General features: G+C 49.0%; 3 protein-coding genes across 3 annotated transcripts; 2 read left to right on the top strand and 1 right to left on the bottom strand.

Annotated features, from left to right (window-relative positions):
• Positions 1 to 8,408: 8,408 nt before the first annotated feature.
• LOC136793616 (Golgi-associated RAB2 interactor protein 4-like) lies at positions 8,409 to 9,404 on the top strand (the record flags this gene model as incomplete). The annotated part of the gene is made up of 1 exon (XM_067026703.1): positions 8,409 to 9,404. A coding segment is annotated over exon 1 (996 nt), but the record flags the coding sequence as incomplete, so codon positions are not given.
• A 42,267-nt stretch (positions 9,405 to 51,671) lies between these two features.
• On the top strand, positions 51,672 to 57,506 carry LOC131754448 (Golgi-associated RAB2 interactor protein 4-like). The gene is made up of 2 exons (XM_067024807.1): positions 51,672 to 52,713; positions 57,376 to 57,506. The coding sequence occupies exons 1-2, from the start codon at positions 51,672 to 51,674 to the stop codon at positions 57,504 to 57,506; spliced, it is 1,173 nt and encodes a 390-aa protein (XP_066880908.1).
• Positions 57,507 to 57,513: 7 nt separating this feature from the next.
• Positions 57,514 to 71,047, bottom strand: LOC131754400 (ATP-binding cassette sub-family C member 6-like). Its single transcript, XM_059059984.1, is given in 6 exon segments — positions 57,514 to 57,735; positions 60,422 to 60,599; positions 63,142 to 63,345; positions 68,781 to 68,899; positions 68,901 to 68,916; positions 70,992 to 71,047. Coding segments are annotated over 6 exon segments (795 nt in total).
• Positions 71,048 to 71,368: the final 321 nt, after the last annotated feature.

The raw sequence follows: 71,368 nt of genomic DNA, 5'->3' as shown, positions 1-71,368 counted from the left end.
TCTCTGCTAAATAAGAATAGCAGGGACTTCCCCGGTGATCCAGTGGGTAAGATTCCGCGCTCCCAATGCAGGGGGCCGTGGTTCGATCCCCGGTCGGGGAACTGGATCCCACATGCGTGCTGCAGCTAAAAGTCCACGTGCCGCAACTAAAGATCCCGCGTGCCACAACAAAGATACCGACGCGGTGCAGCCAAAATAAATAAATAATTTTTTTATTTTTTTTTAAAGAATAGTGTGTTGACTCCATGCCAGACACTGTTCTGACCCCTTTGTATGTGTTAACTTCTCTGATTCTCACAACAACACTATGATTATTTCCATCTGACAGATCAAGGAACAGAGATGCAGCGAGGTTAAGGTCACTTTCCCAAGGGGATATGAATGGTGACAGTGCAGAGATTTGAACCCGGTTTGGCCCTATGCTCGTAACTACTCATCATGCAACCTCTCAGTCCGCCAACCCGTTCCAGCCAGCTGGCTGGGGGTAGAAAGTGAGTGATGCTCTCTGTCCCTGAGGTTGCACTTCTGACGTTTACCCTCAAGTGGACCTCTCAGCCTCATTCTGTTCTATCCTGTTTGGTGGCCACAGATGGCACTTTGCCCTCTGTCCAGCCATTCACTGGTGCTGTCGATTCCAAGGAAAACCCAAGGTTTGAGGGGGTGTGGGAGCTCAGGGCAGGCCTTCCTCACAGTGGAAGGCTAAATGTGAAAGACAGCATCATGGTTGGTCCGCGGTTCCATCCTATTGACAATAATAATTGTGACAGATGCCACTGACAGCAGGTGCTGCTCCAGACATCTTATATGCATTCTCTCATTTAATCCTCCAAGCAACTGAGCTGGCAGTTGCTGTGGGATTTCGCTGTGGGATGTGGGGATGGGGGTGGGAATTAAAGCCTAGAGAGGTTAAGTAACTCCCTAGAGGACACAGCGAATTCCCCTCTGCTTCCCCCCGCCCCCTAGGGCTGCAGCACCTCTGCTCTCTCCACGGTCACCGCCCCGTGCCCTTGTGCTTCCTAAACCCATTTGCACAGAAGTTCCTTCATGATTTCTCAGGATCTTTCTTTGCTTCTCCTCCTGCCTCAGACTGTCAGTTCCTCAAAAACCAGGGCTGTATTTACCAGTTCTCTTTATGGCCTCTCCTCTCCAACGCCAAGGGCCCCACGTGAAGCTTTTCATAAGGTGGACCCTAGTGAGATGCTCCAGCTTCTAATGCAGCTATCACTGCATTAGCAGCTGGCACCACTGGTAGAAATGCACAAATTAAGAAACAGCCAAAAATCTGCTCATCACTCCAAAGAACTCTTCACTTGCCTAGATAGGCATAAAGCATGTGTCTGTCTAAACCTTTCAGAAAAACGCCTACCCATGAGTGTCTAAGACCCAACCATGTAAATCATGATGCAAATGAGGCAGTAGCCACGGGGCTGGTTGCCAGTCCACACAGCCAATTGCATCTGCTCATAAGCAGAGACACCACAATACTGGCAGGAAAACCCCACTCCTCCAAGCTCGTCCCTGCCCTGATGACTCAGAGATAACCGTGCAGCACTTTACTTGGCAGCCTCTCAAAGCAGCCTCTTAGCTTCCCTGCCAATCCTCCTGCATCCCCACCCCGACCCGGCACAGGCGGGGAGAGGTGATCACAGAAGAGCTGTTTCTGGCTGTCCTTGCAGGACAGCAACAGTGACTGCCCAGCCTTGCTCAGGAAAACACATTCATGTAACCCCGAGCAACCCCTGGGCAAGCAGCGGCGATAGAAGGAAACAGGCGTGAGCCTGGCTTAGGTTTGGGGAAAGCATCATTAACTTGAACAGTGCACAGACTTTGTGACAACGTAGTGATGGGACCAGAGTTTACTTTTGTACAGTGAGGAAACTAATTTCTTAGCAAACTAATCCAATTCTTTGTTCATTTGTTCAATGCATAGATAAGAACACACTCAAGGAGGGTTAGAAAGCGCCCTAAAAATGGCCAAGAAAAAAAAAAATGGATAAGAGAATCCGTCATAGCACCCTGGTCTATGGGTGAGAATCAGGCATTTTCAAGCTGTTTCGAAGCCCTCACATGTAGCAGGAAAACAGACCTGTGAATCTTAGTGCTTCCCTCTTTGTTGCGGCAGAGTCACAGGACCTTCTTTTTTAGCCCTCTGTCACTCCACTCCATGATAATACGTATCCTTGAAAGAAATAAAAGCCCTTGTGCTTTACAATATTTAAATAATTTATTTTTAATTTTATTTATTTTTGAGGATGTATCTTTTAAAAATATTTATTTACTTATTTATGTATTTTTGGCTGCATCGGGTCTTAGTTGCAGCACACGGGATCTTTGGTTACGGCGTGTGGACTTCTCTCTAGTTATGGTGTGCGGGCTCCAGAGCACATGGGCCCTGTAGTTGCAACACGCGGTCTCACTAGTTGTGGCGTGCGGGCTTAGTCGCCCCGCGGCACGTGGGATCTTTAGTTCCCAAATCAGGGATCAAACCTGCGTCCCCTGCATTGGAAGGCGGATTCTCAACCACTGGACCACCAGGGCAGTCCCAGTAATTTTTTTTTTTTTTTTTTTTTTTTTTGGCGGTATGCGGGCCTCTCACTGTTGTGGCCTCTCCCGTTGCGGAGCACAAGCTCCGGACGCGCAGGCTCAGCGGCCATGGCTCACGGGCTTAGTTGCTCCGCGGCATGTGGGATCTTCCCGGACCGGGGCACGAACCCGTGTCTCCTGCATCGGCAGGCGGATTCTCAACCACTGCGCCACCAGGGAAGCCCCCCAGTAATTTATTTTTAATTCTGTTTGCTCTCTCTACCTATGAGATGACCCCAAAGAATGACTTTTTAAAAGTCACTTTGGCTTTGGAATGTCCTAAGTCTTTGCCACTCAAAGTTTGGTCCACAGACTAGCAGCACTGGCATCACGTGGGAGCTTGTCAGAGATGCACACTTTCATCATCCAGATATCCTGGGTCAGGGTCTGCGGTTCAGCAAGATCCTCTGATGCTTCCAATGCAAATTAAAGTTTGAGAAGCACCTTGTTGGATATTATCTTCATGGGCAGTGACTTTCCTTGCAGAATTTTGCTTTGCTCCCAAGGATGCTAACAGGGGCTCATCTTCTCTGAGCGTATGCGTTGTTCTGGGGACAGCCAGCCCTGGGCAGAGTTGAGGGCGGGAGGAGCAGAGAGAGAACAACCCAAGGACTGCAAGGACAGATCACGTAGGGAGTGTGTGCATGTCATGACCTTGGCAACTGGCCTCTAGATCAAGAGGAGCAAATGAGGGGAAAGAAGCCCAGAAAGCAGGCTCTCCCGGGAGGGCAGCAGCGGGGTGAGAAGAAGCACCTGTCTTGATGCAGGTGGGAGGAAGGAAGAGAGAAGCCCTTCAGGCTCAGCACAGTGACCCACGGGGTCTCTATTTCAGCCCAGCCCACAGGGTAGGTGGGCTAGGGGCCGAAGAATGGTCAAAGGCAAGGAGCCAGCCTGAGAACTGGACCCAGACCTTATCCAGATGTCCTGGCCTGTCCGCCCCTGACTTGTGCTGAGCATATGAGAGAAACAGGTTGTGATTCATGGGCAAAGAGGTCAAAGCTGGCCTTGCCTCCAGCTGACAGACCAGAGGAAGCCAGTGGGAGGGGGAGGGGGGTGTAGATGGCACCGACTTAGAGCCAACTGCTGCACGGGAAAACTTGTGTAATTTTCTCTGGAAAAATCCTGAGCCCACAGGATGAGCACAGCAGGAGCCACACCACTTTATACCCTTAAGAGATCATTCTAGTATTTCTTTCCTCCTCGGTGTTTCCTAGACAGAAGTCAGACCCCTGACTGTAGGGACGTATACTGAGCCCTTTGAGTTACCTGTTGAAGAAAGTCTTTCTTGACCTTAACGGGTGGGGGAAGCCCTCCCAAATCCCTTCACAATCTCTTCCCTCTCCACCCTTTTATATCCTCAGCTTAGCTGAGAGGTTTCAATGATCATGTGACAAGCTCTCAGCTACTTTTGTGGTACATTTTGCATACAGGCTAGCACTGCCTTTGGAATGTGGCATCTACTGTAAATTGATAGCTGAGTCAAAACTTTAACATTATATCTTGTGGTATGGGAAACAGAAAAAAAAAAACCTGGGAAAACCCTAAGTGCTTATCAATATTGGTTCAGTACACTGTAGAATACATGCAGTGGTTAAAAAGAACAAGGTCCCTTTTGATGTATGAACATGAGATGGTAACCAAGCTGTATTATGGGCAAAAGCAAGCATCTTGTATTGTCTTAGTTATGTCTAAAAGGAGAGCGAAAGACGTTCACATCTTGTCTTTATATGCATAGACTATTTCTGAATGTACATACTAGAAACTGGATTGTCCACTACTTCTAAGTAAGGGGCCTTAAAGGTCAGAGTTCAGGGGAAGAGTTAGCTCTTACTGTGTAGGGGGTCTCCGAAGTTTGTTTGTGTTTTTTTTTTCTTTTTTTTTTTACTGTAAGTATAGATTACATTTTCAATTCCCAAAAGATTATAGAGTCATTTAAAATGGTGATTATGAAAATTAATGAAGCAATATGGAAAATTTTATGATGTAATGTTAAATGAAAAAAGCAAGATTCAAAGTCATTAGGTACGTTCTGATTTCAGTCATGCAAAGGTAAGCAAACGAATGAAGACATGACGGACATGAACAAAATTTAAGAGTAGTTTTGTTATGGTTGCTGAGATTTTCCAAACTTATAAAAATTAACTTTATTGAAGTATATACACAAAAACGCACCCATTTTAAGGATACATTTGGATGAATTTTGACAAATTCATACACCCACGTAATCAAGTTACAGAACATTTCCATCATTCCCCAAAGTTTCTTTTTGCCCCATCCCATTCAGTCCTGACCTGCAATCAGTAATGTCACTAGAAATTAGATTTGGCTTTTCCAGAGTTTCCGATAAATGGAATCATACAGTGTGTACCCTTTTTGTGTCTTGGCCTTTTTGCCTCAGCATAATGTTTGTATCCATCCTCCTCTTCTTCCTCAGTAAATCCTGGGCAATGTACCTAGCTAAAAGATTACACTTCTCTGCATTCCTTGCAACTAGATGTGGTCATATGATACAATGATGGCCAAAGAAACATAACTAGAAGGGTCATGTGGGACTTCTGGAAGGCTCTGTAAAAGTGAGAGGCAGACCACCTTTCTCTTTCCTTCCCCTTTCTCTTGCTGATGGCCTGGAATATGGACTTGATGAATGGGGCTCCAGCAGCCATCTTGGAATATGAAGTGACCCTAAGGATAACCAGGAAAAGACAATGAGCCTAGGTCTCTGATGACACAGTGGAGCTGCCATACCAGCTTGACTCCCTTCCTTTCAGACTGCTTTTAAATGAGAATACATATATATCTTGTTTAAGTGCAAATCTTTGGCGTTCCAAATTATCTGTAGTTGAAACTAATGCTACTTACTCCATCAGCCTTCTAGCACTATCTGATGATTTTAAATTATGTATATGTTTGATTAAAAAATAAATTTTAATTAAAAACAAGCTTTTATATCAATTCTGGCAAAAACAGTTCAAGAAAAACATCACAAACCGACATCGTTCATAAATACAGATACAAAAATTCTTGACAAAATTCTGGCCAGTTGAATCCAGCAATATGTTCAAATAATGCACCACGACCACATGGGGTTTCCCAGGAGTGAATGGCCAACTCAGCATCTAAACAACAATCAGTGTACTTGACCACATTAACAGAATGAAGGATTAAAAATCAAGTAGTCAGGGCGTCCCTGGTGGCGCAGTGGTTGAGAGTACGCCTGCTGATGCAGGGGACGCGGGTTCGTGTCCCGGTCCGGGAAGATCCCACATGCCGCGAAGCGGCTGGGCCCGTGGGCCATGGCCGCTGAGCCTGCGCGTCCGGAGCCTGTGCTCCGCAATAGGAGAGGCCACAGCGGTGAGAGGCCCGCGTACCGAAAAAAAAAAAAAAAAAAAAAAATCAAGTATTCAGCTCAATAGATGCAGAAAAAGCATTTGAAAAACACCAATAATCCTTCACGATAAAAATGCCCAGAAAACTAAAACTAGAAGTGAATTTCTTAAACTTGACAAAAGGCAACTCTGAAATAAAACTACAGCTAACAACATACTTTATGGTGAAAGATTGAAGATTTCCCCTGAGAGAGGGAACAATGAAAAGATAACTGCTCTTAACCCATCTATTCAATTCTAGGCTGGAGCCTTTAGCTAATGCATAAAGCAAGAACATGAAATAAAAGTCACACAGTTTGGAAAGGAAAAAGTAAAACTTTCTTTACAGGCAGCATCATTGTCTACAGAGAAAATTCCAAGAAATCCTTAAAAAAAAAAAAACAAAAAAACACCAAAACTAGAATTAGTAAGTGAATTTAGCAAGGTGAAAGGACACATGATCAACACACAAAAACCAATAAACCAGCGCGAACAACTGGAAAATTACAATCTTACAAATCCCATTGACAATAATATCAGAAAGCATCAAATATTTAGGGATAAATTTACTGGAAGATGTGCAACACATCTACAGTGAATTTTTATAATACATTGTATAAGCCGAGAGATATTTAAAATGTTTAAATAACAGACTAGATAGTATCACCCGCATGGATTAGAAGGTTTAAGATTATCAAATGTCAATTCTCCCCAAATTGACCTATAAATTTAATGCAACCATATTTGAAGACAACTATGGTTTCTAGACAATGACAAGATAATTCTAAATTAATATGAAATTTTAAAAATAATACAGTAAATCTAAAATTGAATAAAATAAGATTAATGCTGTAAAAGAGACACATATGAGATTGTACAATAGCACAGAGGATGGAAGAATAGGTTCGATTAGGTAATTCAGGGGAGGCTCCTCAAAGGAGGTACCATTTGAACGGGCAGTTGAAAGATGACTGAGGACTTCCCACGTGGGCATTTATTTACTTAGGCTTTGCTGAGCATAAAAAACTACAACCCATCTCACTCAGTCAGGTAAGGGGCTTGCACGTGCAACTGTCCAGGAGAGAAGTCTCATAAGAAATCTCTGGTGAGGACTTCCCTGGTGGCACAGTGATTAAGAACCCACCCGCCAATGCAGGGGACATGGGGTTCGATCCCTGGTCAGGGAAGATCCCACACGCCGTGGAGCAACTCAGCCCGTGCACCACACCTACTGAGCCTGCGCTCTAGAGCCCAGAAGCCACAACTACTGAGCCCACGCGCCACAATGACTGAAGCCCACCTACCCGAGAACCCGCGTGCTGCAACTACTGAAGCATGCACACCTAGAGCCCGTGCTCTGCCACAAGAGAAGCCACCACAATGAGAAGCCTGCACACCACAACGAAGGGTAGCCCCCGCTTGCCGCAACTAGAAAAAGCCTTCGTGCATCAACAAAGACCCAACGCAGTGGGAAAAAAAAAAAAAAAAAATCCAAAAAAACAAGAAGAGAAATCTTTGGTGAGACCTCACGGTTTCTGGGCTTGGAGGGCAGTTCTGGATCTGAGGTTCCTTTCCTGATCTTAGCAGCCAGAACCCCTAAATAGTTAATGTAGTCTTCTGTCTGTCTCTATCTTTTCTTGCCTCCTCCTACCAATTTTTAATGTTATTATTAAAAATCACCATCGACGTTTACTGAGATTTTATGAAAGGACAGACTAAGGATCGCCACTGCCAGCTCTACGTTATTCAATACAATTAAACCATGGGCTTAAATGGTTCAAATTTAGCCCATCATCATACATTCCTATAGATTTCATCCAGTAGCTAAATCTGGGGGAGGAAAAGAAAAAGGACCCACACAAAATTTTCCCAGTTGAAGACATTTTTATTCTAGTAGCCACCTCAGTCACTGGCAGGATGGGCCTGTCCTCCGCGGGGGCAATGGCGCGTTTGGGAGAGGATGGGGGCCCTGCACTGGGCGGGCGGGGCGGGGCAGCTGGGGGATGAGGCAAAGGGCTATGTGACAGTGATAGGTCACAAAGGGCATCAGAGGATAAATAGGCTGTGCCAGGGCCTTAGGCCGAGAAAGTGGTTACTTCTCTCACTAGGACTGACGTTCACAGCCGCTTGGGGAGATAAAAACCCAGAAGCGGAAGTGAGCTGAGGCCGAGGGGGAGCCTACCATACCTCTCTACACACTTGAAGAGATTCAGCCAGGGGTCCAGCCGCCCTACAGTGTCCCCGCTGTGACCATCGGTGCCCCTACCCACACCCCTGCCTCTGGGAGACCCTGAGGCAAAGGTGGGGGCCTGTGGGCTGGGCTTGGAAGACCTGCCATAAGGCCGCCTGCGTGACACAGGAGCACCGCAGCTCGCTCTGCTCTTCGGCCCATTAGGCCGAGGGAGGGAAGAGCCAGGGGCCCGCCTTAACCACGCTGCCTGGCAGTGATCGAAGACAGCCATGAGTGGGGACTCTCTGCTCCCGTATCACACGGCCCAGAGCAGCACCGGGCTGGGCCTGTTCAAAAGCACCATGGGGGAGCTGCAGCAGCAACTGCACAACGGCGAATACGACATATTCAAGTACGCGCCGATATTCGAGAGCGACTTTATCCAGATCACGAAGAGGGGACACGTGATTGACGTGCACAACTGTGACTGCACGGTGACCGTGGGCATCGCATCCACCAGCCCCGTCCTCCCACTCCCAGACATCATGCTGCTGGCCCGACGGGCCACCGGCTGTGAACAGCACGCTGAGCACAGCCAGCCCACCAAGGGGAAGAGCCACAAGGTTGCCAAGACCTTAGAGCTCACCAGGCTCCTTCCCTTGAAGTTTGTGAGGATCTCCACGCACGATCGTGACAAACGACAGCTGCGCGTGAAGTTTGCCACTGGCCGCTCCTTCTACCTGCAGCTGTGTGCCCCTCTGGACGCGCAGGAAGACCTCTTCGCCTACTGGGAAGAGCTGATTTACCTCCTGCGACCACCATTGGACGGTCACAGCCGCACCTACGCTGTTCCAGCCGGGGACATGATCTGCAGGACTCTGTTCGAGGAGGAGGAGGAGGACGGGAGGAGCCCGGCAGTGGAGGATTTCCAAGGAGAGTGGGATGAGGACCAGGTGAGCATCAGGAGCCTCCACACGCCCTCTGAGGTGGCCGCGGTCGGGTCTGCAGCTTTTGCTGGCGGGGAGGGGATCCAACTGGACTCCCACAAGCCCGATACCATGTCCGATGTGGCCACTGCCAAAGCAAAACCTACAGTGCTTGACAAAGAGTCAGCATCGCGGGCAACGACAAAGGTGGAGACAGCAGGGGTGGCAGGCGGCACCGCAGCGGGTGCTTTGAGCGTGGCAGAGATCCAGTCTCCTGCCCCCGAAGAGCAGAGCACGGCCATAGCAGCCACAGCCAGCAAGGGTCCAGGAGCAAGTAAAACCAACACAGCCACTGGGGGCACTGCGGGGAACAAGACCATCCAAAAAGCAGCCGGCCTGGGCTCAGGCAGCCGGAGAGCCACTAGAGACGACCAAAAGGAGAAAGGCCACGGCAGCCCGGGGGACAACAAGCAGGGCACTGCTCACAAAGCCATCAGCCGTGCTCCCATCACCAACGAGTCCAGGACCTCGCACAAATCAGGCAGGAGCTTACCTACAGCAAGTTCAGGTTCCATCACCAAGAGACTCAGCAGGATCGGCTCTTTCTTCAGGAATGTCAGAGCCAAGCTTACGACAAAGACAGTGTGGCCTCATCACGCGAGGAATATGTGAGCATCCCGCCGAAGGCAGTGGAAGGGACCCGAATGGAGGCCATCACAGAGACAGCAGAGAGTGGCCAGGGCCTGGAAATCACTGGTGGTGTGACATCTGAGACCACGGAGCCAGCGACCGTTGAAGGACCTAGAGCTGGGAGCTGCAAAGGGAACCAGGGCTCAGGGAAATACCCCTGGAGAGCCCATTGCAGCTTCCTACGGAAATTGAAATAAAAATCTGAGAATGCATGCCGTGTTCTGTCTGACTTTCTAGGTCCCGAAGCCCAGACGGAGCCTCACAGTGGATTCTGGGAGGTCAGCTGCGCCACAGTCTGAGACCCAGTGTCCAGTCAAGCGCAGCCCCACCTCACACACATGCTCAGCGCCAACAGTGGTGCTCCATCTGGCCTCCACTCCTTTCTGGCTTTGCCCCCCCCCCCGCCCCCAGCCATGGTGGAAAGTCAGACTATGGCCTGGGAAGCTCTCCTTCACTATGCCCGTATTGTTTTTTATAAACGCTTATTCCCTCTGAAGGCCTGTAAACAAAGCAAGAACAGGGACGCATGTCCCCTCGGGCTATTCAGTGGACAGAAATAAGGGCAGCAGTAGTGGCTAGCAATCAGAACAGCAAGCACTCTCACCTAGACTTAGCCGTTCCCTTCCCAGGTATATACCCTGGAGAAACACACATGTTCTAAGGAACAACTGTGAGAATGTGTATAGCAAAAATAACTTAACAGCAAAACACAGGAAGCAGCCCAAATTTCCATCAACAGAATTAATACAGCAGAGTATGAAGTGAGTGCAATATTCAATAGTGAAAAATAAATGAGCTACACACATTAGCATAGATCAACTTCTCCTGATTTTTAAAAACATCAAAAGAATGGGATACAATTCCACTCACGGAACTATACTGAAACAAGCCCATTCTGAAACAAGCCCAAACAATGTATTGCATAGGGTACATGTTTTAAAAACAACTGTAGCTAAAAATGAGGGAAGAGTAAACACAAAATTCGGGACAGTTTTCTCTAGGGTGGAAAGGCTAGGTCAAGGAGGTTGACACAAGGCTGTTAGTGCTGCTGGGAATTGCTCCATCTCTTAGGCAAGATGGTAGGTACACAAGTGGTGTATTTTTCACATTTTACTAACTCTGAAATCAGCAAGGTCACCGCGGCAGTTGTGATGGAGTTATTGCCAATGCCTTTCTCTTTTTTTCACTTTTCTTTATGCACAAAAGTGATGTCAGAAAGGCTTGGCATCTTTAAATTACATTTATTTAAGGTAAAGTACAAGAACGCTGGTTTGGTTATTAGGAAAAGAAGGAACGATATGCCTACTTTCCAGGTAAGAACACTGAGGCTCAGAGAAGGTAACCTGCTCCAGTCGCACATGGGATCTTTGCAGAACAGTCATCCACCAGCCCACTTCTTTACGCAAAGCCCTGTCCGGGGCACGGGAAGGAGGCAAGCAAACAAGCCTGAGATAGGACCGGCACAAGAACCCGAGGCACCAGCATTCTTACCATCATGTTCCAAAACTACAGAGATGAGCATCAATTTTACTAGACTGAGCGGAGGGAGGGGTGGGGGCTGGGAGCCGGTTATCGGACTTCAGTGAGCTCACAGCTCTTAGCTGGCCTTCTCTCGAGAGCATCCAGACCACCCCTGAGCTGCGTCTGGCTCCCTGGCTTCTACCTCTAGCCTCTGGCATGACCCGCGCTGCAGCCATAAACAGGCTCCCACCTGGAATTCCAGCGTCCACTCCTGGAACACCCAGCGTCCAGTCCTCCTGCAGCCACTAATTAAACTTTGGAATGCCCTACTCAGAAGGGTTTTTCCATATCAAATCTTCAGGAACTTTTTTCTTCTTGGGGCTCCAAAATCAAATCCTTAACCCTCACGTGAGTGAGATTATTTGTTAGGTCAGAGCATCCTTGTTGATTGGACCTTCAGTTTGTGACTTCCACAGACCTCATCACGGGAGGGTGGGGAGAGGTCTCTTCTGTTGGTGGAGGGAATGGAGGGCACTTGGTGGGGAGCACTGATGAGAAAGCGAGACAGCCCGAGACCCACACATAGGCACTGTTGCCCCTGGCCAGACAAGGTTCCTGACCCCAGGATTAACCCAGAGCTTCCGAGAAGACTAGGAGCTGCAGGGAGACACAATGAATGGTTTACTCTCCACCAGCTTTTCCTTGGACCCAAGGTGGAGAAATTACGAAAAGATCACATCACATGCATTTGATCTTCTGATTTCCACACAGGCAAGTGCAGCTAAACACTAGTCTGAAGGAAGAAAAAGTGTTAAAACCATGTGCATAGCCCTTAGTCGTTTATAAAGTCCTTGAATGTGTGTGCCCCCTTCCGATGCTCACATCTTTCTATTTTGCAGATAAGCAAACGGAAGTTCAGAGCATTTAAAGGACTTGCTCAGGGTGGGAGGTGATGGTGCAGAGAGGGAGCTACCTCAGTGCAACAACTTTCAGACAGTGTGCCACCCCGGTCCCGCATAGAGGTACACGGATGGTGGAGGAGACAGGACAGCACGAGTAATTATCACAACTCTGAGTGACAAATACAATCAGAGACGTGTGTTTGGGGACTGGATCTATTCAGAGGAGGGGTTTTGGGGTTAGGGAAGACTTCACAGGGGAATTGGCACTTTTAAGGATGAATAGGGCTCAGCCAGGTGAAGGAAGTATGAGGAGCAACGGTAAAGGTGGGGGAGGGGTGGGAGATGATCAGGCCACAGGAAAGAGCGCGTGCAAAGTACAAAGGCTTGAAACGTCACGGTGTGTTAAGCAACTACAGGTATGTCAGTACCACTGGTTGGAGGGCAAGAGAAGAGGGACGTGAGGCTGGAGAATCAGGCAGCTGTGTCTTGGGGAGCCTGGGGTACTATTTGAGTGTATGAGACTAGCGGAACCACTGAAGGCCAGCGTCTGATGGGAGTAAGATCCCTCTGGCTCCAGGGTGGAGAGTTGATGGGCAGGGGGCTGTCTGGAGACACGGGGTCCTCCAGGAAGCCACTGCATTAATCCTGGCAGAGTTGGGGAGCCCTGAACCTGGGTGGCACTGGGGAGACAGAAGGGGGCAGAGTCGGGAGGTGTTGAAGAGATGGAACAGGACAATTTTCCAGCCCACATCCTGAAAGACGGGGAGCTCATGGTGTAGGTCTGGCCCTCATCTAAAGGAAGTAGACCTGACAGAGGTGGAGGTGACTTGCCCCTGTGGCGGCTATTGGTCAGTAGAGTGGGTGGCCAGAAAAGAGGCTCAACGGGAAAGCAAGGAGTAATGTGTTCAGATAGAAAACAACAGCTGCTAGACGGCTAAGGGTAAAACATCAGGATAAGGCAGCCGAGGCGGTCAGTGGGGCTTCAGCACTTGGAGAGGGGCAGAGCCCCTGAGAAGTTCCTTGTTTATCTGAGAGCCCTCCTCCCCTGGGCAAAGAGTCGCCCCAGAGAGCCCCTTGTGGCCACATGCTGGTACTGCAGGTTGGCGCTTGAATGAGGGGAGTCAGCACTGAGGCTGAGTCACCGTGACCCTTTCCCTTTGTCACACCACAATTAGTCTAATGCCAACCCCAAAGGTGTGAGCTAGGGGAGGTGGGGGGGTCTGGGCAATGAGGATGTGTCTCATCCAGGCGGCATGGCTCCAGGCCCCTGGCAGTGGAGCGGTAGAGTTTGAAATGGCTGAAAGGTCCCTGAGAGGCTGGGGATCCGAACCCAAGGGGACAATGAGTCACCGCCAAGAACAGGGGTGAAGTTAGTGCCAGGGTCCCTCTGCAGCATGGAAGCCATTTGAGAAACAACTGCTGAGCACCTACTGTGGGCAAGATAGGGAATCCGGGACCATGAGGATGTTCACATACAATACACACACACACACACACACGCGCGCGCGCGCCTATAATACAAATCACAGCGTGGTAGTGGCCTCAGTGTACACAAAGAGGCTTCACGGAGAAGTGGAGGGCTTAGCACAGGGATGGCGGGCTGAGTGCTCTGGCACAGGGAATGGTGTGATGGAGAGGGAGAAGGGCTTGGGAGATGTTCACAGATGACAGACAACTGCAGTGTGCCCAGGGTGTAATGTGCTCGGCAGAGAGAGCGGGCTGTGCGGTGGGAAATGAGGCTAGAAATAGAAGTAAGGCCACAGCATAGAGGAGAGACCCAGAATGCCGCACAACTCCCCTGAACCCCATGATCTTCATGACTGCAAATGGGACCTGTAACCCAGGGCCGAGGGGTGTGCAGAGTTGGTTTCTCCAAGAGCAGAAGGGCAATGGAAACCTAGACTCTTCCCCTTTGCCAGTTCAGAGAATGTGAAATGGATAATGGAGGCCCATGGCTTCCCACACTCTCTGTAAGAGGACCTTATCCCACAGGTGTGCTGAGGTTGTTACCCCCCTCATCGTGGGAGCACCTGGAGGACCAGGCCACTTGGCTTTGGCTGCCAGGAGCCCCATCTGGTACCCCAGTGTGTGCCATTCCAATGATGTCATTTTCCACATGTGCCACAGCCTGTGAAAGGTTGGGAAACACCTTTCTAGATCGGCACATGCATGTACATGATACAGTTTGCAGGTACTGTGAATGCAGCAGCAAGGAGCTGCTGAGAAGTGCCTTCCCTGGACAGCTAGCCTGCTCCCCACAGCTTCAGCTGATGCTCACCACGGCACCCCTCTTTTCTTTTCCCACTGACACTTTCACAGTCCCAGGACCCTGCCACAATGCAATATACACTGGTTCAAGGGAAAAATAAGAACAAATATATTGCTTTTCATAAAACTAAATTAGTTTTTTAAACATCTATCCTTGGCCTTGAGATCATGTCCTGCCTCCTTGTCTGTTAACATTATATTCTGAAGTGCAGTTGACCCTGAAACAACACGAGTTTGAACTGCTCGAGTCCACTGAAACTTGGATTTTTTTTTTTTACTAAATACATACTACAGTACTACACAGTCCGTGGTTGGGTGCACCCGCACAGGCGGAACCGCGGATTCAGAGGGCCAACTGTAAAGTTATATAGGGATTTTCACCTGGGGGTGGGGAGGTTCCTAACCCCAATGTTGATCAATGGTCAATTTATAACATTCATGCAGGAGAGTGTGCCATCGTAAGCATACCACTCGATGACATTTCACGAGATAAGCAACCCCACAAAACTAGCACCTGGCGAAGAATCAGAACATCCCTGCAACTCTGGAAGGGCCCCCTTGCAGCCACTCAAGGGTAACCACTACCCTAGCTTCCAACACCACAGATGAATATTGTTTGCTTTTCAACTTTACAGGGCTTCCCTGGTGGCGCAGTGGTTGAGAATCCACCTGCCAATGCAGGGGACACGGGTTCGTGCCCCGGTCCGGGAAGATCCCACATGCCACCGAGTGGCTGGGCCCGTGAGCCACGGCCACTGAGCCTGTGCGTCCGGACCCTGTGCTCCGCAACGGGAGAGGCCACAACAGTGAGAGAGGTCCGCGTACCACAAAAAAAACCAAAAAAAATCCCAACTTTACATAGTGGAATCACATAGTATGTACTCTCTGACTCGGGTTTCTTTTCCTTAACATCATATTTATGAGGTTTGTGCATGACTTTCCTGGCGATCGTCCATTTATTTTCACTGCTCTCCAGTATTCCATTGTGTGATGATACTACAACTTATTCTGTTATTGATTTAAGTTATTACCAGCTTTGGGCTATTAAAAATAGTGCTATTGGGCTTCCCTGGTGGCACAGTGGTTGAGAGTCCGCCTGCCAATGCAGGGGACACAGGTTCGCGCCCCAGCCTGGGAGGATCCCACATGCCGCGGAGCGGCTGGGCCCGTGAGCCATGGCCGCTGAGCCTGCGCGTCCGGAGCCTGTGCTCCTCAACGGGAGAGGCCACAGAAGTGAGAGGCCCGCGTACTGCAAAAAAAATAAAAAATAAAAAAATAAAAATAAAAATAAAAATAGTGCTATTATGAACATCTATATACAGATCTGTTGGTAAAAATATATATAAACTTCTGTTCGGCATATACATAGGAATGGAATTGAATATATGCATATGTTCAGCTTCTGATTATACTGCCAAGCTATTTTCCTTCCAAAATGACTGTGGAAATAATAATTCCCACCAGGAATGTATGGAAGTCCTGGTTGTTCCACATCTTTGCCAACCTTTGATACTGGTTACCTCTTTCCTTTCAGCCATTCAGGTGGGATATAGTGACTTTTCTCCCTTTCTCATGATAAAAATATATTTTCAAATATATAATACGGTGACCTACAGAAAACGGTAGTTTTGTTTGTAATGTCCTTAATAGGCAAAATTTAAAGTTGGTTTCCAAATTAATTTTGAAATTTCACACATCTCTGAAATCTTTAAAGTCTTGTTTATACATTTTTAAGGATTTTTCATTGCAAGGGAGCTCATATTTTTAAACATCTCCTACCATCCTGTGCCGGTACCTTTTGCTTTATAACAAACTACCCCAAAGCTTTGTGGCTTAAAACAACAGTCATTTTCTTATATTTTATAGATTCTTCTACATGAGAAATCTGGGTAGGACTCAGCGGGGTAAATCTTCTCCTCCTCGTGGTATCAAGCGAGGCTGGCCTGGAGAGTCAAAAGGAGCTTCTTCCACGTATCTGGTGCCTTGAGGGAAACGGCTGGTACGTGGGCCTCAGCTGGGACTGTCAACGGGAATGCCTACATGTGGCCTCTCCAGCATGATGGTCTCAGGTAGTCAGATGGCTTCCCTCAGATCCAGTGACCCAAGATAACCAAGTGGAAGCTGCTTCTGACTGAGCCTCAGAAGTCACCCAGCATAACTTCTACCACATTCTGTGGTTACAAGCAAGTCATAAGGCCAGGCCAGATTTGAAGGGAGAGGAACGAGACTCCACCTCTTGACAGGGAAATGGTAAGATCACGATGTCAAAGAACATGGCGGGTGGCAATATCATCGTGGCCCTCTTTGGAAAATACAGTTTGCCACTTCCCAACCCTACCCCCCATCCTAACTAAGTAAACTGGCCCGGATGTGCCCGAGGAGCGCTGAGGTCATGCTGGTGGCCCCCTTAGTCCCCACTCTTAAACGCTTTTCCCTTTTCCCCATTTTCGCTTTATGTTTTTACTCCCCTCTCTTCCTCTCCGCTATCAGTTAGCTAAACTCACAGGGACTCCCACTGAACCTTTCTTAGTCCCTTCCTCCCCATCTCTCCCCACATACCTTCAGGCTCTTTGTCCTCTGAGTGACAGATTACTGGAACACCTAGAACCATATCAGGTCAGGCCCAGAAGGATCTTGACTAATCCCACATGCACTTTACAGATGAGGAAGTTGAGGCCTAGAGAGGAAGGGAATTTTCCCAAGGTCCTACTTCAAGTAAGTAGCAGACTTCTGGCTAGCGCAGCACAAAATACAGCCTACAGTGGGTCTTAAAGAATGTCAACACTTGCTTTCCACTTCGGACTTCCTGAAACTAAAGCCACTCGTTTCTGTTTCACGTTCATTGCCTCACCGTCACAATGTCCTTTTGGCCTCTTGGTTCAGGAGCGAAATCAATGCTGGCAGGTTTTTGTGCCCAGAGAGGCCTGTCCCAGCCCTGGCCTGGGTCTTGGCCTTCAGAGACGGATGGATGGGGGGAGGGGGGAACACAGATACGGCAAGTTGGGATCCATATAACCAGCCCCCCTCCAACCACCTCCTTGTACTCCAGACACAAGTAGCTTCTTTTGATCCCAAAGTCCAAGAATTCCCTGAATTCAAGAATCAACTAGCAGCCAGTTTTGAAATTTTCTGGGCATCCAGGATTTAACTTAGGCTGGTGATGACTGAAGTCAGGCTGAGGATAAATTGAAGGTGATGTAAAACAAGAAGACACAACTATTTTTTTTTTTTTTTTTTTTTTTTTTTTTTTGCAGTACACGGGCCTCTCACTGCTGTGGCCTCTCCCGTTGCGGAGCACAGGCTCCGGACGCACAGGCCCAGCGGCCATGGCTCACAGGGCCCAGCCACTCTGCGGCATGTGGGATCCTCCCGGACCAGGGCACAAACCCGTGTCCCCTGCATCGGCAGGCGGACTCTCAACCACTGCGCCACCAGGGAAGCCCCGAAGACACAACTCTTAAGGCCAGGTCCAAGAGACAACAACTCTGTTACATTACAGTCTATTTCCTCCGTTCACTTCAAGCAAGCGGACTATGGGGCCCAGAGTAGGGAGCCCAGGCTGGGCTATCAGACATCCCATAACATCAGCAGCCGGAGGTTTTTTTTTTTTTTTTGGCCGTGCCTCGAGGCATGTGCGATCCTAGTTCCCCAGCCAGGGACTGAACCCTTGCCCCCTGCAGTGGAAGCACGGAGTCCCAACCACTGGACCACCAGGGAATTCCCAGCAGCTTGATCTTGAGGGAAGAGCATGGGCTGGAGAAAAAGCAGGCGGCTGGCACGTTGCTCTGGGATCTGAGTAGTAATGATGTGGAGAACAGCCTGTTAAGAAGCCTCTCAGAACTCTTTGTAATCCGCCAGCCCAGTGCTTTCGGGCAGAGAGCACTTCTGCAAGTCGGTGATAAGCTGAGAGTGGGACACAGGTGTGCTGTCAGGGAAGTCACCTTAGGCCAATGGTGAGAGTCCCCAAGGCTGTCTAAGTGCCCAGGACAGAGGGAGAAGTGGCACCTGTGAAGGGCTGTGTTGAGAAGAAGGGATTGAAGTAATTCTTTTCAACTAGTACAGCCTGTAACCTCCTTTAGGGGAGTGGCCATGTCTTACAGTTTCTGAGTCCCCAGGTGCAGCACACATATTAGAGGCTCTATAAATGTTTGTTATAAAGACCTACAGTCACGAGTCCATCCGTCATTCTCCTGCATCCAGGCACAACGGTGACCTTCCACAGTCCCTGCTCCCCTCATTCCAGCAGCCCTCTGCCAGCTCTAAGTGATGGGAGGCCCAGGACATGGAGAGAGACCATTCATAATGTTCAGTCCCTTCTTGCCCACGATGCCAGGCCCTCCCTAGGGGCCCTCTATTGGGAGTGGTAGAAACAAGTCACCAAGGGTCCCATACCTTTCTTTCTTGCTGGGGTCCCTTTCTCCAGCCAAACGAACACAGGAGCCATTTCTTTTCCTTCATACTCCCCTGCTGGAGGGAGGGGGAAATAACAAGGAACCATCATCAGCTAACAGTGTTATTTCCTAGCCTGTGGTTGGCCAGACCCCACGACTGGCCCTTGTCCACACGGTCTGGTGCTGTGGCTGCATCAGCTTGGGTAGAAATTGTATGAGCAGCTGCCACACTGGGCACGGGGCCAAGAAATTAGCAGCCCACCCCGTGTTTCTCTCCAAGTTCTGCAATCGTTTTCACTGCATCTTATTTGGGGCTGCCGCATATGATAATGTTTGTATCGATTGAGCCCTTCCTCTCACACAGCTGCTGTTCTAAGACTTCTATAGGGATTATTGTGTTTAGTTCTTTCTCCACAGCTCTATGAAGTAGTCAGTGTTATTCCCATTTTACAGATGAAGAAGCTGAGGCACAGATGTGTTCACATACCTTACCCAAGATCCCCAGTGGTGGAGCCAGGATTAAACCCCAAGGGGTCTGACACCCAAGTCCACACTACTGACCGTACCACGGGCTGACTCCACAGAGTGCATGGTCTTAGAAGGTATCAGACCCTGCACTATGGAGAGTGGCCAGCCTACAGCCAGCAGTCAGTAAACTCCGTGGCTTAGAGACAGGTATGTTACCTAGGACAGTGGGCACTGCATCAGGTGCCAGCCTCCCCGGGCTGTGAGGGCCGCTCCACCTCCCTCTGCTCCTACGCCAGGCAGCGCCCTTCACTCAGGTTCAAGAGTGTCGCGGCCACCGGGGAAATGAGCGGTATTGGCGGACGGGGTAGCTTGCTCCTCCTTCTGGGAAAAAAACCCAGAGTCCTGTCCTGCTGTCACCTGTCTCATCTGGAACCACCTTAAAATCTGTCATCTGCACTTTCAGGCTGGGACACCTCAGAGACCCAAGGGATGACTTTCCAGACCCCAGCGAGAAAACCCAGTCTAACACCCGCCTGGCGAGAGAGGATGCAAATGGCTCCTGGGAAACTCGCCTGGCCACATGCTCTCTCGGACCCTGAGCTCGCGAGCTAACAAATGTCCACCGTGTGCCCTCCTAACTGGCCATGTAGTGCTCGCCACCAACTTGCCTCTACTTACCCACCCACTCTTGCTCCTTCTCCCCTCTTCCCTTTGTCCCCGCCCCACGGGCTGTCTCTGTCTCCACTGGAATGGCACTCCGTCTCACTGGGACCTTCCACATCTGCTCCCACCCCTGCCCCCAGCTTCCCTCCCTTCTGACGTTTACTCAGATCTGAGGATGCCTCCTCCCACCAGCCCACGCTGAGGACCTGCAGGCCAAGGGGACGACGGAACCTCCTGCCAACAAGTCAGGGCTGCCGCTCTCTCTGGGGATGACGCTGCCTCCCTCATCACCTCCCTGGGGCACAAAAGCTGAGTCCTTTTGTGTTAATTCCCTGGGTTGCTTGCTTTTGGCGGCATGCTAATTTATGCAAACTGAAGGCAAATGAGTATAGAAAGCTATGTGACCCTGGATTTACTGGAGATCAGCAGCTCCCCTGGCAGGAAGACTTAGGGACATTCTGGAATCTACTTCCGAAGAGAAATTTAAAAATAGAGTGGCCTCCAGTTGGAGTTTGGGGAGGGATGTGGCTGGAAGTCATTCGGAGAAAAGAAGCACAGTCTGGCTTCCCTGTCATTAGTAAGTGACCCAGCAAAAGTCAGAGGAAGAGAAAGCATCTGGCTGCCAAGCCCTCCCCCCTTCTCCTCTCCTGGCTCTGAGCACTGGTTACGCCCCATGCCCTGCCAAAACCTCCCAACGGGGTACACAGTGGAGGGCAGAGCACCCAGGGCATTACTGCATCTCTGAAACAAGGCATTATTTATGTCCCACTCCCCATGACAACGCTCTGCTATTCTCCCCTCTTCTTGCATCTCCTACATCCACCCCCTTCTACTTGTCCTCACTGGGTATGGCTGGTCAAGTACACAGAATGTTCTGCAACCTGGCCAGAGTGGTTAGGCAGCAGTCTGGATGTTCCAATAAAGAAGACCTCAGAGGATAGCTCTGGGGTAGGTCAACTCAGGCATGAAGCCTTAGGCGTCTCATTTGCAGGAGGACCATTCCAAGAAAGGACAGGAGAGAAGAAGGTGGCCACAGAAGAAACAGCTTCCGTTCTTCTGCCCCTAGGCTGGGAGGTGCTGACTAACTCCAAAAGGCACAAACTGACCTTTGCTTAAAGATTTCAAGAGAAGAAAATACTTTTTCCAAAATCTTTCCAACAGACTACCAAGCGTCATCAGAATGTTTTTACTTGTATTAACATAATTGCTTGGGGCTGCCATGGACGTCATTGTCTTCTGGTTCTTTCCTTCAGGTAACTAGAGTACAGATGCTTCTGGGTTTTTTTTGTTTGTTTGTTTTTTATTTTTTGCAGTACGCGGGCCTCTCACTGTTGTGGCCTCTCCCGTTGTGGAGCACAGGTTTCGGACGCGCAGGCTCAGCGGCCATGGCCCACGGGCCCAGCCGCTCCGCGGCATGTGGGATCTTCCCGGACCGGTGTACGAACCCACGTCCCCAGCATCGGCAGGCGGACTCTCAACCACTGCGCCACCAGGGAAGCCCGTTTCTCATTTTTAAGGTAATACACCGGCAAACCCTTAACACATGTCATGAAAACACCTGAAGACAAACTCCCCCAAGATTCAGGGACCGCCTCACTGCTTCGCTTAAAGGAGATGATCCAAACTGAACCCTCCACTTCAGGGGACAGGAGCTGTGTTCTCATCTGTGTTCCCCTAGCTTGGTGGAAAGTTTATTGAAGGCCAAAACTTTCAACTAGTCAGTATTTGGGGCTACTCAGAGGAAAGAAAACATGCTCTTCCGTGTATGTAAAAGGCAAGGGCACACTGTGTATCAAGCATGTAATATATCTCTTTTAAGTCTTATAACTAGCCCAATAGATGTGTATCATTCCCATCGTACAGATGAGGAAACTAAGGCTAAGAGTTAAAGGCATTTGCCCAAGGTCACAGAGCTGGTGAATGGTTCTGGCAGAACCTTCTACTGCTCATTACTATCCACTTTCTCCTTTTCTTTCTAGGCACGTCTTAAACTATATTTCCTGGTCCTCTTGCTATTAGGCTGACCGCATCACTGAATTCTGCCAGTGAAATAGGGACAGAAGTGATTTTGCCACTTCCGGTCCTAGTCCATAAAAACCTTGGTACATCATGCCCTTTCCCATCGCTATCTGGATGACCCAGGGTATGAGGAAGCCAAAAAGATGGGAGGAGCTTGCTCCCTGAGTGACTACATGGAACAGAGCACCCTTCACCTTGTCCTCTGCTCCCTGCACTGGACTGTGACTTGGATGAGGTAAACCTTCACCGTGTTAATCCACTAAGAGTTTAGTTTGGGGCTTCCCTGGTGACGCAGTGGTTAAGAATCCGGCTGCCAATGCAGGAGACACGGGTTCAAGCCCTGGTCCGGGAAGATCTCACATGCCGCGGAGCAACTAAGGCCGTGCACCACAACTACTGAGCCTGTGCTCTAGAGCCCGCCTGCCACAACTACTGAAGCCTGCACGCCTAAAGCCCATGCTCCACAACAAGAGAAGCCACCACAATGAGAAGCCCACGCACTGCAACCAAGAGTAGTCCCTGCTCACCACAACTAGAAAGAGCTTGTGCACAGCCATGAAGACACGGTGCAGCCAAAAATAAACAAAAAAAATAAATTAATTAAAAAAAAAAAAAGAGTCGTTTGTCCTGACCGCATGGTGAAGGCAAGAACTGGCACCAAATCCATCAGACTCTAAAGACCATCCTCTCTCATTGAGACGTATTGACACAAATACAGCAGAAATATAAAAGCCCATCTATAAAATATTATCTAATCCCACAGTTCACCTCTCTCCCACCATGCCTCTCCCACAAACAAGAATTAGATTCCTCAAGATTTTAGAGGAAATTGGGTAAACAAAAACATAAAATCAAGCAAGCAATCGACAAATATTTGTTGACTGCACACTACCTGCCAAGCATAGACAAATCTGCTTTTGTTGTCACCCTGAGGTCATGAACTCTGCCCTTTGCTGTCCCGGATGGGAGGGGAGCAGAGGATAAGGTGGGAGGCAAGCCTATGCCTGTTCTTTTCAGCAATGAGATTCTCCTTGGTTCTCCCAGTGTGTTAATGGGCTACCTGGGGAGTGTCTGATTTTATGTTTGAGAAGAAGAATAGACTTTCAATCTGAAAAACAATTTTTTAAATTTAAAATACTTTGGGACCTCCCTGACGGTCCAGTGGTTAAGACTCCACACTTCCACTGCAGAGGGCGTGGGTTGGATCCCTGGTCAGGGAACTAAGATCCCACATGCGTGAACACAATAAAAACACTGAGCATTAAAAAATGCAATGTAACTATATATTCAAAGGAGAGTTTTTAATTCTTTTAAAAATAAAATAAAATACATTATATTCCTGAAGTTTCACATTTTACAGATGGGCAGACTGAGACTCAGAGAAGCTTAGAAACAGCCCCAGGCCACAGTGACAGAAGTTAAACTTGAACTCCGCTTCGTCTGATTCCAAAGTCCTTGCTCATTGCACCATGGCAGTGTTTTCTTAAACTGGGCTGCTCTTCAGAATCACCAGGGGAATAGTTAAAACACAGATTCCTGGGCTTGGCGCCAGACTCCCAAATCACTGACCTGGGGCAGGCCTCAGCAATCTCTCTTCGCACACACCCCAGGCCTGACTGAAGACCAGCCAAGTTTGGGATCCACTTCTCTGCACCTTGCGGTGGGAAAGCTAAGAGGGTACATGGATGCCAAGGGAGCAGAGGGGAAGAGAACACAAGGGGGCCTTCTATGGGTTTGTCCAGGGCCGGCCCTGCTCACAGCTGGGATCCTGGCCATGAGACCCAGAGGACAATTAACGAAAGCAAGAAAAGGCCTTTTGACTCAGCTGTTTCACTTACATCTCTGCTCAGGTGCGAAGAGGGTATCATGCCTGTGGAATTCTGCTGCATCCACAGGCATCTCCAGACCTATTTTTTAAATACGCCAGGAATGAAGAGAGAAAAGTCTGCCAAGGTTCAGAATTTGCTAGTCATGTTCCTGACTCAGTAAAACTGCCTTGATTTTAGTGTTCATTGCTTCCAAGCCTGTGCTCTCTGAGACGTGGCTGGGATGAAACTGACTGCCACACTATCTTGGAAGCCAATTCATGAAGAATGGAGACAAAACCGGCAGGAGGGTACCGTTTAGCCCTGAGGAGCTGAATGGTTACTTGAAGAAACATTTTAGCATATCTGTATATATCAATAGGCACTACAGGAGCTCTGCTGGGGAACAGTAATAACAGCTGCCCTTAACTGAGAGCTTAGTTTGTACAGGTTCACAGTCTCTTATCCATAGGTTGACCCTATAAATGTATCATCCAAACTGAGCAATTGTGAAAGTGAAAGTTGGGAGAGCTATTAATAATGTCACCAGGACAAGGGCAAACCAGAATATCCCAAGCAAACTGGGATGTATGATCACTCTATCCAAACCCCTGAGCCAAATGGGTTTCAAATTCAGACTTTTAAAAGATTTTACAGGAAATACTGTACTTGCGTGTGTATCTCACACACACATACAAATACCCTAGAGGGATCCAGGGCAGCACCTCATGATCAAACGTTATATTTCTGCAGCAAATATACGAATATTCACAAGAGGGATAAACACACACTTCGGGTCAAGTTTTGCCATCTAATGATTTCTGAAAAATACTTGTTTTCAGAAAAATTGTCTTTCAAATTGTGGCAAGGGTTTGTGGACCTGTACTGAGAGCTTTAAGTACTTTCCATAGTGTGGCAGAGATGCTAGCTGTCCCACTGTAAAGGTCCTCTCCTTCTTTGATAGTAGCTAAGTGTGCCCATGGCCGTCTGGAATAAAGACTACATTTCCCAGTGTTCCTTGAAGCCAGGTGTGGTCACGCAACTGAGCTGTAGCCAATGAGATTTGTACGTGGAAAGATGTGATCAGGACAACCCACAAGTACAGGTACCCATGTACCTGTCGTTGACAGAGGGCATCCATTCTGATTAATTGAAATCCATGTTGTAAATACTTGGAAAATGACTTCTGGTGTGCAAAAACTTCTGGGAAGTCTCTTTAGAGAGATGGGTATGCTCTTCTCCCCCTCCTTCCTCCTTCCTCCTTCCTCCTGGCTGGAGTGTGGACACGACGGTTGCACCTTGAGCATTCACATCACTTTTGACCACGAAGCTGAGGGCCACAGCTTCTGAGGAACCAGAAAGCTAGTAGGATCTTGGCTCTGGACAACTCCCTGGATGGCCTACCTCTGGACATTCGATGTGAGAAAATAAAACCTTTTTGATTTACGGCACAATTCATTTGTACTTTCTGTCACTCGCAAAGGAACCTGTATTCTAGGATTTGCTCTTGGCCAGCCTCAAACTCTCAGATGGTGATGTTTATTTCTCTCTCATTCAAAGGCCTGCAAGTGGGCTGCGGTGGCTCTGCTTCAGACCGCGGGTCGTGTTCACATCTGCCCCACACGTCTCTGAATTCTGGGACTAGTGGACGCTAAAGACGTGCTCTGTGTGTCAGGGTGAAGCTCAACCACACGAGCACATTTACAGCTTCTGCTAATGTTATGCTCCATTCCTTTGGCCAAAACAAGTCACAGGACAGACCAACATCAAGGGGAGGGGACGAGGATACAGTGAACACCTGCAGGCGATCATCTACAGAACGGATACACGTGTGACCCCGTCCTACTGCCGCACATGCACCAGGGGCTTCCAGGCATCACCCCTAGCATCGCGGCAAGCCAGCCGCTCCTCCTGATCACTTCCCATAATTCCTGGTATGCTGCCCTCCCCGCCCCTAATCCCCAGAGGGCACTACCAAGGGGAGGGCCACAGGACAAGATATCCTTCTGTTTGGTGTCCGCTCTCTGTGCTCTCCTCAAGACCACACACCAGGCTACGCCAGCACACCTGACCGAGAGGTTACGTGGGGGGGCCCTCCTACCTCACATCTGTGTCTGTCTCCCAGGGGCCTCCTTCTTCCGAACCTCCTCCGACAGTTTCCACCCTGTGTTGTGCCCAGCCCCTGCCCCACAACCAGGGAGAGCGAGGGGACTTCTGGAAACGTCCTCATTAGAGTAAGGAAGTGCATTTCCCACAAACCTCTCCTCCGGCCTTACTGTGCAACCCCAGGTCCCACCCCCACCAAACAGGAACTGTTGGAGGAGAGGTTTAAGTAAATTAGCCTCAGGCACACCCGAAAGCCTGAAAGAAAATACCCAGAGAAGCTGGGAGGAGGGGGTGGAAGCTGGGTGTGTTGTCCACTCAGCCAGTAGGGAGCTGGGTTTGAGGGAAGAACAGATGGGCAGATTTTGCCATTAACTGGCGGTGTGACCGCCGGCAACCCCTTTTCCAGGCTTCCATGTCTTTCTTTGTTAAAAGAGGGACTTGGCCTTCCCTGGTGGCGCAGTGGTTGAGAGTCCGCCTGCCGATTCAGGGGACGCGGGTTCGGGCCCCTGTCCGGGAAGATCCCACATGCCGCGGAGCGGCTGGGCCCGTGAGCCATGGCCGCTGAGCCTGCGCGTCCGGAGCCTGTGCTCCGCAACGGGAGAGGCCACAACAGTGAGAGGCCAGCGTACCAAAAAAAAAAAAAAAAAAAAAAAAAAAAACAGAGGGGGGGGTTTATTCTTGATGGCATTTAAGGTGTCTTCCGGTTCTGAAAGGTTGTGACCTCAGAGGGAGGGAACGGGAAGGAAGAGCCAGAGGGTGGGTGTCTGGAAGGACACATACGGTGAGGCCCAGGGAGCTGGGCTAGCATGAGGCTGAAGTTCATGTCCTTTGGCCCTTTTCAAATTGTAACGCCCACCAAGCTCAGCCCTTACCTGCCTCTGGGACCCATTCAGGGCCATGGTCTAAGGTCACAAAAACTGTCCCCAGCAGGGGGATCCATCGGCACTGACTACAGTATGATGACACCCTGGGTGTGTAGCAACTCTGGCCTCAGCGCTCACCACTCCCTGCCTTAAGGTCCAGCAACTCTAAACTACCTTTAGTTCCCAACACACACCTGGTGCCTTTTGGCCTCCAGGCTCTTATTTGTGCAGTCCCCTCTCCCTGGGAGACCACTGTCTCTTGATCTCCAGTCCCCCACCCCACCTTTCCCGGCCAATGCCTCCTCATCCTTTGCAATTCAGCTTCATCCCCACCCAGGTTCAGTGCTTCTCCACACTGCTCCCGTAATGCTTCAGCATTGCACTCACTACTATCTGCTTGTGTAACTGTCCTGCCCTACTAGACTCTGAGCTTCGTGAGAGCAGAGACCATGTCTTATCCATTTTCTTTCATGCCCTTTATCTTTCATAGCACCTGACACATGACAGATGAGCAAGCTCTGACTGATGAATGAATGAACAAGTGAACGAACGAACTGGGAAAGAAAAAAGCTGGAAGGAATGTCATACATGGATGGTAACGACTACCTTTAGCCTCCCACCCCTTCTATTTGCTACACACATCATATCTGTAGTCCGGGGAAATCACGCTGAGTAAACACCAGAGGTGGCCTTTAAGCCAGGAAAAAGAGATCACCAAGGAAAGAAGCACTGTGTCTGATTGGAGGGAAATAAACGCCTTGCCTTAACGATGGTGGGGGAGAGAGTGAGTTTGGGGTGCGAGGTCTAGGAGGGGCAGGACAGTCAGGAAAGGAGTCTTTGAAGAAAGCAGGCCTTCATGGGGTCATTGAGAAGGTTGGATTTGGTGGGTAGATGGAAACTGAGCTGTCACACACATCCATGGCTCCACCTGGGCAAGGAAGAGGCTCTGAGGAGGAAATCTGAGTGTGTGAGGGGTATGTGAGGGCAGAGAGACAACTTCAGCTGGGTTCCTGAGTCCCAGAGGAATCCAGGTGGCAGAAGGAGGGTGGGCTCCCCTTTCCCCCTCTCTCACTCCTCTTTGGCTGTGTAGGGTTGCCTCAGGCCTGGTGATTTGAGCACGGGGGTCAATCCCTCCCATGGAGCTCCTGGTAAGAGACTTTGTGATGTTCCCTCAGGAGGCTACTCAGTGGGCCTGATAAGGGGCAGGCCGGGGGGCGGGGTTTAAAGAAGATGATTAAAATTGCATAGTGATTAGACTTGAATATTCTAGTCAGGAGTTTTATTCATAAGAGAATGTTTCTTTTTACATGATGTGCCAACCACCACTGTTGAGTTTCTCCGCCAAGGTTCAGTGTGCACCGCGAGGAAAGATATTAAACATCGGAAGCGTCTAAATTGTAGTGGATGTAGCCAAGGACATTTGACGTGCCCTAAGCTGACGATCCCCACCCCCGTGGGCCCACAAGAAGAGGGAACCTCGTCTGTCCCTAAGTGTAAGCATGAATCGAACCCTGAAGCCTCCCGCAAAGAGGTCACTCAGCACCAATTAAAATCCAGGCCATTACCTCAGCAGACTCCGTGGCTTCATCCTCTCCAGAAGAAGGAACAGCCGGCACAGGATTCTCAAGGCTGACTAGACTGGCTCCAGGAGCCAATTTCACCTCAACGAACATCGCAGGAGGCCGGCGCCGACTGGACGAACTGCGCACGCACACGGTTTGCGCCGTTGTGCGCAGGGGCGACTGGGCGCATGCGCCAGTGTGCGCATGCGCAGGTGCGAGTGTGCGCATCACTGGCTGTCCGCCCTCTTTTAATTTATTTATATATTATTATTTTTTTTTTCTTTTCTTTTTTTCTTTTTGCGGTACGCGGGCCTCTAACTGTTGTGGCCTTTCCCATTGCGGGGCACAGGCTCTGGACGCGCAGGCTCAGCGGCCATGGCTCACGGGCCCAGCCGCTACGCGGCGTGCGGTATCTTCCCGGACCGGGGCACGAACCCGCGTCCCCTGCATCGGCAGGCGGACTCTCAACCACTGTGCCACCAGGGAAGCCCTTGTCCGCACTCTTGCCCCATCCTTTCCTCCATCCCAGACCCAGGTCCCTGCATTCAGGGCTGATGAAACAGGGCTGTGTAAACTCCTATTCAACTCATTTTAATTGAAGGTCCTACAGATGACCAGAAATTTTGCCTCAATTCAATAGAACTTGTAAAATGCAAGACCACTTGCCTCTCTCCTCCTAACCAACTCAACCCATTGCCAAGTCACTGGAGATGTAACCTAGGCCCCTCAGGAGCCTCTGCTCCTATCAATGTCTTACTTGGGCGGGGGGGCGGGGGGGCAGTGGCGGGAGCATGGGGCTGCAGAAAAGACCCAAGGGAGAAGCAGCTGCAGTTAAGGCCCTGAGATCAAACTCCTCCCCAGCCCAGCCTCCTCAGAGACGATGTTCCTTCTAATGTTTGTTGTTTGTTTTAACCATATTCTAATTCCTTGAAGTTGCCAACGGCTAACCACACTGCCAACTTGGCTGACATAAACAGATATTAGTGTTGTAAATAAATTGAACTTACCCAACAGTTAATAAGATTTGCAAAATGATATGGAGCATATAGTCATTACTTTGTTTCCTGGTAATTAATCATGGTGGAAATAAATAAGGCCAACCACTGCTTCCCAAGGACTGCATCTCCCAAGCCACAGGCTTCACAGAGGCTTTTCTAATTCCTGGATATTAGCTGTGCTGTCTGGCTTTGTGTTGTCTGTGCAGCTTCCAACCCCTCTTTCCTATTGGATGAGAATCTCCCATTGGATAAGGTCTTGGTAGGTGGCTACTTGGGACAGTAAACAGGCCAGGTGCTCCTCTCTGCACCCAGGTGTCCAAGTCATAGACCTGAACCCCAGCCTGATTCAATATGCTACTTCTGCCAAGACTTGTCTTGAACAAGTGATGCAAGGCACAGAGGCACTAGAATTCTTTCCCAGTGATGAGGGGTCTGTACCAGGCCATTCTGGCTGAAAAGCATTTATTTCAAAAGCTCCTGCTGTTTTTTGCCTATTTCCTCCAGGCCCCACCCTATATTTTCTTCCCAATAAATTCCCTTTTTGGCTACAACAGCCAGACACTGTTTCTTTCTCCTGAAAGAAACAGTGTAACCCACCAAACAGCTGCTCCAAACCTTTCTTGCTAACAGAATCCCAAGTTTTCAATTGTTCGTACATCCATCAGGCCCACGTAGATGTATCATGATTGGTCCGTCCCATCCCTTTGTCCAGTGATTGGTTTAAGATTAGAACTCTGACCCAGTTCTGACCAGAGACCCAGAAAGAAGCTACTAGAGCTCTGAGAAAGCTTTTCCTCACTGATTTCACCCTTACCCCTTTTCTTCCTACTTGAGAAGCTGCTACATGAGAATGGAAGCTTGGAGCCACTGCAGCCATCTTGCCGCCATGAGGGAAGACCGCGGCAGCCGTGAAGAAGGCAGAGAGAGAAGGTGGAAGGGCCTGAGTCCTTGATGATCTCTCAGAGATTCCACACCAATCCTGGCATCACCTGTCTCTGACCTGCAGGCTTGCTGTGATTAATCAGCCCGGTCATTTAGATCTTTATTCCAAGTGTTTTGTTATTTGCAGCTGAAACATCCTGATATAGTGATTCATTAAACTTCACTGTTTTCCAAAATAATTACTCACACATTGTTGGAGCTAGAAGAGAAGCTGGCAGATCAACTAGCTTTGAGTCACTTTGTGATAGAAGAACCTGAGGCAGATGTAGAGACAGAACCAAAAGGAGAAGCCTGGCCTCCTGGGTCTTGCCCCATAGCAGATTCCCCAACACCCTGAGGAGACTGAGCATCCTGGGCAGGGCAATGGTGAGGAACCAGGGCTCAGAGCCTGGATCCTGGCATCTGAGAGTCATGGGCCAAGGGGCGCAAAAGAAGGGCAGAGTGGACTAAGCTTGAGCAGGGCTGTGGCCAGAGACACCTGAAACACCAGAGCCTGAGGAAGGGCAAGATGTGTGTCCAGCTCTTTCTGTCAGGGTTCATACACACACACACACACATACACACACACACACTCACACACAGACATACACTCACAGGCACCCATGCATACACACACACAGAGGCACCCATGCATACACATACACACAAACTTTCACAGGAACCCATACACACACACTCACAGGCACCCACACATACACACACACATACACACCACACACACACACACCCCTTCACCCTGGGCTCCACTTCTCAGCTCCTGGAGCCCAGGGGTCTCTTGTTTCCCCACTGGCCTGGCAATGAGGTCCTCTTCCTCTCACGGATGAGTACTCTTGGTGGTTTCTGGTTGGTTTCATGCCCTGTATTTTGCTCTACTTCACAATTTTTCTTACGGCTGTGCTGGGACCAAAGAGAGCTTGAAGAAAGGCTAGAAATTAACTTTTGTACATACTGTCTGCAAAGCTGGAAAAGAGTGAACCAAGCCTAGCAGGAATGTCAGGCAGGGAAAGCAGCCAGCTGGCTGAAATGCCAGTGTGCTGTGATTTCTTCACAGGCTTCAGGAATCTGGACCCCTACACCCCACTCAAAATCATATTTCCTTTGCATAGGAAATCAGTGCTGAAATTCCACAATTAGAGATACAGTGTAAATATTTCTGGGACGCAAAATGCCCCATTGAAGTCTTCAAGGTGGATGACTTTTTTATGATCCTTTCAAGAGGGCAGACATTGAGAGGAGTATGAGTGGGGTGATGGTTAATTTTATGAGTCAACTTGGCTCAGCCACACGATGCCCAGATATCTGATCAAACATTATTCTGGGTGTTTCTGTGAGGGTGTTGTTTTACTGAGTTGAACATATTAATTGGTAGACTTTGAGCAAAGCAGATTGCCCTTCATAATGTGGGTGGGCCTCATCCAATCAGTTGAAGGCCTGAATAGAGCAAAAGACCAGCCTCTCTCAAGTAAGAGAGAATTCTCCAACTGACGGCCTTTGGAATTCATCTGCAGCATTGGCTTATCCTGATTCTACAGCAGATGGCCTTCAGAATGGATCCAGCATTGGTGCTCCTGGGTCTTCAGCCTGCCAGCTCAGCAGATTTCTGAGTTGCCAGCTTCCATAATTGCATGAGCCAATTCATGTATATATACATACATTCTATATATAAATCTGTTCCTCTGGAGAACCTTGACTGAGTAGACCAGTGTATTGGTGGGTTGAGGGTAGCATCAAAAGTTTCCTTTTTTTTTTTTTTTTTTTTTGCCTAGGATAGTCTCTACAATCTGTTCTGTTGACAGAGCATACCCTGGGGAGCAAGAGGGTGGTGGGGACAGTGATGTCCCATCCGAGGGGAAGAGTTGGGAGAGGGAAAGGACAGGGAGGAGGGGGGTGGGGTGCATCAGGCCATAGTGTGGAGGACCTGAACCGTCAGGGTGAGGAGTGTGTAGTTACATTAGTAGTGGTCACTGGGGAGTCACCGGAGGTTCCTGAGGAAGAGAGTGACATAATCCAAAAGCTAAATCTGGTGGCTCTGTGGAGAGGGATTGAACAGGAGCGCTGATGTCAGGGGGCCCAGGGAAAACATAACGAAAGGCTGAACTTGGGCATGAGGAGATGGTAGAAAGTTCACACGAGGAAAGAACAGAATAGAATCCAGGTGACCAGACCACCGAGGACATGTAGGAGGAATGCTAACTCCAGTAAGGGAACTAGAAAGTGAGGCCAGGGAGCTGGTTTGTGGGCAAGCAATACTGAGTGTAAGGTACTCGTAGGTCGTCCAAGTAGAGATTTTATTGGAATTATTATTGACTGACACATATTGAGAACATACTCCCTTCTGGGTACCATGTTAAGCCCTTCAAACTCATGATCTCATTGAATCCTCACAGCATCCCATTGGGTAGATATTATTACCCCCCTTTGTAAGATGAGGAAACTGAGACTCTGAGAAGTTAAGTACTTCCCAAGTTCCCACAGCTAGTAAGAGCCCAGGCTCGTTACTCCAAAGCTCCCAACCGCCTCTAGGCTCCGGCAATTGGACAAGAGGTTAGAAGCTAGTTTACGGCCACAGAGATGATGGGGGGAGAGGGTCTTAGGAATGTCCTGGGACCTCTAGGAAATTTGGAGGAGGAGAGGGAGAGAAGAACTAGTCTTTATCGAATACCCTTAGACAAGTCACTTCACTGTCACCATCCATCAGTTAGCCTTTACTCAGACCTCAGTTCAGCAGGATGTGAGTGGGGTTTGGAGTTGGTATTGATGTCCCACTACAGCTCACTAGCCACAGTGCCATTAGCTGAATGTGAAAGAGATCCCTTGCTCCTTCCACTTTCCAACTCAAATTCCCAACTTCTTTTTCTTTTCTAATCAATACTTCTTTTCTGGTTGTGAGTGGCGGGCAGAACTTTGAAGCAAAATCTGGACAGCAGATGCAGAGGTGGAGCCAGGGCCGGGGAAGCAATTTTGGCGGTCGCTGTACTTTTCAGTTATTCCTCGGGAGCTTCAGAGGTAGTCTGGGATGGAGAGGCACTGAAGAGACAAGAGGGTAGAGAGGATGGCCAGAGGAAGACGGGAGATGCTGGAGACAGAGAAACCGGGAAGGAAGGCTCGAGGGAGCTGGGGCCAAGGAAGCATTTCATTTACCCTTTCTCTGTCCTCACTTTTATCCCCCAGTATCCTCACACTGGGCTTCTTGACTCCCTTTTCATCTTCTAAAAGAAAAGAAACTCAAGAAAACAAACTGAAACCAAGTTGATCTTCTCCCCTTCCAAGCCAGTTCTATGGCCGCAGCTGTCAGTGGTACCTTCTCTTGGTCCCCCGGGCACTATCTTCCATGCTTCCTCCTTCCCCATCCCACATCCCTTCAGGAGCCAAGTTCAGCACAATTAACCTCAAACACTTCTCCTTCATCAGGCCTTTCCTGTGACCCCATGAGAAAGGGGTGAGCCTCGGGAGCCTGGAGGAAAGCTCTGACTCATCCAACCCCCGCCACTCAGAGCCTGATGAGGAGAGGGGGTGATGGGTGGGAGGTCACCCACCTTCAGTCCTTCCCCCCTTCAAGTCTGTCTTCCTCAGCCGGGCCTGTGCTCCCAGGGCCAAGCACATTCTGGGTTCCTGACTAGTGTTTGCAGAATGAATAAATATAAATGAAGGAACATGAAACGAAAGGTGCTGAGAGCAGAGGCTGCTGGATGGAAGAGCCTCCAGTCGCACCGGCTGCCACGGCAGTGAGCCACACGGGGCTCTCAGTGAGTCACACGGCTCTCCACACCTCCAAGGCAAAGCTCTGAAAACCATTAGCAGGCCATTAGCTCTGATTCAAGCCCAGCTGGCACGGAGCAGGCTTCAGTCACCCAGCTGCAGAGCTCACACACTGGGTGCCCATCCCTTGGAACAGCAGCCTCACCTCCTGAACCCAATGCCCCCAGCCGGGTCCAGTCTCAGACCTCCTGCCATTGCCCTGTTTGGGCAAGACTGTGGGGTAGAAGCTCCTAGCAGGTGGGGTCTTTGTCTCACGGCCTGTGTACCTTCAGGAACAGGCTCACCAAAGGAAGGAAGATGGGGTTATTCACTGCTCATTAGGTGCCAGCAGCTCGAACACACCCATGTCATTCAGCCCGCCCAGCGGCCCTAGGAGGCGGGTCCTCCTCAGCTCTTTGCAAAGGAGGAAACAAATGCAGGCGAAGACGTTGCGACTTCCTTAGACCACACAGCTATTTCGGTAGCAGAGACCCAGCGTTGCTTCAGATGACGGCGTTTTGCTCTCAAGCCCCTGTTCCCTCCAGCAACCATAAAAACAAATGGATCTTGGGCCTGGAGGAGGGAACCCTGGCATCCTGAAGTCCGTGCAGTTAGTGCCCCTTTCCTCCCCGACCCAGGCTGAGTGGGGGAGAGCAGCACCTCCATCTGAGCCTCTCGAGATGGCTCGCTACTGGGGTGTTGCTATGGCTGGGTCTCTGCAGCCTCTCAGATGCCCAAGATAGGGAAGGGAGGACTCCTTCTGAGACCTGCAGGGCCTGGTATGTGCTGCTTGCCAAGTGACGGCCTACTGGTTCTACCACAAACCCTGAGGACCTCCTCCTTTTGCTGGGAGCCTTGGAGCCCAGAGCAGACAGCCAGAGGTGAGGACACATGCCACACTCTTAGAAGGACAAAGTGTCCTGTGGGTGAGAAGAGAGGCAGAGCCAATGAGCCTGGTAAGGGCGAGATGATTCGGCCTTTGACCCCAGAGCAGACTCAGCTGGCTAAGAGAGTGTGCTCGCGATGGGAATTCAGACGGGACAGAAGCCGTCAGAGGGCAGGGCCCGAGGCAGGTTCACAGGGGCCCACCCAGCCTCGGCCAAGCATGCTCAGGTGACTGAGAGGCAGCTTGAAAGGGCCCCCATCATAGTCAGCCGGCACCAGCTGCCTGTACTCTGCCTTCCAGAGCTCTGTGCCCTCAGCAATCAGTGGACCTCTCCGAGAGCCCCTTCCTCCTGATCGTCACACACTTCAGAAGGCTAGGATGAGTATCAAATGAGACGGTGCATGTGAGCAAAGCACTGTCCAACGGAGCATATGGAAGCAATGGAGAGAAGACATTCAATTTACGTTTGTTAAATGGAACTCTTCTTACTACTAGCTGGATGTTGGGCTTGCAGCTTTTGCTTGATAGGGTTTGGGTTCACATTCCCCCATATCTTGTCATTCTCCCTTTTGATTTGTACTTGGATGGCTGGGGAGTCCCCGTGAACATGAATTGCAGGTCTAGTATATGCGAGATTAGTCCTTCTCAAAGTTTGGTCCTGGGACAGACTGTAGCAGCATCTCGTGAAATGCAAATTAGAAATGCACACTCTTGAGCCTCACCCCAGATATACTGATTCAGAAACTCAGGGTGGAGCCCGGTTACTAGTATTTTAATAAGTTCTCTGGTGTTGTTAATACATACTAAATCCAGTGTACTAAGCGTTTCACATGAATACCTCATTTAATTCCACAAAGCCTAAGGAATTGGGAGCTAAGATGTCTGACTCACAGGTGAGAGACAGGGGTTTGGAGAAGTTAGTGACTTGCCCCAGGTCCTCACCCGGCAAGTGAACTCTGGGTCTGCGGGATCCCCTGCATTATTGCCTCCCCCTCACCACTGCAACTGCAGTGCCTCTCAGAAGTGGGATGTGTTTGCTCCCAGAGGGCTTCCCTCGGGCAGACATGGGAGGCAGAAGTAAATGGTGAAGACAGAGCATTCCCCTGGGCTGGTGAACAGATTAGCCAGCTGTTCCTATGTGGTTTGCAAGACCAACTGGACTGTTATCTTTTATGAGAATAGGCAAATATTTAGCCCTGGGGCTATCCCACTATTAAGCTGGCACTAAGAAGGCATTCCTAGTGGTTTGCACCCCGAACACCTGCCGTCTGCCAAGCCTGAGTCTCAGCAGCATTGAGACCTGTTGGGGTGACTGAGGATTATGGCACCATCAATGACACGTTGAGCTCCCACCGCTTGCAGGAGGTGGAGGCTTCTAGAGGCTTCGCGATTTATCTTCCACCAGGTATGATTATGCCCCTTTAACAGATGGGAAAACTGAGGCCCCAAGAGGCTCAGGGACAAAAGCTCCTAAGCAAGGGGGGCAGGGCTCTGGCCCGCCCAGCTCTAATGATCATTCCTTCCAATATGCTACGCTCTGAGAAGCCAGTTCTCAGAGCCAAGCAAATCTGGTCCCGGCCTCGGCAGGCAGGCCCACTTTCCCTCTCGGCTCCCTGCCCCAGAAGACAGCCAACTGAAACCCACCAGCACAGGTGGGTAGAGCGCGGGAGAGCGGAGCCAGAGGAGCCCCAGAGGCACCTGTCAGCGGCCACACGATGGCGCTGTGGTTCAGGAGACTCTGGGTCCTGCCTGACACGGTCTCCGAGGACCGAGGGTCAGGACCCGGGACCCTTGCGGGACGGGACCCACCAGGATAAGAGAGCTGCCTCGCGAACGACTCGACCCCAAGGAGGAAGAAAGAGGTTGTTGAGGACGCTCTCCCAAGCCCACCCGACCGGGATGCCCCTCCCCTCCGTCCTCCTTCCCGCCTGTGACACGGAGGCCGCATCAGGGAGCGCAGGATGCAGAGGCAAGCCTGGGACTCCGCAGCGACACGCAGGCAGCCCCCAGGAGAGCTGCTTCTCCCTCCCGGCCCTCCCTTCCTCTTTGCCCCTCAGCTCCTCCCCTTCCCAGCCAGCCAGCCAGTCCCAGCCCACTGCTCTCGCACTGTATAATTTTTTTATAATTGAAATATAGTTGATTTTAAATATCGTGTTTGTTTCAGGTGTACGGCAAAGTGATTCATATATAGAGAGAGAATTATTACAAGATACTGAATATATAATTTAAAACCATGCTCACAAGTTGAGGATTTTAAATATTGCAAAACTAAACATCAGAAACGATCTCTCGACTGTTAAGGCATGCTCCTACTTTAAAACTCAGCCATTGAATTTCCCTGTCTATATCAAAAATAAGTAACAGAAATGGGAGTCAGGGCTTCCCTGGTGGCGCAGTGGTTGAGAGTCCGCCTGCCGATGCATGGGACACGGGTTCGTGCCCCGGTCCGGGAAGATCCCACATGCCGCGGAGCGGCTGGGCTCGTGAGCCATGGCCGCTGGGCCTGAGAGTCCGGAGCCTGTGCTCCGCAACGGGAGAGGCCACGGCAGTGAGAGGCCTGCGTACCACACACACACACACACACACACACACACACACACAGACACACACACACACACACAGAAAAAAAAAAAGAAAAAAAAAAGAGTCAGAGTCCTGTGCCTTCTGTTACCTCTCCTTCCCAGAGTCCTTTCCCATCTCTTAAGAAAAACACGCTTGTGGGAGTGATATTTTGAGTTCAAATCCTGGATCTACCATTAAAAATCATGTGACACCAAGTGAATTCTTTAACCTCCTTGAGCCTCACTTTTCTCATCAATAAAATGAGAATACTACTAGTACCCACCTTACGGGTTGTTGGAAAAATTAAGTATATATAAACCATTTAGAATAGCGCTCTGACACATGGGAAGAGCTCAATAAATGTTACCATTATTATTTCTTTTCCTCTGATACACTGCGCACATCAGCCATTTGGCATTGAATGCAGACAGCCTTGTGCTTTTGGTTGACTCTTCATATAGGATGTCCCAAGGCCAGAGAGCTGTCTTATCCTGGTGCATGATAATTACAGTGGGTCACAGTGGTCACCGCAAACCACAGCCTCCAGCTACAATTCTGCATTCATGTTGTCTTCTCCAGGTGGTGGGTTCTTACAGAGATCTGCTGATGCAACTGCTGAGTGCTCCCCTTCTCTGCTGTGGGATGCGTGGTGCCCAGTTTTGAGTGATGAGAGCCTTTTACTCTCCTCAAGGCAGGAAGCCCCTCCTGCTTCCTGGGGCTGGGGGGATGCCTAGAGCGGGTGAGCGGTAGTGCCAAACTTGTTTTGTTTCCACTTAGGATTGGAGATACTGTGTGCTCCATATAAAGGCCTGCTTGGGCAGAGAGGAAGAAGCCGCCTCTAGACCCTTAGCCAGATTAAGACAGTGGGGAACACTTACCTCTGCTGGGCATGACCACACAGGTTAACAAGTCAGGTTGCAGATGTTTGCGTCTGGAGTTCTGTGTGGCTTCCGTTTATATTTTTCCTGACTTCTCCATCTCTAGGAGTCAGGGTCAGGTCTTTCTTTAACATCTGTCTCGGTCTTGCACTAACCAGTGCTTGGCAAAAGGACTTGCTAGCAGTGCACGATCACTCCACGTGTATTGACTGACTTTCTGACAAATTGGCTCGGCGGGGGGGGCTCAACCAAACTGGGTGTCGAGCAGAGCTTTTTAAAAGCTGCAATCCAACTCATTGCATTCCATTAGTGGACCCTGCTGAAGCTATTCACAGATCACTCAGCTGTCAATAAAATCTAATGGCATATGCAAATGAGGGTGTTGGAGGTGTGAGCGGGACCTGGGGTGGAAATGGCTTCTAGTTCATCTAGGAAGTCTTCCTGGTTATTGGGGTAGGAGATAAAGCTGTGAGTAAAATGGAGGCAGTTTGACAAAGTGAGAGGAGAGTGTGGTTTTAGGCCATAACCCACCCTTTCCTGGTTCAGGTCCTCACTTGGGTCATTCCAGGGTTCCCCTGCCAGCCCCTGAGAACATTCCAGTGTATGACATCTTTCAGGAAGCTAGCTGAGTTTCCTGGAGAACATCACCCACAGAGAGCCAGTCCACCACCTCCACCCCCCAGATCTTTCTTAGAAATCCTACCTGTCTGCAGCTAGAAATGGACGGAATAGAGGTGGAGGATTAAGCAATAACCAAATAGTGGGTTTGGGGTGCCGTGTTTACTATCTGGTTTCTTGTCAGGGCCCCTCGATGGCATCTACTCTCTGGGACAGGACACATTCAAATGAGAAATGTGAGTTGAGCCCAGGGGAAGGATGTCTGAGGGGCTCTTGGACACTCTGATCTCTCGCTCAGCTGGTGGAGTGGGGCTGGCACAGCCAGGAGCTCCTCAAATCCTCACCTTCCTGTTTCTCTCTTGGGACTTTGAGAGAGAAATCTAAAGCGTGTGTCTCTGATTCATTTACTATGAACTCATCAAGCTGGTGCTTGGCAAGAGTCCTTGGATGTCTCAGAAAGGGCTTTTGGTTTGGTTTCATTTGTTTTTTGTGGTGCTTTTCCTTTGAAATAGGAAGTCTGTTTTTGCCAAGAGTACAGTGAAACACTAGATTTGAGGTTGGATCAGAGCACAAGAAGAAATTAAGATTTTCTCCTTTGTGCTTCCCAGTTTTTAACTGTGCAAAACAAGTGATAGATAACATTTAATTTTGCAAATTGGGTCCTATTATTATCCTCATTTTACAAATGAGAAAACTAAACCAGAGAAGTTAAGTAAATTGCCCAGTCCACATAGCTAGCAAGCAGCAGCCTTATATACCTGCCGAGTACCAAGTACTACAGAATTTTGGGAGACTTACAAAAATGCTGCAATTTTTTTTTAATCAGAAGAAAACAATTAATTTTAGGTCTGAAGAAGATGTTTTGACATATGATATTAATATATTTGACTTATACCAACATGGCCGTAAAAGTTTGAATTATTTTAGAAGCTGGCACTGTGTTAGGTACCAGGCAGAATTAGAGCATAACGGTGGCAGTTATTTGGTGCCACTGCCCTAGTGTAGGCTGACCATTAAGTGCAAAGTGATTCAGACACCACGTTATCCCCTCCCTGGGGGAGCCAGGCCCGCATCCTAACTCAGAGCAGCCTGTGCTTGACATAGTGCTACAAGGTTTGGACTAGGTAGCTTACAAGAGGCTTCATGGAGTTGGGAGTTGAGAAGAAAGAGGGTTAAACCCTCTTTAAGGAGGGAGACCAGACAGTGGAGGCATTTTGAGGAATGGGGAATTCACTGGTATGGGGGAGACAGAGGCAGCTGATAGAGATGTTGTGTCAGTTATCAGTTAAAACTCTGTTCCATCATGACTTCTGAAGTTTTTTCTTCTACATTTCACATGAAGGAGCCACATTTAACTGTGACATTCCATCAGTAATATTTAAGACCAAATTGTTACTTAAACTCACAATGATTATCTTTTATAATAGAAGAGTTAATAAGACTTTTATTTTTTTTGGTACACGGGCCTCTCACTGTTGTGGCCTCTCCCGTCACGGAGCACAGGCTCTGGACGCGCAGGTTCAGCGGCCATGGCTCACAAGCCCAGCCGCTCCGCGTCATGTGGACTCTTCCGGGACCGGGGCACGAACCCGTGTCCCCTGCATCGGCAGGTGGATTCTCAACCACTGCGCCACCAGGCAAACCCCAAGACTTGTTTTCGTTCACAGTTCTTTTCTGTTAGATACTAGTGAATTCTTTAGCATTTCATTCTTTAGCATTCCACCACTAGTTAGCAAATTGTCCAAAAGGTCATAAGAAACCATCTCACTTCCTTATTTTTTGCATCAAAATGACATACTAAGTATTGCAGCATGTTTTCCATGGAGCAGACTGGTGGTTTACAAACAGGGATCCCCAGAGCTAAGGCTTGGTAAGGATGCCTCAAAAAAAGGGAACGGCCAGGGCCTGGGTGCTCTGGGTCCTTCTCCTGCTTTAACTGAGCAAGATATATATATACACATATATATGGATATATATATATATATACACATACATATGTATATATATATATATATATACACGTATATTATATATCGTTTTATTTTTTATTGCGCTTCACAGATATTGTGTTTTTTACAAACTGAAGGTTTGTGGCAACCTGGCATCAAGCAAGTCTATTGGTGCCATTTTTCCAATAGCATTTGCTCGCTTCATGTCTCTGTGTCACATTTTGGTAATTCTTGTAATATTTCAAACTTTTTTGTTATTATTACACTATGGTGATCTGTGATCAGTGATCTTTGATGTTACTATTGTAATTATTTTGGCACTTTTTAGTGATAAAATATTTTTAATAAATTTTTATTTTCTCTCTCTCTCTATTTTTAAATAAATTTGTTTATTTACTTATGGCTGCATTGGGTCTTCTTTGCTGCTTGCGGGCTTTCTCTAGTTGCGGCGAGCAGGGGCTACTCTTCATTGCGGCGGGCAGGCTTCTCATTGCGGTGGCTTCTCTTGTTGCGGAGCACGGACTCTAGGCGCGTGGGTTTCAGTACTTGTGGCACGTGGACTCAGTAGTTGTGGCTCGCGGGCTCTAGAGCACAGGCTCAGTTGTTGTGACACACGGGCTCAGTTGCTCAGCGGCATGTGGGATCTTCCTGGACCAGGGCTCGAACCCGTGTTCCCTGCATTTGCAGGCAGATTCTTAACTATTGCACCACCAGGGAAGCCCCTTATATATTTTTAATACATTTGTTTAGACATACTACTTTGGCTTAATAGACTGCAGTACAGTGTAAACATAACTTTTCTATACACTGGGGAACGCCCAAAATTGTGAGACTCGATTTATTGCAATATTCACCTTATTCTGGTGATCTGGAACCGAGCCCACAATACCCGAGGTATATATAATATATGTAGAGCTTCTATGAAATCTTTCTTTCTTTTTAAATTTATTTATTTTTGTGTGTGTGTGCGGTACGCGGGCCTCTCACTGCCGTGGCCTCTCCCGTTGCGGAGCACAGGCTCCGGACGTGCTGGCTCAGCGGCCATGGCTCACGGGCCCAGCCGCTCCGCGGCATGTGGGATCTTCCCGGACCGGGGCACGAACCCGTGTCCCATGCATCGGCAGGCGGACTCTCAACCACTGCGCCACCAGGGAAGCCCGAAATATTTCATTTTTGAAGAAGGATTTCTCGGGGGCTTCCGTGGTGGCTCAGTGGTTAACAATCCGCCTGCCGATTCAGGGGACACGGGTCCGAGCCCTGGTTCAGGAAGACCCCACATGCCGTGGAGCAGCTAAACCCGTGCGCCACAACTTCTGAAGCCCAAACTCCTAGAACCCATGCTCCGCAACAAGAGAAGCCACCACAATGAGAAGCCTGCGCACCACAACAAAGAGGAGCCCCCGCTCGCCGCAACTAGAGAAAGCCTGTGAGCAGCAGTGAAGACTCAATGCAGCCAAAAATTTAAACAAAAATTTTTTTAAAGGATTTCTCGGAACTTCCCTGGCAGTGCAGTGGTTAAGACTTTGCCTTCCAGTGCAGGGCGTGTGGGTTTGATCCCTGGTCGGGGAGCTAAGATCCCACATGCGTCATGGCCAAAAATCCAAAACATAAAGCAGAAGCAATATTGTCACAGATTCAATAAAGACTTTAAAAACGGCCCACATCGGGTTTCCCTGATGGCGCAGTGGTTGAGAATCGCCTGCTAATGCAGGGGACACGGGTTCGAGCCCCGGTCTGGGAGGATCCCGCATGCCGCGGAGCGGCTGGGCCCGTGAGCCACAATTACTGAGCCTGCGCGTCTGGAGCCTGTGCTCCGCAACAGGAGAGGCCGCGATAGTGAGAGGCCCGCGCACCGCGATGAAGAGTGGCCCCCGCTTGCCAAACTAGAGAAAGCCCTCGCACAGAAACGAAGACCCAACACAGCAAAAATAAATAAAATAAATTAATAAACTCCTGCACCCAACATCTTCTTTAAGAAAAAGGTGCACATCAAAAAAAAAAAAAAAAAAAAAAAAAGCGGAGGTGGGGGATTTCTCTGAAAAAAATGTTTGAAAATCACTGCTGTAAAAACTTGAAGAAAGGTAAACGAGAACTCCAGGAACAAGTTTATTTATTTATACTCTGCCTATTCCAAGAGCAACCTAAAGTGACTTACAAGACTAGATATGACACAACAAGGGTTTTTTGCTTGTTTGTTTGTTTGTTTGTTTTGTTTCAGTAAAGAAGGAACACGAAAGAGGGGAAAGTCGTGGTGGGAAAAGTCAGATGTTGCCAGGGTAAGGTTTAGGCACCAGTGCCTGGGCTGAGGGGCTGCTGGCGGGTTGGGAAGCAGAGGCTGCAGCTGGTGGGCATGGTGCCCCAGAAGGGTCATGTAGACACAGCCATTCTCCACCTGCAAGAGGAGATGACACCTTGGGCAGGGCCCCGAGCTCCTCATGGATGTTCCTAGAAAATTCGTTAGAGTCCTTTAAAGGAACTTTAAGACCCTGGACAAGCACATCCTCCTCCCTCCTGGCAAGCAGCCTTATCCTCCCCTTCCCTGACAACCCACAGACCAGGGCAAAGGCAGGGCTCTGCCTGCCCACATGGGTGTATTCAGTCCTCTGCCGCCACAACCCCCCTCACACTACCATACACAGGCCAGCCACCTCCCCAAAAATTATCGCAGAGGGACAAAACCCAGAACGTCATACCCAAGGATCTCTGCTAAATAAGAATAGCAGGGACTTCCCCGGTGATCCAGTGGGTAAGATTCCACGCTCCCAATGCAGGGGGCCGTGGTTCGATCCCCGGTCGGGGAACTGGATCCCACATGCGTGCTGCAGCTAAAAGTCCACGTGCCACAACTAAAGATCCCGCGTGCCACAACAAAGATACCGACGCGGTGCAGCCAAAATAAATAAATAATTTTTTATTTTTTTTTAAAGAATAGTGTGTTGACTTCATGCCAGACACTGTTCTGACCCCTTTGTATGTGTTAACTTCTCTGATTCTCACAACAACACTATGATTATTTCCATCTGACAGATCAAGGAACAGACATGCAGCGAGGTTAAGGTCACTTTCCCAAGGGGATATGAATGGTGACAGTGCTGAGATTTGAACCCGGTTTGGCCCTATGCTCATAACTACTCATCATGCAACCTCTCAGTCCGCCAACCCGTTCCAGCCAGCTGGCTGGGGGTAGAAAGTGAGTGATGCTCTCTGTCCCTGAGGTTGCACTTCTGACGTTTACCCTCAAGTGGACCTCTCAGCCTCATTCTGTTCTATCCTGTTTGGTGGCCACAGATGGCACTTTGCCCTCTGTCCAGCCATTCACTGGTGCTGTCGATTCCAAGGAAAACCCAAGGTTTGAGGGAGTGAGGGAGCTCAGGGCAGGCCTTCCTCACAGTGGAAGGCTAAATGTGAAAGACAGCATCATGGTTGGTCCGCGGTTCCATCCTATTGACAATAATAATTGTGACAGGTGCCACTGACAGCAGGTGCTGCTCCAGACATCTTATATGCATTCTGTCATTTAATCCTCCAAGCAACTGAGCTGGCAGTTGCTGTGGGATTTCGCTGTGGGATGTGGGGATGGGGGTGGGAATTAAAGCCTAGAGAGGTTAAGTAACTCCCTAGAGGACACAGCGAATTCCCCTCTGCTTCCCCCCGCCCCCTAGGGCTGCAGCACCTCTGCTCTCTCCACGGTCACCGCCCCGTGCCCTTGTGCTTCCTAAACCCATTTGCACAGAAGTTCCTTCATGATTTCTCAGGATCTTTCTTTGCTTCTCCTCCTGCCTCAGACTGTCAGTTCCTCAAAAACCAGGGCTGTATTTACCAGTTCTCTTTATGGCCTCTCCTCTCCAACGCCAAGGGCCCCACGTGAAGCTTTTCATAAGGTGGACCCTAGTGAGATGCTCCAGCTTCTAATGCAGCTATCACTGCATTAGCAGCTGGCACCACTGGTAGAAATGCACAAATTAAGAAACAGCCAAAAATCTGCTCATCACTCCAAAGAACTCTTCACTTGCCTAGATAGGCATAAAGCATGTGTCTGTCTAAACCTTTCAGAAAAACGCCTACCCATGAGTGTCTAAGACCCAACCATGTAAATCATGATGCAAATGAGGCAGTAGCCACGGGGCTGGTTGCCAGTCCACACAGCCAATTGCATCTGCTCATACCCAGAGACACCACAATACTGGCAGGAAAACCCCACTCCTCCAAGCTCGTCCCTGCCCTGATGACTCAGAGATAACCGTGCAGCACTTTACTTGGCAGCCTCTCAAAGCAGCCTCTTAGCTTCCCTGCCAATCCTCCTGCATCCCCACCCCGACCCGGCACAGGCGGGGAGAGGTGATCACAGAAGAGCTGTTTCTGGCTGTCCTTGCAGGACAGCAACAGTGACTGCCCAGCCTTGCTCAGGAAAACACATTCATGTAACCCCGAGCAACCCCTGGGCAAGCAGCGGCAATAGAAGGAAACAGGCGTGAGCCTGGCTTAGGTTTGGGGAAAGCATCATTAACTTGAACAGTGCACAGACTTTGTGACAACGTAGTGATGGGACCAGAGTTTACTTTTGTACAGTGAGGAAACTAATTTCTTAGCAAACTAATCCAATTCTTTGTTCATTTGTTCAATGCATAGATAAGAACACACTCAAGGAGGGTTAGAAAGCGCCCTAAAAATGGCCAAGAAAAAAAAAACATGGATAAGAGAATCCGTCATAGCACCCTGGTCTATGGGTGAGAATCAGGCATTTTCAAGCTGTTTCGAAGCCCTCACATGTAGCAGGAAAACAGACCTGTGAATCTTAGTGCTTCCCTCTTTGTTTCGGCAGAGTCACAGGACCCTCTTTTTTAGCCCTCTGTCACTCCACTCCATGATAATACGTATCCTTGAAAGAAATAAAAGCCCTTGTGCTTTACAATATTTAAATAATTTATTTTTAATTTTATTTATTTTTGAGGATGTATCTTTTAAAAATATTTATTTACTTATTTATGTATTTTTGGCTGCATCGGGTCTTAGTTGCAGCACACGGGATCTTTGGTTACGGCGTGTGGACCTCTCTCTAGTTATGGTGTGCGGGCTCCAGAGCACATGGGCCCTGTAGTTGCAACACGCGGTCTCACTAGTTGTGGCGTGCGGGCTTAGTCGCCCCGCGGCACGTGGGATCTTTAGTTCCCAAATCAGGGATCAAACCTGCGTCCCCTGCATTGGAAGGCGGATTCTCAACCACTGGACCACCAGGGCAGTCCCAGTAATTTATTTTTAATTCTGTTTGCTCTCTCTACCTATGAGATGACCCCAAAGAATGACTTTTTAAAAGTCACTTTGGCTTTGGAATGTCCTAAGTCTTTGCCACTCAAAGTCTGGTCCACAGACTAGCAGCACTGGCATCACGTGGGAGCTTGTTAGAGATGCACACTTTCATCATCCAGATATCCTGGGTCAGGGTCTGCGGTTCAGCAAGATCCTCTGATGCTTCCAATGCAAATTAAAGTTTGAGAAGCACCTTGTTGGATATTATCTTCATGGGCAGTGACTTTCCTTGCAGAATTTTGCTTTGCTCCCAAGGATGCTAACAGGGGCTCGTCTTCTCTGAGCGTATGCCTTGTTCTGGGGACAGCCAGCCCTGGGCAGAGTTGAGGGCGGGAGGAGCAGAGAGAAAACAACCCAAGGACTGCAAGGACAGATCACGTAGGGAGTGTGTGCATGTCATGACCTTGGCAACTGGCCTCTAGATCAAGAGGAGCAAATGAGGGGAAAGAAGCCCAGAAAGCAGGCTCTCCCGGGAGGGCAGCAGCGGGGTGAGAAGAAGCACCTGTCTTGATGCAGGTGGGAGGAAGGAAGAGAGAAGCCCTTCAGGCTCAGCACAGTGACCCACAGGGTCTCTATTTCAGCCCAGCCCACAGGGTAGGTGGGCTAGGGGCCGAAGAATGGTCAAAGGCAAGGAGCCAGCCTGAGAACTGGACCCAGACCTTATCCAGATGTCCTGGCCTGTCCGCCCCTGACTTGTGCTGAGCATATGAGAGAAACAGGTTGTGATTCATGGGCAAAGAGGTCAAAGCTGGCCTTGCCTCCAGCTGACAGACCAGAGGAAGCCAGTGGGAGGGGGAGGGGGGTGTAGATGGCACCGACTTAGAGCCAACTGCTGCACGGGAAAACTTGTGTAATTTTCTCTGGAAAAATCCTGAGCCCACAGGATGAGCACAGCAGGAGCCACACCACTTTATACCCTTAAGAGATCATTCTAGTATTTCTTTCCTCCTCGGTGTTTCCTAGACAGAAGTCAGACCCCTGACTGTAGGGACGTATACTGAGCCCTTTGAGTTACCTGTTGAAGAAAGTCTTTCTTGACCTTAACGGGTGGGGGAAGCCCTCCCAAATCCCTTCACAATCTCTTCCCTCTCCACCCTTTTATATCCTCAGCTTAGCTGAGAGGTTTCAATGATCATGTGACAAGCTCTCAGCTACTTTTGTGGTACATTTTGCATACAGGCTAGCACTGCCTTTGGAATGTGGCATCTACTGTAAATTGATAGCTGAGTCAAAACTTCAACATTATACCTTGTGGTATGGGAAACAGAAAAAAAAAACCTGGGAAAACCCTAAGTGCTTATCAATATTGGTTCAGTACACTGTAGAATACATGCAGTGGTTAAAAAGAACAAGGCCCCTTTTGATGTATGAACATGAGATGGTAACCAAGCTATATTATGGGCAAAAGCAAGCATCTTGTATTGTCTTAGTTATGTCTAAAAGGAGAGGGAAAGACATTCACATCTTGTCTTTATATGCATAGAATATTTCTGAATGTACATACTAGAAACTGGATTGTCCACTACTTCTAAGTAAGGGGCCTTAAAGGTCAGAGTTCAGGGGAAGAGTTAGCTCTTACTGTGTAGGGGGTCTCCGAAGTTTGTTTGTTTGTTTGTTTGTTTTTTTACTGTAAGTATAGATTACATTTTCAATTCCCAAAAGATTATAGAGTCATTTAAAATGGTGATTATGAAAATTAATGAAGCAATATGGAAAATTTTATGATGTAATGTTAAATGAAAAAAGCAAGATTCAAAGTCATTAGGTACGTTCTGATTTCAGTCATGCAAAGGTAAGCAAACGAATGAAGACATGACGGACATGAACAAACTTTAAGAGTAGTTTTGTTATGGTTGCTGAGATTTTCCAACCTTATAAAAATTAACTTTATTGAAGTATATACACAAAAACGCACCCATTTTAAGTATACATTTGGATGAATTCTGACAAATTCATACACCCATGTAATCAAGTTACAGAACATTTCCATCATTCCCCAAAGTTTCTTTTTGCCCCATCCCATTCAGTCCTGACCTGCAATCAGTAATGTCACTAGAAATTAGATTTGGCTTTTCCAGAGTTTCCGATAAATGGAATCATACAGTGTGTACCCTTTTTGTGTCTTGGCTTTTTTGCCTCAGCATAATGTTTGTATCCATCCTCCTCTTCTTCCTCAGTAAATCCTGGGCAATGTACCTAGCTAAAAGATTACACTTCCCTGCATTCCTTGCAACTAGATGTGGTCATATGATACAATGATGGCCAAAGAAACATAACTAGAAGGGTCATGTGGGACTTCTGGAAGGCTCTGTAAAAGTGAGAGGCAGACCACCTTTCTCTTTCCTTCCCCTTTCTCTTGCTGATGGCCTGGAATATGGACTTGATGAATGGGGCTCCAGCAGCCATCTTGGAATATGAAGTGACCCTAAGGATAACCAGGAAAAGACAATGAGCCTAGGTCTCTGATGACACAGTGGAGCTGCCATACCAGCTTGACTCCCTCCCTTTCAGACTGCTTTTAAATGAGACTACATATATATCTTGTTTAAGTGCAAATCTTTGGCGTTCCAAATTATCTGTAGTTGAAACTAATGCTACTTACTCCATCAGCCTTCTAGCACTATCTGATGATTTTAAATTATGTATAAGTTTGATTAAAAAATAAATTTTAATTAAAAACAAGCTTTTATATCAATTCTGGCAAAAACAGTTCAAGAAAAACATCACAGCCCGACATCGTTCATAAATACAGATACAAAAATTCCTGACAAAATTCTGGCCAGTTGAATCCAGCAATATGTTCAAATAATGCACCATGACCACATGGGGTTTCCCAGGAGTGAATGGCCAACTCAGCATCTAAACAACAATCAGTGTACTTGACCACATTAACAGAATGAAGGATTAAAAATCAAGTAATCAGGGCGTCCCTGGTGGCGCAGTGGTTGAGAGTACGCCTGCTGATGCAGGGGACGCGGGTTCGTGTCCCGGTCCGGGAAGATCCCACATGCCGCGAAGCGGCTGGGCCCGTGGGCCATGGCCGCTGAGCCTGCGCGTCCGGAGCCTGTGCTCCGCAATAGGAGAGGCCACAGCGGTGAGAGGTCCGCGTACCGAAAAAAAAAAAAAAAAAAAATCAAGTATTCAGCTCAATAGATGCAGAAAAAGCATTTGAAAAACACCAATAATCCTTCACGATAAAAATGCCAGAAAACTAAAACTAGAAGTGAATTTCTTAAACTTGACAAAAGTCAATTCTGAAATAAAACTACAGCTAACAACATACTGTATGGTGAAAGATTGAAGATTTCCCCTGAGAGAGGGAACAATGAAAAGATAACTGCTCTTAACCCATCTATTCAATTCTAGGCTGGAGCCTTTAGCTAATGCATAAAGAAAGAACATGAAATAAAAGTCACACAGTTTGGAAAGGAAAAAGTAAAACTTTCTTTACAGGCAGCATCATTGTCTACAGAGAAAATTCCAAGAAATCCTTAAAAAAAAAACAAACAAAAAAACACCAAAACTAGAATTAGTAAGTGAATTTAGCAAGGTGAAAGGACACATGATCAACACACAAAAACCAATAAACCAGCACGAACAACTGGAAAATTACAATCTTACAAATCCCATTGACAATAATATCAGAAAGCATCAAATATTTAGGGATAAATTTACTGGAAGATGTGCAACACATCTACAGTGAATTTTTATAATACATTGTATAAGCCGAGAGATATTTAAAATGTTTAAATAAAAGACTAGATAGTATCACCTGCATGGATTAGAAGGTTTAAGATTATCAAATGTCAATTCTCCCCAAATTGACCTATAAATTTAATGCAACCATATTTGAAGACAACTGTGGTTTCTAGACAATGACAAGATAATTCTAAATTAATATGAAATTTTAAAAATAATACAGTAAATTTAAAATTGAATAAAATAAGATTAATGCTGTAAAAGAGACACATATGAGATTGTACAATAGCACAGAGGAAGGAAGAATAGGTTCGATTAGGTAATTCAGGGGAGGCTCCTCAAAGGAGGTACCATTTGAACGGGCAGTTGAAAGATGACTGAGGACTTCCCACGTGGGCATTGATTTACTTAGGCTTTGCTGAGCATAAAAAACTACAACCCATCTCACTCAGTCAGGTAAGGGGCTTGCACGTGCAACTGTCCAGGAGAGAAGTCTCATAGAAATCTCTGGTGAGGACTTCCCTGGTGGCACAGTGATTAAGAACCCACCCGCCAATGCAGGGGACATGGGGTTCGATCCCTGGTCGGGGAAGATCCCACACGCCGTGGAGCAACTCAGCCCGTGCACCACACCTACTGAGCCTGCGCTCTAGAGCCCAGGAGCCACAACTACTGAGCCCACGCGCCACAATGACTGAAGCCCACCTACCCTAGAACCCGCGTGCTGCAACTACTGAAGCATGCACACCTAGAGCCCGTGCTCTGCCACAAGAGAAGCCACCACAATGAGAAGCCTGCACACCACAACGAAGGGTAGCCCCCGCCTGCCGCAACTAGAAAAAGCCTTCGTGCACCAACAAAGACCCAACGCAGTGGAAAAAACAAAAAAAAACAAGAAGAGAAATCTTTGGTGAGACCTCACGGTTTCTGGGCTTGGAGGGCAGTTCTGGATCTGAGGTTCCTTTCCTGATCTTAGCAGCCAGAACCCCTAAATAGTTAATGTAGTCTTCTGTCTGTCTCTATCTTTTCTTGCCTCCTCCTACCAATTTTTAATGTTATTATTAAAAATCACCATCGATGTTTACTGAGATTTTATGAAAGGACAGACTAAGGATCGCCACTGCCAGCTCTACGTTATTCGATACAATTAAACCATGGGCTTAAATGGTTCAAATTTAGCCCATCATCATACATTCCTATAGATTTCATCCAGTAGCTAGATCTGGGGGAGGAAAAGAAAAAGGACCCACACAAAATTTTCCCAGTTGAAGACATTTTTATTCTAGTAGCCACCTCAGTCGCTGGCAGGATGGGCCTGTCCTCCGCGGGGGCAATAGCGCGTTTGGGAGAGGATGGGGGCCCTGCACTGGGCGGGCAGGGCGGGGCAGCTGGGGGATGAGGCAAAGAGCTATGTGACAGTGATAGGTCACAAAGGGCATCAGAGGATAAATAGGCTGTGCCAGGGCCTTTGGCCGAGAAAGTGGTTACTTCTCTCACTAGGACTGACGTTCACAGCCGCTTGGGGAGATAAAAACCCAGAAGCGGAAGTGAGCTGAGGCCGAGGGGGAGCCTACCATACCTCTCTACACACTTGAAGAGATTCAGCCTGGGGTCCAGCCGCCCTACAGAGTCCCCGCTGTGACCATCGGTGCCCCTACCCACACCCCTGCCTCTGGGAGACCCTGAGGCAAAGGTGGGGGCCTGTAGGCTGGGCTTGGAAGACCTGCCATAAGGCCGCCTGCGTGACGCAGGAGCACTACAGCTCGCTCTGCTCTTCGGCCCATTAGGCCGAGGGAGGGAAGAGCCAGGGGCCCGCCTTAACCACGCTGCCTGGCAGTGATCGAAGACAGCCATGAGTGGGGACTCTCTGCTCCCGTATCACACGGCCCAGAGCAGCACCGGGCTGGGCCTGTTCAAAAGCACCTTGGGGGAGCTGCAGCAGCAACTGCACAACGGCGAATACGACATATTCAAGTACGCGCCGATATTCGAGAGCGACTTTATCCAGATCACGAAGAGGGGACACGTGATTGACGTGCACAACTGTGACTGCACGGTGACCGTGGGCATCGCATCCACCAGCCCCGTCCTCCCACTCCCAGACATCATGCTGCTGGCCCGACGGGCCACCGGCTGTGAACAGCACGCTGAGCACAGCCAGCTCACCAAGGGGAAGAGCCACAAGGTTGCCAAGACCTTAGAGCTCACCAGGCTCCTTCCCTTGAAGTTTGTGAGGATCTCCACGCACGATCGTGACAAACGACAGCTGCGCGTGAAGTTTGCCACTGGCCGCTCCTTCTACCTGCAGCTGTGTGCCCCTCTGGACGCGCAGGAAGACCTCTTCGCCTACTGGGAAGAGCTGATTTACCTCCTGCGACCACCATTGGACGGTCACAGCCGCACCTACGCTGTTCCAGCCGGGGACATGATCTGCAGGACTCTGTTCGAGGAGGAGGAGGAGGACGGGAGGAGCCCGGCAGTGGAGGATTTCCAAGGAGAGTGGGATGAGGACCAGGTGAGCATCAGGAGCCTCCACACGCCCTCTGAGGTGGCCGCGGTCAGGTCTGCAGCTTTTGCTGGCGGGGAGGGGATCCAACTGGACTCCCACAAGCCCGATACCATGTCCGATGTGGCCACTGCCAAAGCAAAACCTACAGTGCTTGACAAAGAGTCAGCATCGCGGGCAACGACAAAGGTGGAGACAGCAGGGGTGGCAGGGGGCACCGCAGCGGGTGCTTTGAGCGTGGCAGAGATCAACTCTCCTGCCCCCGAAGAGCAGAGCACGGCCATAGCAGACACAGCCAGCAACGGTCCAGGAGCAAGTAAAACCAACACAGCCACTGGGGGCACTGCGGGGAACAAGACCATCCAAAAAGCAGCCGGCCCGGGCTCAGGCAGCCGGAGAGCCACTAGAGACGACCAAAAGGAGAAAGGCCACGGCAGCCCGGGGGACAACAAGCAGGGCACTGCTCACAAAGCCATCAGCCGTGCTCCCATCACCAACGAGTCCAGGACCTCGCACAAATCGGGCAGGAGCTTACCTACAGCAAGTTCAGGTTCCATCACCAAGAGACTCAGCAGGATCGGCTCTTTCTTCAGGAATGTCAGAGCCAAGCTTACGACAAAGACAGTGTGGCCTCATCACGCGAGGAATATGTGAGCATCCCGCCGAAGGCAGTGGAAGGAACCCCAATGGAGGCCATCACAGAGACAGCAGAGAGTGGCCAGGGCCTGGAAATCACTGGTGGTGTGACATCTGAGACCACGGAGCCAGCGACCGTTGAAGGACCTAGAGCTGGGAGCTGCAAAGGGAACCAGGGCTCAGGGAAATACCCCTCGAGAGCCCATTGCAGCTTCCTACGGAAATTGAAATAAAAATCTGAGAATGCATGCCGTGTTCTGTCTGACTTTCTAGGTCCCGAAGCCCAGACGGAGCCTCACAGTGGATTCTGGGAGGTCAGCTGCGCCACAGTCTGAGACCCAGTGTCCAGTCAAGCGCAGCCCCACCTCACACACATGCTCAGCGCCAACAGCGGTGCTCCATCTGGCCTCCACTCCTTTCTGGCTTTGCCCCCCCGCCCCACAGCCATGGTGGAAAGTCAGACTATGGCCTGGGAAGCTCTCCTTCACTATGCCCGGATTGTTTTTTATAAATGCTTATTCCCTCTGAAGGCCTGTAAACAAAGCAAGAACAGGGACTCATGTCCCCTCGGGCTATTCAGTGGACAGAAATAAGGGCAGCAGTAGTGGCTAGCAATCAGAACAGCAAGCACTCTCACCTAGACTTAGCCGTTCCCTTCCCAGGTATATACCCTGGAGAAACACACATGTTCTAAGGAACAACTGTGAGAATGTGTATAGCAAAAATAACTTAACAGCAAAACACAGGAAACAGCCCAAATTTCCATCAACAGAATTAATACAGCAGACTATGAAGTGAGTGCAATATTCAATAGTGAAAAATAAATGAGCTACACACATTAGCATAGATCAACTTCTCCTGGTTTTTAAAAACATCAAAAGAATGGGATACAATTCCACTCACGGAACCATTCTGAAACAAGCTCAAACAATGTATTGCATAGGGTACATGTTTTAAAAACAACTGTAGCTAAACGTGAGGGAAGAGTAAACACAAAATTCGGGACAGTTTTCTCTAGGGTGGAAAGGCTAGGTCAAGGAGGTTGACACAAGGCTGTCAGTGCTGCTGGGAATCGCTCCGTCTCTTAGGCAAGATGGTAGGTACACAGGTGGTGTATTTTTCACATTTTACTAACTCTGAAATCAGCATCGCGGCACTTGTGATGAAGTTATTGCCAATGCCTTTCTCTATTTTTCACTTTTCTTTATGCACAAAGGTTATGTCAGAAAGGTTTGGCATCTTTAAATTACATTTATTTAAGGTAAAGTACAAGAACGCTGGTTTGGTTATTAGGAAAAGAAGGAACGATATGCCTACTTTCCAGATAAGAACACTGAGGCTCAGAGAAGGTAACCTGCTCCAGTCGCACATGGGATCTTTGCAGAACAGTCATCCACCAGCCCACTTCTTTACGCAAAGCCCTGTCCGGGGCACGGGAAGGAGGCAAGCAAACAAGCCTGAGATAGGACCGGCACAAGAACCCGAGGCACCAGCATTCTTACCATCATGTTCCAAAACTACAGAGATGAGCATCAATTTTACTAGACTGAGCGGAGGGAGGGGTGGGGGCTGGGAGCCGGTTATCGGACTTCAGTGAGCTCACAGCTCTTAGCTGGCCTTCTCTCGAGAGCATCCAGACCACCCCTGAGCTGCGTCTGGCTCCCTGGCTTCTACCTCTAGCCTCTGGCATGACCCGCGCTGCAGCCATAAACACGCTCCCACCTGGAATTCCAGCCTTCACTCCTGGAACACCCAGCGTCCAGTCCTCCTGCAGCCACTAATTAAACTTTCGAATGCCCTACTCAGAAGGGTTTCTCCATACCAAATCTGATGGTGGTTCCTCTTCTTGGTGATTAAGAAATTCAGAGGGAGAAGGCTCAGGACGATAGCGATGGCGGTGAGGGCCGAGGGTCCTAGAAGCTGGAGACAAAGGGCAGGATGTCACGAGACAATTCCAGAAGCCCAGCTGTCATTACGGGGGTGGGGGGAGGCTCAGACTTGGGCCCTAAGGCAGGGAGGTGTCAGAGAGTCCAATGAGGGCAGCTACCAGGTTATAGAGACCAGGACTCATGGGCTCCTCAGATGGAAATACCTGTGGAAGATGGAGTCCATCTCCGTTAGGGATGGGAGAGAGGGGGAATGATGCACCTCACAAAATGGAATGGGGGCAGGGTCACAGTCAAGACGGGTCATGCATGTAGATGGGCCGCGCCTGGCTAGAACGGTGAAGACAGACTCTGGAATCGGGATCTGGGTTCAAATGCTGACTTTACACACACTGGTGTGGCCTTGGGCAAGTTACTGACCCTCCCTAAGCTGCAGTTGCTCACATTAAATGGAAATAGAGCTATTCCCAGTCTGCCTGTAGTGAGTGCTGGTGTCATACAATCAATGATTATCCCCTGACAAGGGTTGCCAGATTTAGCAAATAAATATATTAAACTGCCTGCCCAGTGACATTTTCATTTCAGATAAACAGCAAATAAGTTTTTAGTATAAGTATATCCCATGTCATGTTTGGGATATACTTATAATAAAAATTCTTCTGTTTATCTGAAATTCATCTTTAACTGGACATCCTGTATTTTGTCTGGCAGCCCTACCCCCCAGCTCTGTGACTTGGGACAGTTATCTTCCCTCCCTCTTTCATCTCTCTATCTGGAAAATGTGGAGGTGGAGAGTAGGGTAAATGATTTTTAAGTGGCTGTAATGTGAGATTCCTCCTGAGGTCATTTGGGTCCATTCTCTAGACGAGCCCCAAACCACTCTTCAGTCTGTGGGCCTCATTTTCAGCTCTCAGCCCCTAAGAATGTTTAGTTTCTAATCTTGACACCCTAGCAAGCCAGTGTTTCATTTATGCAGCAACTGCGCCTCCCAGTGCCCAAATGGACAGGTGCCCAGAAGGCAAACACCTGCCTACAGCCGGGGCTGGGAGAATAGTCAAAGGAATGTGAACAGAAGATTAAATACACTCTCTCTGGCAAAAATGCTACAAATGCTAACTGTAGCAACCCCAATTCCTACCGCTCCCCCTTTACCAGGGTCTCATGGTGACTTTCTGATGTTAGGACCACCTGCCAAGAGTCAGGGAAAGTGATGGGTGTGTTGTCTGCAGTTTCACTTGAGTCACGGGTCGGCCTGTTTAACTGCCCTGCATTTTCCCCAGTGTCCTTCCTCCCTTTCTCTCTAATAATAACAGCCAACAGTTATGCACTTGCTGAGCACCCTCTGTATGCTAGGTCCTAGACTGCAAGGTAGCAAGTCCAAAAGTGTCCAGGCCCCAAGCCCTTATTGTGGGGACACTGGAGCAGTAGCAGAGGTACAATAATGATGATAACACACAGCTGGTATTCTGGAGCATTCCACACTCACTCACAATCAATATGCCGTTGATACACTCACCCAGGGGCCTGTGAAACACAGCACATGGGCCAGATCTCTCCACCTGTTTACATGCCGACCTCAAGCCATACAAAGATTGTTTATCGTTCTTACATTTTAAAATGATTGAAGAAAATCAAACGAAGATGATTTCATGATATGTGTAAATTACATGAAATTCAAACTTCAGTGTCCATAAGCAATTTTATTGGAACACCACCAGGCCTGTTTGATTAGTATTGCCTGTGGCTGCTTGTGCACTAGAAGGGAAGAGTTAAATAGTTTTGAGAGAGACCCTATGGCCCCTAACATCTAAAATATCTACAATCTGCTCCTTTACAGAAAAGTCTGTGAGCCTGGAACCAGCCCTCATGGAGCAGAGCTGAAGAAGATCTTCAGATGAACTGCCCCACCCCCATGCATAACCAACAAGACAATTAAACACCTATAGGGTATAGCTGTGTCCCAGATGCTATCTAAGTGCTTCACAGGTATTAGCTCATTTAATTCCTCAGCAACTCAAGGGCTGGGGCACTTCAGTTAATTACAGTCCTCACTTTGCCAATGAGGAAATGACGCACGGAGAGGCTAAGTTACTTACTGGAAGGTTTTACAACTAGCAAGTGCTGAAAGCAGGTTTCGAACCCAGGCAGTCCCACTACAAAGTCTGTGATTTTAATTAAAAAGAAAAAAGAAAATCCTGCACCACAAAACAGATATAAGAAAGTTAGAAAAAGTTCTGATTTTTTTTTTTTTGGCCTGGTTGGCTACTTAATGCTTTTAGAAAACCAAGTAGTAAATTCTTTCCCCTAAATTTTCTTTCCCTTTTTTTTGTTGTTGGTAGTGGTGGTGGTGATGGTGCCCTACCATTACTGGTAACTTCAAAACATGCCTAATCTGCTCACTTGTTACCCCGATATCACACCCAAAAAGTGCCAATGTCATCACCATCATCATCATACAGATGAGGAAACTGAGGCCCTGAGAGGTGAGCATCCAGCCCAAGGTGAAGTGAAGGTCATCCTCGTCTAAGACTTTGCCCATTACATCAGCCCGCAGTGTGCAGATGGAGATAGGATTGAGGAGGAGGAGTGGGTGGAGGAGAGGAAGGAGGAGGAGGAGGAGGAGGGGGAGAACGAGGAGGAGGAGGGGGAGGGGGGGTGAGGAAGATTCAACTCAAATCCCAGCTCTCTCTGCCCCAGAACACCTGCCAGAGGTAGAGAAAGCAGATGATGATCCAGATGAGCGGCAGCCACAGCCCGTTGAGGTAGGTGATGCTCTCAGTCAGCCGCTGCACATCCACAGACACCAGGTTGACCACGTCCCCCACTGCGCCGGCCTTTCTGGAGCTGCTGGACAGAGCCAGGACCTGGGAGGGGCAGAAGATGGAGACCTGAATCAGGAGGGAGGGAAGGAGGGGGTGAGGGGCAGTTAGGGAGGACCACGAGGGAGGAAGGGCCCAGGAGGGAGGGAGGCCCACGGCTTGGACCGAGCAAGAGAACAGCCACCCAGCAGGCCGGGGTCTAAGCTGTGCTGCCCCTGCTGGCTGAGGCAGATTTCTTTACCATCTGAGCCTCAGTTCACTCATCTGCAAAGTGGGCTAATAAAATCTCCTCAGCTAACCTCCCATTGTGAGACTCCAGGGAGAAGACAAAAATGAAAATACCCTGAAACCCCTAAAGCACTGGACTAATAACAATTAATAACATACTACTAGCGAGTGGTGAAAGCAATAGTTGATAATGGTGATAATGCTGATAATGGTGGTCATCTGCTGAGCGCTACAGCCTAGGCACTGTGCTCAATAAACTAACAGTTTCACCATTTTCCGTGATGGGGCACATCAGACAACTGTATGGAGCAGGTACTGCCATATTTCATTCAATCTAAAACACTGTGGATAAAGTACTCTCTACTTTTGTATCACTATGGGAAAAAACATCAATGCCAACTAAATTAAAACATCTTGATTTCAGAAGTTAAAAAGAGAAAAAAAAGTGAGACTAGAATCAGTGAGATGCAGAATTATTAACCCCATTTCACAGCTAAGGAAACTGAGGCACAGAGAAATTGACCAATTTGCCCAAAGCCAGAGGGCTCCTAAGTGACTGGGCCAGGATTGGAATCCAGGATGACAGAGGCACGACATGGGCTAGACAGGGTGTTAGACTGACCCCTGCAGGCATTCAGTGTGCCTCTCAGACACCAAGCTGGTTTTCTGGCAGCCCCAAATTTGCCCTAACTCTGGGGTCACAGTGGACCCCTTCCAACCTGTTGAATGCTACGTTCTACTTGCAGTCCCCTCTCTCTCTCTGCTGAGTGTGTCAGGGAAGAAGTGAGGGGGTGAAGTGGTGAGCTGGCAATGATTGAGTGTAGAAATCTGAAAAAAAAATCTTCAAATCTTTACCGAGCACCTGCTCTGGGCCTCACTCTGAGGTGAGTACTGTGATCAAGAGGCAGGGCACTTGCTCTCTTCGGAGTGGAGTTTGAGCTGGGGGACAAAATTAAATAAAGATGTACATAGTTCATCCTTTAATAGTAATTATGATGAGTGCCATGAAGAAGTGTTTTCAAATATAGGTTTTTATCATTATTCAGGCACGGCAAGCCCACAGATCAGAGAAGACTGCCCTTGACAAGAGGGTTTATTATACTCACAGATCTCAAGAGGAGGGGGCACCCCACGCTATGAGGGGGCCACTGGGGAAGCACCAGGATGCTGCAGGGTTGGGGGGACCACAGGCAAGAGCTTGTTGTGGTTTTCATGGGAAGGTCAGGCAGGGTAAGCAGGTTTAGGATTGGCTAGTTTGAATAATTCCACCGGGCTCTAGGCATAGGAGCTGGGCCTCATTGTCTGGTACCCTGCCCCGGGGCGATTAAGGCAGGGGATAGTGGCCTAGAGTGTTAGGGCCCAAAAAGGAGGCAGTTGGGGTGTGAGCTCTGGATTGGTTGGCTTGCATGTGAAAGAGATGCTTTCAGATGAGTCTCTTAGCATCTCTGGGAACTGGCTGATCCTGGGAGGGACAGAGGGGCAGTCCCTCCAGGGTCAGCAAGACCCCAGATGTCAAAGCACCAGATACAGAAAGTAAGAAGACACAGTTAAAACAGAAGCAGCCCAGAGGGCAGAGTGGAGGGGTATGACCTCATCAGGTGATGAAGGCGGCTGCCCCAAGGGTGGGGATGGGAAGAGCAAAGCCTTCGGGTCATCTTCCTGCAGCTCCATGTGTGGACTCCCGAGACCGGACAGGCCACACCAGCTCCAGTGTGCTCAGGGGGATGTGGCCTGAAATTCAGGAGCTACACGGCCACCCAGGAGCTGATCCCTTTGCCCCCTTCTTTCCCAAGTGACAGCTCAGGTGTGAGAGAAAGGGGCTTACACAGGACTGCCTTGCTCAGATGCTCCAGACCCCAGAGGGGCCAACATCTCTTAGAGCAGCAGCCTCACAGGTTTCGGTTCCAAGGTCCCCCAAGGGGACAAGAATCACTGCAGAGAGAAGCCCAAGCCCAATGCTATGGCTTACCTCCGGGTATCATAGTTCATTGGCAGAACTTTCAGCCCAGATGCAATTTACCAAGGGGTCAGGGGTCATTTTAATTGTAAGCAGTGTTACCGGGTAAAATAGCTGACAGTCCACCTTTATCCAGTTTCCACAGAGCCCGTAGGTTAGCCCTTTATCCTCAGGGGGGTGAGTGTTCACTACATGAAGAGTTGTGGAAAGGGTGCCCAGGCAGTGGGAACAGCAAGTGCAAAGGCCCTGAGGTGGGAGATTGTTTGGCGTGCTTGAGGAACTGAAAGAAGACCTGTGGGGCCGGAGGAAAGTGAAAGAAGTGTGAAGGAAGTGTGTGACGTAATCAGCTAGAAGAGGTGCCAGGGTCAGATCACGCAAGCCTTACAGAAATAGCCAAGAAGGTGAGGGTGTGGTGTGGGCAAACATGAGTAAAGTGATGAATGAGTGTGGTTTTAGGCACTGATGACAGTAACGGTTCAGGAACATTCCACTTCTTGGCTGGAACATTTGTCTGTGAATTGGGACAGGATGGAGAGAGAGGAAAGGCCACGCCTCTCCCCTGCGGCTCACCTTTCTGTACACCAGGCCCATGATGGCCATTCGCAGCCTCATCTGTAGCACCTTGAGTCTGTACATGTGCTGCTGCTCGAACAGTGTTTGCAGGCAGGCAGAGAGGAACATCAGCATGGCGAGAAGACAGCCCTTCCAGGCCGGGGTCTTGGGGTCACCAATAAACTCCAGGAAGAGGCTGGTGAGAAAGGGCACCCATGGCTATTGCCTCTGCCTAAGCCTGGCCAGGTCTGGAGGACCAGACAGTATGGGGTTCTTTTTTGTTTTCTACAAAAATGGTTGCAATCATTTCCCCCACTGTCCACACTCATTTTCAGCGTGACTTGCGTCTCCACCAATCAACAGGTGAAGTTTTTACCGCCACCTGTTAGGGGCTGAACTGTGTCCTCACAAAATTTATATGTTAAAGTCCAAACCCCCAGTACCTCAGAATACGACTGTGTATTTGAAAATAGGACCTTTAAAGAGGTGATTCAGTTAAAATGAGGCCGTTAGGATGGGCCTTAATCCAATACAACTGGTGTCCCTGTAAGAAGAGGAAATTTGGACACATAAGGAGACACCAGGGGTGCATGTGCTCAGAGGAAAAACCACGTGAGGACACAGCGACAAGGCAGCTGTCTGGGCAAGGAGAGAGGCCTCAGAAGAAACAACACTGATCTTGGACATCTAGCCTCCAGTAACGTGAGGACAAAAACTTCTGTTGTTTAAATGGGACCTAATTAAACTTAAAATCTTTTGCACAGCAAAGGAGACCATAAACACAACGAAAAGACAACCTACAGAATGGGAGAAAATATTTGCAAACGATGTGACCGAGAAGGGATTAATCTCCAAAACATACAAACAGCTCATACAGCTCAATATCAAAAAAACAACCCAATTGAAAAATGGGCAGAGATCTAAATAGACATTTCTTCAAAGAAGACATACAGATGGCCAAAACGCACATGAAAAGATGCTCAATATCGCTAATTATTAGAGGAATGCAAATCAAAACTGTAATGAGGTATCACCTCACACCGGTCAGAATAGCCATCATCAGAAAGTCTACAAATAATAAATGCTGGAGAGGGTGTGGAGAAAAGGGAACCCTCCTACACTGTTGGTGGAAATGTAAATGGGGGCAGCCACTATGGAGAACAGTATACGGAGGTTCCTTAAACAACTAAAAATGGAGTTGACCTATGATCCAGCAATCCCACTCCTGGGCATATATCTGGAGAAAACTCTAATTTGAAAAGAAACGTGCATCCAAGTGTTTACTGCAGCTCTATTTACAATAATAGCCAAGACATGGAAGCAACCTCCAGGTCCACTGAATGGATAAAGAAGATGTGGTATAGGTATGCAATGGAATATTACTCAGCCATAAAAAAGAATGAAATAGTGCCATTTGCAGCAACATGGATGGACCTAGATATTATCATACTAAATGAAGTAAGTCAGAGAAAGACAAATATCATATGATGTCACTTATATGTGAAATCTAAAAAAAATGATACAAATGAACTTATATACAAAACAGAAATAGACCCATAGACATAGAAGAGAAACTCATGGTTACCAAAGAGAAAAGGGGTGGGGATAAATTAGTTTGGGATTAACATATATACACTACTATTATAAAATAGATAACCAACAAGGACCTACTGTATAGCACAGGGAACTTTACTCAATATTTTGTAATAAGCTATAAGGGAAAAGAACCTGAAAAAGAATATATTGACATATGTATGTACAATATAACTGAATCGCTTTGCTGTATACCTGAAACTGACACAACATTGTAAATCAACTGTACTTCAATTAAAAAAGAAAAGAAAGAACAGTAGAAAAGATAAGCACCAGAAAAAAATTTCTGTTGTTTAAAGTCACCCAGTTTGTAGTGCTTTGTTATGGCAGCCCTAACACACTAACATGCCACCTCTTGAATCTGGGCTGGCTGTGCAACCAGCTTTGGCCTCACGAGAAAATGCAACTTTTGCTTTGTCTTGGAATCCTGCCAAATGGCCCCGTGCACAAGCCGGATTTAGCCTTTTGAGGATGAGAGACCACCGAAGCAGAGACAAGATATCCCAGCTGGGACTGTCTTGGACCAGCCAGTCCCCAGCCAGCCCCACAGGTGACTGCAGACAGATGAGTGAACCCAGCCAAGAAAAGAAGAATCACCCAGCTGAAGCCAGCTTGAATTGCTGACCCACAGGATCATGAGCTAAAGAAGTGGCTTTAAGTCCCTCACTTTTTTTTTTTTTTTTTTTTTGAGATATGCAGGCCTCTCACTGCTGTGGCCTCTCCCGTTGCAGAGCACAGGCTCCGGACGCGCAGGCTCAGTGGCCACGGCTCACGGGCCCAGCCGCTCCGCGGCATGTGGGATCTTCCCGGACCGGGGCACGAACCCCTGTCCCCTGCATCGGCAGGCGGACTCTCAACCACTGCGCCACCAGGGAAGCCCTAAGCCCCTCACTTTTGAGGGGCTTTGTTGTATAGCAAAAGCAAACGGATAGAGTCAGGCTAGAATTCACTCGTTTTCCCTCCCCAAGGTCACTCACTTTCTTGTTTAATTGGTCCTTCCTGAGTATCCTTTTCACCCACCCTCAGTGCCCTGAGCACCAGAGGTCTAGGCAGAGGCAGGAGGAGGGCTGAAGGTCCCCTGGCCCTGGAAGGACGCCGTTAATGGGACCACCAGCCTCAGCGAGGCACCCAAGGCCTGGACCCACCTGAGGAGCTTGGGCACCGTGAACCTGAAGACATCACTGATGATGAGGCTGAGGGTCCCCAGGAGGAAGGTGGAGCGGCCCACCTGCCAGATGGCCCTCAGCAGTGGGCCCCTCTTGCCCCCTTGTTGCTGCAGGAGGGTCTCCGTCTCTGGGGTCTCCGCACCGTGGTTTCCTTTCCTTTTAAATGGTGTCGCCTTGGTGTGCCTTAGGGGAGAGGAGAAATCAGCTCTGGGTCCTTGTAAAAGATTGAATGTTTAGGTCTCCCCCACCCCCCCCCCACCACCACCACCCAAATTCATGTTGAAACTAATCGCCAGTGTGATGGTATTAGGAGGTGAGACCTTTGGGAGGTGATTAGGTCATGCAGGTGCAGCCCTCAGGAATGGGATTAGTGCCCCTATCAGAAAAACCCTGGAGAAGTGCCCTCAGGTGTAACCCCATTTCATACATGAGGAAACTGAGGTTCAGAAGGTCAACTTGTCCAAGGGCACACAGCTGAGAAGTGTAAGAACTGGGATTTGATCCCAACCTTCAGAGCCCAGAACTTTTTGATCCCTTACGCAGCCCTCCCCTTCTTCCACAACCAGCCAGCCCTGAGGTAGTTTAGAACTGGTTCAGAATGGGTTTAGAATCACAGATGAGGTCTGTGGGCCTGGCACACCTGGTCTGAGTGAAACCACAGATGGAAGCTCAGGCAGCCATGATGCCTAAGATCCCTCCCTGGCCCATGATCATCATCAGAGGCCACAGGGAGAGGAAGGGGGAAGGAGGGAGGGGAGGAAGCCAGAGGGCCTTTCTGGAAGCAGGCTGGTTCTAGGCCATAGGGAGAGGCTGGCAGTGATGCAGCTACTGACAGTGCAGTTGCTGTGTGGCCTTGGGCAGGCTGCTCCCCTCTCTGTCTTCACATGCAAAAGGATGGGGCTGGCCCCACTCTCTGAGTCCCTTCCAGCTCTGACAACTTACAGGGTTATCAGAATTTCAGTGCTGTTTTCAGAGCTGGGACCCAGGGCCAGGCACTGGGATCAGCCCTTTACACACACAAGCTCATCAACTCCTCTCAACCTCCCTGCCCCATGGGTGTCATGGGGTCCCCATTTTACCTTGGAGGAGACTGAGGCTCTGAGAGGTGTGACAGGTGCCCGAGGTCACACATAGAGGACAGAGCAGGGATTTAAGCCCAGATCTTGACTCACGATTCACAGACAGCCTCTTTGTGAGCCCCAAGCCCCCCACCCAAAAATTAAAAAGAAAGGAAAAAGGAAAAAAAAAAACCCTTGATGAGTGCAGGTACCCAGACCCTCATTAACAAGGTCAAGGTCTTGCCCCTCACCCCTTGACCCGGCTTGTTGTTTAGTTTGGCATCTCTGGAGAGTTGTGACTTGGCCTCCTTCGTGAGCTGGGCATGCCTGCCGCTCACGTCTTGCTATTTGGGTCTTGAATGCCAAAAGGATGCTACCTTCTTATAAAGGCTACCCCTGACCACCCCTCCCCATCGTATCACACCATTTAATTCATTGCCTTCATAGCCATGTTCACTGTCTCCAACTCTCTCCTTTTCTTATCTGTTCTGTTAGACCTCCAGGTGGGTGGACTTTTTTTTTTTTCTTCTCCCATAAAACCCTTCAATGGTTTTATAAAAACTCTCCATTCCTAGACACAGTCTTGCACGGCCTGGCCCCTGCCCACCGCCCCACTTCATCCTGGTCCTCTCTGGTTTTCTTTTTTCTTTGTCTGTTTTTAAATTTATCTATTTATTTATTTATTTTTGGCTGCGTTGTCTTCCTTGCGGTGTGCAGGCTTCTCATGGCGGTGGCTTCTCTTGTTGCGGAGCACGGGCTCTAGGAGCACGGGCTTCAGAAGTTGTGGCACTCGGGCTCGGCAGTTGTGGCACACAGGCTTAGTTGCTCTGCGGCACGTGGGGTCTTCCCAGACCAGGGCTCGAACCCGTGTCCCCCGCATTGGCGGGCGGATTCTTAACCACTGCACCACCAGGGAAGTCCCTCTCTGGTTTTCTTTCAGCTCCTTGACACATCCACAACTTACCTTTCTCAGGACTTCAGCACAGACTCTCCATGGTCTGGAATGTCTCTGCCCCGCTCTTCCCAAGGCTTGACTTCAATTTCAACATCACCTCCTCAAAGACACTTTCCCTGCAGGCTACAACTAAAGGAGCTCTGGTCCTCTATCCCAGTCCCTTGTTTTTTGTCCCAGCATTTACTTCAACTTGCAATTATCTGTCTTCTCCACCAAAAAGCAGCTTTCTGGAACAAGAGGCCACGGCTGTCTTGTTTACTGCTGTATCCCCAGCATCAGAACAGGGCCTGGCACAGATCAGGCACTGAATCAAGCACTCACTACCTGGGAATAGACTGAACTTTTCAAGATCTCCTCGTGACACTGGACTTAACCTGTTGGTTGCTTTCACTAGGACCAGGTGCAACTAGTCTCTTGGCCCAGTTTAAACAGATACAAGTTTCCTGTTGTCCAGCAAAGCAAACCGCCTAGTCCCACTCCACCTGAACTAGCTGAAGGATCGGTGGTGTGCCTGGGCCTCCTTTTTCAGAGAGGTGGGTTGAGACCCCGGAAGTCAGCCTTTTTACCCCCAAGGCCCAGCCAGCAGTGTGAATACCCCTCCACCACAAGCCAGACGTCCAGTCCCTCCCTCCCTTCCCCTCAAGAATCCTCTCAGCATCTCCTCAGGATGGAGGGGAGGGACAAATCTCAGCAGGCAGTCCAAAGGAAAAGTGGTATTTTTAGCACAAGAGGCTATAAGGAACCAGTCTTTACCACCCGGTTTGCTAAGAAATAGGCAAATGTTAACTTTCTACCCCTGTCTTGAAGCCTACCCCCACCCCCCAGCCTCCCCTTCCGGGATTTGCAATTCAGCCATTTTTCTAACCCTGCGCTCACCTCTCTCCCTTGTCACCTCCGTAGCCCTGAGATGTGGCCTCTCCTTGGCACCCACAATTTGCCTGGGGTCGGTCCGGGTCGGAGGCAAGGCCAGCGCGGCGTCCGCACCGTGCCTCGATGCCCGATGTTGGGTGCTGGTCCTGGCTCAGCTGCTGCTGCACACCCACTGGGCTGGGCAAGTGCCAACCAGGGCCAACCCCGCCGCCCCGCCCCGCCCCGCCCCGCCCCCGCCGCCTCCGGCCCCGCCTAAAGTGGGACCCAGGTGGGTAGGCTTCCTGCTTGTATTTTCTTTTTACTCGTATTTCCCCCAGCACCGAGTTCAGCACCTGAATGCATAAGTGGCTCAATAAATACTTGTCCAGTGAATGGGAAAAAACAGAGGGAGTGATGTGTGCAAAGGGCCTACTGCTTGCTATTAATAAAGATTTGTGGAAGGAAGCAAAGGAAGGAAGGAAATGATTTGGTTTGGTTGATAGAACCTGGCCTTTGAGCAGGAAAACCGAGGTCCAAATGCCCTTCCCTCTGAGCCTCGGTGTTCCCATCCATAAAATGGGGTGGGTGAAGAGGCCACTGTGAAAGCCTCTTTCCCGCTGGATGTTTTGCTCTGTTCTGTTCTAGCTGCTCACACCAAAATTCTGAGTCACTGTGTTCAGCCTGCAGGCTTGGGAACAAACTTCTTCCTTTCTAGCTGGTCTCACTTTCCATCAGGGAAGGTCTCTAGACTGGTGGCTGGTCTTTGGTCTGTGGCCCCAAAGCCATTTAGTGCAGGACCCAAAAATGACCACAGGCCAAGGCAGGGGGCGTGAGTGAGTGGCCAGGTGCAAGCTGGGGGATATCAAAGGGAGTGGTGGCGACTGCAGCTCACATGCCCTGTTCAATGGGGAAGCTGCTACCCAGATCCACCCTCCTGTTGCCATGCAGGGATGTGGCCCAGTACTGCCATTCTACTGTAAGAGAGGCCAAAATTCCACATTTTCCTGTGACATCTCCAACATTTTAAATGTTGGTGACTTCTCCAAAAACAAAACAAAGAAAAAAACCTTAAACAACAAGACACCATGCTGGCCAAACACACCTGTGACCCTGACTTGGCCAGCAGACAGATTGGTCTGTGACCTCTTAAGACGACATCCTCTCCCTTCCCCCAAAGGCTGCAAAATAGTTTAGAAATAAAACCAAAGTTCTCTTGGTGTGTAATGAGTCAGCTTAGAAAATGCCTGAACCAGATCTCTCTACAACCCTGCCATCCTCCTCTCTTTCTGTCAGTTGTTCACGGATTCTCAAACTGTTCTGGAGAGTGTTTCTATGTGCTAGCTCTAACACTGGGTGACTATCATTCCCAGGCTGGCAGGGGAGGCCAGAGCTGGGAGAGGGTGGACAAGACCTCCAGGGTCCTTTGGAATTAATTCTGCCACTCAAAAGTCACTTCAGCTGTACTTAAACTCACCGTACAGCAAGATATGCCCGGGGTGAGAGCGAGAGCTGCTCTTTTGATTTGCTCATATTACTTACCCCTTTTGCAAAACATACTCCCTTCCTTTGGGGAGCAGCTCTTCCCCTCCCTGTGTGGCTCTGAAGGGACGACCAATTATGGGGCCTGCTCTCCAGCCATGGGATTGGCCCCTGAGAGGCACAGGATTCAAGCCAGCTAACAAATGGCCTTCCTTGGGATTGTCTATGTGGATGGTAGTAGGGGTTGCTGAGTTGGCATGATACAGGACAGGCATTTATAGAGAGACCAGTGCCCAGACAACAGCTAAGCTGAGAGATGGAGGGAAAGAATTTGGACGTCATTCAAGTCCTGGATCCAGCCACACCTGAAGCCAGACCTACCTTCTCAGCTATGGGAGCCAGCAGACTCGGTCTCTCTCTGGCTCCTTCTAATTTGTGGGATTTAGCCACCTATAACAATCACCACAAAATAATAGAGTATGCAGGGGAACCCTGTAACTTTCCACAGAGCTACTTTTGTCTGTGCCCTGAAACACCTGGCTCCGGGGAGGTCAAGCGACTTGTCCAAGGTCATCAACTACTCGATGGCAGGGCTGTGTTTAACCCGGGTTTAATTAATCCTATTAGAGAGCTTATTTCTCTAGACCAAAGTTTCACAAACCAGGTTCCTCAGGCTCTGAGCACTTCACAGAAGTTTCCAGAGATGCCAGAGAGGGCAAGAGTGAGGCAAGTGGGCAGGACTAGAAAGAGACTGAAATCCTATGGGTAACTGATATTGCTGGAAATTTTACCATTTTTAAGAAATTCGCTAAGTTCTTTTCTATAAATCTTTTTTTTTTTTCTCATCTCACACAAGCTATGAGGAGCTAGGGCTAATGGCATCCCCCCCCCACCCCTTGAACAGATAAGAAAACTAAAAGCCAGGAAACTAATCACTCAGGTTAAGTAGTAAGTGAGTAGTTGCCTGCATGTTATGGACCATACCTACCTCTCCACCCCCAGTCTTAAAATAGTCCTTCTGTTCCCTGCCTCCATCCCACCATCCGAGCTTCCTTCTGGGAGCCTGGAGAGGTTCCCCCTCTGTCAATATCCTTTTGGAACCTGCAAAGCATCTGGGAGGAAAAGCATCTTGAGCCCGACCTGCTAATGCTTAGTGAGGTCAGCTGACAGGGAGGGGACTGTGGCGGTGGAGCCTGGAGTAGGGGCGTGGTTGTATTTGGGGTCCAGTGATTTGCTGACCCAGCTTTGGGCTGAGCGCCCATCTTCCACACACTCACCGCTGGGCTGCGCTGCGGTTCCTTGTCCATTCCTTTTCAAGCTGGGAAACAAGTTCTTCTGAGGAGTTTTCTCTCCCAAGCGACCAGAGGTCTTTTGGTCCCAGCGGCTTCCATCCATTAGCCCCTCCAAACTAACCTGTAAAAGAGGATCACCAGAGCAAGCTCCTCCTGTGTCCATCCCTGAAGGGTCTTGGCTTGGTAGCTGTGTGATCCTAGTAAGTCACTTCACCTCTCTGCACCTCTGCTGGCCCCTCGGCACAAGGAAAGCAATTTACCTAACTGCGCTAACACTGGAGGGCACTTCTTGGTCTACAAAGAACATCTCATTTAATTCTCATGTGAGCCTATACAGTAGATTACTATTGATCCATTTTACAGAAAAGAAAGAAAACAGAGGCTCAGAGAGATTAAGTGACTTAACCAAAGGGTGACGTGTGACAGGGGAAATAAACCTCCCTAGGAGTCAGAAGTCCAGAGTTGAAGAAAACTATTGCTGTGGAGGAAACCTGAACTCCTTCCTCCCTCAGCTTTAAATGTACCCATTCTCCTCCTCCGTCACTGCGCCAGCCACCTGGCCTCGGGACCTTTGCACATGCACGTCACTCTGCTTAAAACATTTTCCCTGCCACTTCTTACTTGTCCTTCACCTCTAGCCTACATGTGATTTCCTTAAGAGCCCACTTGATGACCCCCCCACACCCAAGTCCAGGTAGATTCTCCCATTGCAAGATCCTCTAGTTTCCTGAGCTTTTTCTTTATAATGCTTGCTGCAATTATCATTATTTAATTTTTCAGTCTGATTATTTATTTAGTCCTTCTCCTCCACTGGACAGTAAGCTCCATAGGGGCAAAGAAAGTACTTGCCTTCATTCTCCCTCTTCTGGATCCTCACATCCTGGCTCGGGGCACAGGATTTGTCAAATAAAAGTCACTACTTTTCAGCCCTGTGACCTTGGGCAAGTCACTCACTGCCCAGCAATGGACCTCAATTTTCTCACCTTAAAATAATAGCGTTTCCCAGTGCTTGGGACTGGTATATGAGATGACTGTAGTGGGTGCATTGTTGGAAGAGGTCACCGAGAGGATGTGACCACTTGTGGACCTGTGACCTGGACCCAGGCAATCTGAGGCTCCTCCCTCCCCTGTCCTTGCAATGTACATTCCACCCACTGTTCTCACACTAGGAGCTACTTCAAGGATGCAGCAGTTAAGTGTTATACCATCTGGACGGTGTATATGTGTCTGAATCCTGTTAAGGCCTCTCTGTAAACTGTTGAGATTCTGGTGGGCAAGTGCAGAGATGTACTCATATTGCAGCACTCAAGACAAGCCTCATATGTAAGTTCTCTTGCGCTTTAACCCTGCCTCCTACCAGTCTGGAGTGGCTGCCTCTTTCTTCCGTCTCTCCAAGCCTACCGTCTATTGGGGCCAGTTTTCAAACCAACACGCACGCACAAGAAATTAACGACTGCAGACTTCCACAGCAGGAGTGTTCTTATCTTTTTAGGTCTCTTTCTTCTCCTGACACCAAGGAGAAGGTCTTGTTTGGAGCTGGTCTTGAGCTCCTCTTTGAGACTTTCCAGTTCCCTTTTCTAATGCAGAGCAAACTCAGGCAAGCAACAGTTTGGATCCAGAAATTATTCACAGTACTTGGTTTTCACTAAAATTATTTCTGGTGTTCTACATGGCAAGGGATTCTAGATTTTTCTGATTTTGGTAGCGATAGAAAGTTTCCTTTTTTATTTTATTTTATTTTATTTTTTTACAGTACGCGGGCCTCTCAGTGTTGTGGGGAAATAAACGCCTTTGCCTTAACGATGGTGGGGGAGAGAGTGAGTTTGGGGTGCGAGGTCTAGGAGGGGCAGGACAGTCTGGAAAGGAGTCTTCGAAGAAAGCAGGACTTCACGGGGTCATTGAGAAGGTTGGGTTTGGTGGATAGATGGAAACTGAGCTGTCACACACAGCCATGGCTCCACCTGGGCAAGGCTGTGCTGTGCTCCGCAACGGGAGACGCCACAATGGTGGAAGGCCCGCGTACCACCAAAAAAAAAAAAAAAAAAATCCAGGCCATTACCTCAGCAGACTCCGTGGCTTCATCCTCTCCAGAAGAAGGAACAGCCGGCACAGGAGTCTCAAGGCTGACTAGACTGGCTCCAGGACCCAATTTCACTTCAACGAACATCGCAGGAGGCCGGCGCTGACTGGACCAACCGCCCACGCACACGGTTTCCGCCGTTATGGGCAGCGGTGACTGTGCGCACGCGCATCACTGGCTGTCCGCCCTCTTTTTTCTTTTTTTCTTTTTGCGGTACGCGGGCCTCTCACTGTTGTGGCCTCTCCCTGAGCCTCTCTCCTGAGCCTGGCTCCGGATGCGCAGGCTCAGAGGCCATGGCTCACGGGCCCAGCCGCTCCGCGGCATGTGGGATCTTCCCGGACCGGGGCATGAACCCGTGTCCCCTGCATCGGCAGGCGGACTCTCAACCACTGTGCCACCAGGGAAGGCCCTGTCCGCACTCTTGCCCCATCCTTTCCTCCATCCCAGACCCAGGTCCCTGCATTCAGGGCTGATGAAACAGGGCTGTGTAAAC

This window comes from Kogia breviceps, chromosome 1, assembly GCF_026419965.1.
Source record: "Kogia breviceps isolate mKogBre1 chromosome 1, mKogBre1 haplotype 1, whole genome shotgun sequence".
Classification (NCBI taxonomy): Eukaryota; Metazoa; Chordata; class Mammalia; order Artiodactyla; family Physeteridae; genus Kogia; species Kogia breviceps.
Note: the sequence above shows the minus strand (reverse complement) of the source record. Positions and strands in the feature narration are given on the sequence as shown.

What these genes read in the sequence shown, in the direction of transcription:
- LOC131754448 (XM_067024807.1), top strand. Translation starts at nt 51,672, where the DNA reads ATGAGTGGGGACTCTCTGCTCCCGTATCACACGGCCCAGAGCAGCACC. An exon ending in AGCAGCCGGCCCGGGCTCAG is followed by an intron (nt 52,714 to 57,375) that starts GCAGCCGGAGAG and finishes TCCTCGTCTAAG; the next exon opens with ACTTTGCCCATTACATCAGC.